At 42.9% G+C, this 70,130-nt stretch overlaps 2 protein-coding genes across 3 annotated transcripts; one reads left to right on the top strand and one right to left on the bottom strand.

The window, feature by feature from the left end:
- Window positions 1–525: 525 nt before the first annotated feature.
- Window positions 526–15,386, bottom strand: Btnl9 (butyrophilin like 9). The gene is made up of 10 exons (XM_051168321.1): window positions 15,244–15,386; window positions 13,046–13,393; window positions 11,219–11,503; window positions 8,960–9,088; window positions 8,137–8,169; window positions 7,806–7,826; window positions 6,123–6,143; window positions 5,881–5,907; window positions 2,177–2,203; window positions 526–1,184 (listed from the first exon to the last, which is right to left on the bottom strand). Exons 1-10 carry the CDS (start codon window positions 15,347–15,349, stop codon window positions 547–549), a joined length of 1,635 nt encoding a protein of 544 aa, XP_051024278.1. The 5' UTR covers window positions 15,350–15,386; the 3' UTR covers window positions 526–546.
- A 19,322-nt stretch (window positions 15,387–34,708) lies between these two features.
- Window positions 34,709–49,279, top strand: Zfp62 (ZFP62 zinc finger protein). Of its 2 annotated transcripts, none has more exons than XM_051168290.1 (2): window positions 34,709–34,923; window positions 45,538–49,279. In XM_051168290.1, the coding sequence occupies exon 2, from the start codon at window positions 45,558–45,560 to the stop codon at window positions 48,309–48,311; it is 2,754 nt and encodes a 917-aa protein (XP_051024247.1). In that variant the 5' UTR covers window positions 34,709–34,923; window positions 45,538–45,557; the 3' UTR covers window positions 48,312–49,279. The 2 variants fall into 2 exon arrangements, with proteins under 2 accessions (XP_051024247.1, XP_051024246.1); XM_051168289.1 differs by having other exon boundaries at window positions 34,778–34,919.
- The last annotated feature ends 20,851 nt before the right edge of the window (window positions 49,280–70,130 follow it).

A 70,130-nucleotide genomic window follows, 5' to 3' on the forward strand; every position in this document is an offset into this window, starting at 1 on the left:
ACTGACTTTTACTTTGTAGCACAAAATGGTCCAAACTTTGGGCTTTCGCTACCCCAGCCGTGGAACCAGCCATCTCTCCCATTTTGTTTCAGCAGGAAATGATATTTAAAACTCAGACCTGAAGAGTGGTAGCACACGCCTTTAATCCCAGCACTTGGGAGGCAGAGGCAAGCGGATCGATGTCAGTTCGAGGCCAGCCTGGTCCACAAAGTGAATCCAGGACAGCCAAGGCTACACAGGAAACTCTTTCTGGAGAAAACAAACAAACAAACAAACAACAAAAAATGAACCAAAAACACAAAACAAACAAACAAAACTCAGACCTGTGCCATGGGTGAACTCATTGCTTATGAAATGTCATTACTTCTAGACTTTTGCAGAATACACAAAACTACACCAAAAAATCCAGAACTACACACAAATTAGTGAAATCTTCTGTTTTCTTTCCTATCTCTCACAGTGCACCCTCTGGAATCCTACTGTGTGCACAAATGATCTGCTTTGGTTGCAGGAAAGCAATCTGCAACCTGGACCTGGGCCTTGAGGTCAAGACAATGCCTCATCTCCAGCCCAGGCTAGATCCAAGACTTCATAGGGCTGTAGCCAATTGTCACAGTCGTTCTCTTCAAGGAGGTGTGGCCCTCTAACCGGCAAAGAGGAGATGGTCAGGGGGTCCGGGTGTTCACTGCCATCCTGGGCTCGGGGCCTGAAGTAGGCGCAGAGCGCCCCAGAGAAAGTGTCGGTGAAGCTGAAAATGTGTGAGCCATCGGACGCGTTGAAGAAGGACAGTTTCCCCGCCTCGTAGTCCAGCAGGATACCCACCCTCCGGGGAGGCACGCGTAGCGTCAGTGCCACGCGCTGCGGGTCTAGCACGAAGTACTCGCAGCCGTTCCACAGCCCCATCACCCAGTAGCCGGCCTCCGGGCTCAGGCGCGCGGGCCCGGAGCGCTCCACCGACTCCAGACAGACACCCAGAAACCAGCGGCTGCGCCGGCCCACGTGCACCTCCCAGTAGTGGCGGCCACTGGAGAAGCGCTCATGGCTCAGCACGCAGGTCTGCTCAGAGAACCGCTGCGGGTCGCGGGCCGCCGTAGTGGGTGGCCCCGGGCGGGAGGACACGCTCTTGTGGTCCTTGGAGACCTCCAGGCTAGGGTGGGCTGTGGCAGGATCCAAGGTCACATCCACTGAGCAGAAGAAGCGTAGGATTAGTGCACGCAGAAGAAGGTTCAGAACGGTCCCCTTCTCTCCCCTCCATTCCTCCCCATTCCCCTTCCCCCCTCCTCCCTTCATTTCCCCTCTCCTCTCCTCCTTGGAAATCTTCTTGTTTCTCCAGTTGGAATAACTGCTAGAATCGCACCCCTCCCGCCGCCTCCACCCCTATTCCCCCCCCCCCCCCCCCCCCCCCCGCACTATGTAGACCATCCCCCTTTCGCATACAGATCACTCCTGAAGCCTATCCCTTTCATAACGGGGAAAGTTCCTGCATCCCAGGTTCATGGGTGAATTCACTAGGATGGAGTGAATTGAGCAATGAGAAGATAGGTATTTGAGGCTTTGTTTCCTCTGGTCTCATTACCCAGTCTGAGGAGCCTGAACATCAATGCTGTGTCTCTGCTTTCCATCAATTTCAGGACTCTTAAAATTACAGGGGACTTCTGAGATCACTCAAATCTAGTGAGCTACATTCCAACACCCATGCCCCAAACACATCCACTTGATGGCTGAGAAATTGGAGGATACTCACCTGCCTACCCACCCACCCATTTCTTGAGACCAGTAATCCCCAATTAGCCTAGGTTGGTCTTCCTGCCTCAGCCTCCCAAGTGCTGGGATGTCAGGTATGTATCATGCCTGCCTGAGGGGCCCTTCTGTGAAATGATCTAAGAGGTTCTTTACAGACCCTGCCTTTTTTCCTACAAACAGTTTTCGGGAGCAACCCTCCTGCCGTAGGAAGTGAGCCTAGTAAACCCTGTGTGTGAACAGCGATGTATGGAACATGTGTACACATGTGAGTGTATGCAGCATGGTGTGTGTATAATGTCTTCATTTTCACGGTATGGACTTGGCTCCTGGAGAAACCCTTCCTCTGACGTCATACTCCTCATCTCTTCTGTGCGAGACCCAACCCAACCTTGTAACCAGTCGTTGTCCGTAGTCTGCGGCTGTAGTGACTCACCTGTGTATTGCTGGGCTGCTCGCCACTCTGAAACCAAAGAGAGGGGAGGAAGGGACTAAGTAAGAGCTCAGCCAGCAACTCTGGGACCTTGAGGGTGCCTTCCCTTGCTCAAGAGCTGCCCCCACAGATTAAATGGCTTCATCCTCACCTCTGGGGATTGGATTGGACAGTGGTCTAAAGGCTGTGTGCTAGGTTCTACCAAAATGGGAGGATGGAACATAGGGGCAAGGAGCGGCGGGGGGGAGGGGGGGGCTAAAGTGTAGAAACAAAGCCTATGTCTGCCTGACCAAACTCGGTCCCGGAGGCCCTGCTGAGCTGGCCCCAGCCCTAAGATGTCTTCCATCCACAGCCTCGCCTTTTATGGCGGACCATTTTAAGTAGATGTATCTTTAGTTTTCTCTTGTTCCGTTTTGGAACCAAGGGTTGACCCAAAGCAATAAAAGACATATTTCAGAGCACTGGGGCCAAGGGTGGGAGCTTAACCCTGTTCTCAATCAAAACAGCCAGTGGAACTTTAAAGATACCCAGCTCTGACATGGAGTAGCTTAGTTCTAGCAAAATGTTGATTCCCTGTTAAGTTTGCCTATGAAGTTTAAAACTAACTTGAAATTTAAAATCAACTTGAGTAAATTTATGTTTTTAAAGGTTCATCAGCTCTAAAAAGGGAAATAGATACAGGGAAGGAAAAGTTGAATTTGCTGATGCTATAAAAGCCACAATAGTGAAACAACTGAGTGGAACAGTGAGAAGGCTACCTGGACTGAAAATACTGCCTTACTGGGGAAATTATGGATGGTGTGCTAAATGGCATTGAGAAGACCCGTTCAGTGCACACAGGCAAGTCAGCGGATTCTTACCTCACACCCAGTGTGTGGGGAGTTCTGTAGGATCAATGACCTATACGTGAAACATTATTGCAGTTTGGATCTGATCTCCTATGGCCCTGAGTTAAAAGCCTAGTCCTCAGCTCTGCACTTTGTGAAATCTTCAAGAGGGGCAGCCAAGCTGAAAGCCTTTTGGCTATCTGGGAGATACTGAGACTCTGGCCTCTCCTGTTCTGTCTTTGCTTCCTGCCTACCATGAGGCAAACAACTGTCTCTACTACACATCCCCCCTCCCTCACTGCTACAATGTGCTGCCTTGCCACAGGCCCTAGGGACCATGGATTAACTCTGGAACTGTGACCCCAAATAAACCTTTGCACATTGTAATTTTACTATATCAAGTGCTATATGACACTAATAGAAAGCTGAGAAATGCAGTATAAACTAATAAAAGAAATCATAAGACAATATCTTTGTGGTATCCTCAACAAAGGTCTTCAACAAAACTTCAGAGCATAAGCCATCTGGTAAAAGTTTGATTAATTAAACTTTATCAAAAGTAATGCTCTCTCTTCACTAAGGGGAACATGAACACGATTATCAGCAAGTAACAGAATAGCAAAAGGAATCCATATTGTTTAATGTCAATAATAATTTATGCATAATTAATAAGGATACGTGTGTCATATAGGAATGTTCAAATTCAGCATCCAGATAAGAGCCACTAATAAAAGAATGAGAAAACATTTCTTCCTATGGGCCAGCAAACTTAGAGAGCTAGTTCACACAGGATGCAGGTGTAGAGAGCCTTGCTATTGTTGATGACAGGATGATGGCTTCCTTTGTTTAACCAGCATCCTAATCTCCCTTCCTGATTGTACCTCCTAGAGAAACAGGGTGATAGGATAACACACTTAGGGCTTAGTCAGTGTGATTTGCTGTGGCACGCAGTGAGAATCAACAAGAAGAGACAGACCTAACACACACACACACACACACACACACACACACACACACACACACACACACACACGAGATGGGTATTTAAACAGTGACACTTTCAGAAAGCATGAGACTATGAGTGATGTTTACAACAAAAAAAAAAAACAAAAACAAAAACAAAACAAAAAAACAAAAAAAACTAAAAGACATGTGACAAAGTAGCAGTCCAGGTTTGCAAGAATAAAATAAAATATGCATGAGACTGTTGGCCTTATGAAGGGAATATAGGCTCTTACGGTATTGTTAGGCCACAAGAAATTTCTTTTCCCATTGTCTGGCATCTAGGCAAAACCCAGTATTTCCCCCGGGACTTAAGATAGTTGATTCTTGCTAAAAGAAGTCATTCTCCTTATTTCTGGCAAAAGTCACATTTACCTGTGCCTGTGGTGCCTACTAGCACACCACGGTCTATGCTAGCCTCTATGGTCCCTCAGTGCTGCCTGGCATACCCCACCTCCACCCAGAGCCTCTCCAGCCTCTGAGCTTTGCTTCCTTCACCCAGCTTCTCTTCCCTATATAACTCATCCAGTTTGGTTCTGCCCTTAGTGCTCTGGGTTCCCCTCTTAGTTCTGTTTTGGGACCTCTCTTCTTTCATTTGCCCCTCTCCTCTTCCCTCTTCCTTCTCTTTCCTCTCATGGGCCAGTTCAGCCTGCTGACCCGGTTCAGTATGGACTCTTGCAGATGCCTCTGGCTGTGTGCTGCCTCATATCTACAATAAAAAAACCTTTTCCTCAACCATACTTAGGAGTGCCCAAGTCCTCATTTTCATTCAGGTGTGAAGAGAGGTATTTACACACATAAATAGCAGTAGCATGTCTACTCCAGACCCACAGGCAGTTCGAGGGTGAGCATCAGAAATTCCTGTTACTGTGGTGTGTAACTACTGTTGCGTTTCAAACTAGGGGGAAATGTCTGAGGTGCCTGTTCAACATCTCAAAGTAGACCTGGCTGGCAGATTCTCCCAGCATCCTTCAGTCCCTACCTGTTATAGAGTGTGGCTGGCTCACCCACTCCCTACCCTAAACTGCAGCCTAGGGGCTGGGCTGCTCTTCCCCCAGCTGCTCTTCCCTATACAATCCAGCCATTTTAGTTACCAGCTCTCTTTCGGGCCTCCTGGTTGTTGCACTGGGTTCCTCTCTCTACCCCTCTCCCTTCCTTTCCCTCTTCTCATATGGCTCAGAGTCATGTTCACTCTAGACTCTCCCAGATGTCCGTGCCTCTAATTACCCTCTCTGCTTTATCTATAAAAACTTCTAACTACACAACTCCTAGGATAAGTCATGTCCTTTCCTTTTTAATTATTTTTCATTCAGTGACCAGGATTGGAAACAATGTTTTCCCACACATAGTCTTGGGGCAATAAATATAAATATAAATATAAATATAAATATAAATGTGAAGCATGAATCTGACCTCCACCAAGTAAAATATACACACCACACATGCAACATATGAGAGAAAGTGGACATCGCAGAGAGACGGTGATGCTGCAAGGACAGACAGTAGCTGGCCAATGGCAGCTGGACTTACAGTTTTGGTTTCTTATTTGTTTGTTTGACTTAACAGTGCCGTGGAAGCCATATACATTCATTAGAAACCATGTGTGGAATTTCGATCACTTCTCAGGCTGGTGATAGGTGGATGCTACTCTATGGAGATGCTGGGAAAGCCACAGTGAGTCCTAGCCTAAGCCCGTCCAACCCGCCCCCCTCCGCCCGCCCCCAGCACTGTGCTGCTCATCTGTGATGTTTGGAAGATATATCACATGCATTTCCAACTTAGGACATTTTCAATTTACAGTAGGTTTAGAAGGGTGCGACACCATCATGGAAGTCAGGGAGCCTAGAGAGAAACAGTGGGAGAGTGGGCTGTACTCACCGGCCTTGCCTTCGGACCTTCTCCAGTCTGAAGCGACAAAGGGAAAAGGAGTTAGAAAGTCAGGACATGATGCCACATTGTGTGCCATGGTTATATCTAAGGTCCCCTTCCCTCACCACCCATGCAGCCAGCCAGCTCAGTTCCAGCCTGGGTGTCGTATTTATTGGGAGATGAGAGTTTAAGTGAATAACCATGTACAAACAGGGGACAGAAGGAATAGTCCTGAGGTGGAGGACACTTACCAAGCTCTGTCTGAAGTTTCTCTGCAAGCAAAACAGAGGATCATCAACCTTTTGATGCAAACATGTTCCCTAATCTCAAGCCACTTGTGACTGCAACTCTATCCTTAGTGTTGCACTGTAGAAGGAGGCTCACTCCCAGCATTCCAGGGCCTTGGTCCTGTCTTCAATTCAGAGGAGGGAAGCAACAGGCACTGAGCCAGAGAGGGAAAACAGGCATGGGTTTCTTCCCAAGGCTGGGAAGGAGAAGTCTAGTTGGAGAAAGGTTCATTCTATGTGAAACCACAAGATTTTCCTGGTGTATGTGGTAGTGGTTGGGGCACAGAAGCCCAGGAATAAGCCCAGCCACCAAGCACAGCCTATGTGGCTCTCGAGGTCATTCCCTGAATACTTCATTTAAAGATAAGAAGGGCACCACAATTGTTGTTGTTGTTGTTGTTGTTATTATTATTATTATTACTTTGGCTAGATGTAAAGGACATGACTCTAACTGGGCTTGGTGACGCATGCCTGTAATCCCAGCATTCAAGGAGGCAGAGGCAGATGGATCGCTGTGAGTTCAAGGCCAACCTCGTCTACAGAGTGAGTTCAGGACAGTCAAGGTTGCACAGAGAAACTCTTGTCTCAAACAACAACAAAATGATCTGCCGCTGCCTCTAGAACACAGTCCTCTGGTCTTTCCACCTTCTGTACTCTTTAAAAGCAATCAATATACTAATTCAGACTGTGATGTTGACAACTCTTTACAGCGGTTTTGTTTGGCAGGACTGGGTAGGCAGTAAGACAGAGCTATCTACGCTTCTAATTTTGTCAGGCGTCTTGACAGGGCAGTCAAATCATGGTTCTCTGTATTCTACCTATGGACCCTTCTCTGTCTCTCCTTTATTTGGGATCATTCAACCTCCTTTGATTTTTTAAAAATAATTTATTAACTTTTATTTTATGTACATTGGTGTTTAGTCTGCATGTATATCTATGAGAGGGTTTCAGATTTTGGAATTACAGACAGTTGTGAGCTGCCATGTGGGTGCTGGGAATTGAACCCGGGTCCTCTGGAGAAGCAGTCAGTGCTTTCAACCGCTGAGCCATCTCTCCAGTCCATCCTTTGATTTTTCCTTTTCCTTCTCTTTCTTCCTTTCTTTTTCTTTCTTTCTTTTTTCCCTGAGACAGGGTATTTAGCATGTATGAGCTATGCAGCATGGCATGAACGTTACCAATCCTCTTGGGTCCGCCTCCCTAATGGAATGCTGGGATTGCCATCCTTCATCACCAAGGTGCTCAAGTTCCTCACCTTCCTTCGTACAGCCCTTCACTACACCACACACCCACCACTAGAAACATGGTTTTAGGTTGGTGTGTTCCAACGAGAGAAAAAGCCGTTTACCAGAGCATCCCCATTTTAGTGCCAGTTCAAGGCTGATTCTCCATAGTGGCATTCAGGTCAAAAGTGAAAGATTGATTCTAGGAAGAGGAACTGGAGCCAGCAAACACTCCACCTGCAGCTGGCCACCCACAGGCAGCCCATCTCAGTCTGACTGAGGGAGGAGAGGCACAGAAAGATGGAGCCCCAGGTGGGTGTCACCTTTCTTTTCCTCAGAGGAGCCTTGACTGTTCTTTTCTGCTCCAGAGGTGGCCTAGGCCTACTTGTCCTGCAGCCTGCCCTGTAGTGAGGAACCCAGAACTTACCCAACCGTGCAGTTAGTCTTCCTGGAGACAAAAGGAAAAAAGGGTGCTCTCAGACAGGACAGACTATGAACCTGGAGACCTCACTCCTCGCCTGACACCCCCCCCCCCCCCCCCGCCTCCCAAGGTGTGCAGACTCAGCCCTGTGCATCTGGGAGCTAGCCTGGCTGCATCAGCACAGTGAGCCTGAGCAAACCCAGTACTTCCCACTCTCTCTGCCCTGCTCGTCCTAGGCACCCCTGCCCCTCCAAGACTGAGGTCCTTGCCTTGAGAAGCCAGCAGGTTCGTGGCCCTGCTCAGGAAGCACGGATAGAAGGTGCCTCCCCTGGCTTACCTCGGTCCTTCTCTCCCTGCTCCATCAGCTTTTCTGAAAGGAAGAATGAATGGGAAAAGCTGAGTCAAAGTGCTGCCAGGTCTCATTCCAGTCTGGGTTGCCTTCTGACCCTCCCCACCCCCCCCCCCCACCCCCACCCCACCTCCGTTCCTATTGAGAGACCTGGCAGTTAGATTCTCCTCTCTGGTAGGCAGACAGGGAGAGAGACAGTGGCTAGGTAGTAAAGGTAATAAATGTTGGCAAATTTCCAAAATGGCTGGCTTCTTCCTCAACCTCTTGACTTGAAACAAAAGCCTGGCTGCTTAGGTTTCCCCACCGGGAGGCCCCTTGTTGATGGGCTGGCTCAACAAGTTCAAGGCCTGATTGGGACACTGTCACACAACAGTTTCAGACCAATCAACCATCTTGTGTGCCCTCAGACTAACCAGCGCCACAGGAGGGGAGGAGGACTAGTGAGAGTCTTTAATGTCGCCTCTCCCCCCCCCCCACACCCCCACACACACCCCGCCCACCCACTCCCCACCCTCTGGAAGACACCGGATATTTGGATTTTTTCAGCTTTTCGAGTCCCTCTTTAGCTTCTTCGCAGAGAGTTTTCTTCTCTGCGCGTCTGTTGCATATGTATGTTTCTTCACCCCCCCCCCAGTAACCGCCCCTTTCCACTGCTGACTGTGTGAGGTGGTTGAGGTTTCTCTGCTGCTGCCTCTTGGGCTTCAGATTTTCCCCTCCTTTTAGCTCTTTAACTGTCAGAGAAAACAACCCAGTCCAGACCCCTAGACTGTATCACTGTGGAGAAAAGCTGTCTCCAGGCCCTGACTCATACCGCGGGAGTGCTGCTGCTTGTAAAAGTACTGCAGTGCCAGCAAGGTGAGCACAGCCAGGGTGAGCAGAGTGACCAGCAGGGTTCCCAGGAACGCTTTCTTCCAGGGTGATGTTCTGGGTAGGAACACATCTGGAAAACATGTCACATGGTTGTCTTGACTTAGGATCTACTAACCACCGAAACCAAGGACTATCCTAGACCCTATATCATAGAAAATCTTGAGTGACCTTTGGGTGGCCAGCTACACGTTCACTGGGAGGTATGTCCCAGGTATGAACTGGACATGAAGGCAGCTGCATAGCCTCGGCGCCCAGTTGGATCACCGGCAAGACTCCCTAGTGTGGGAGAAGAAAAGGCTGTGAATTGAAGATAGAGGGTAAGTCCTGGCAAGGGGAGGGACGTGACAGGCAGCCCTAACCCGATGGCACTGTGTTTTCTGCCTGCACACAGATGAACTGCTCCATCCCAGTCAGTAGAGTGCTCAGACCTGAGTAATAATTTACTCAGGTCCCCGGTGATGACCAAAGAGATTTCAAATGGAGCCAGGCATCCCTTCTGCTCTGCAGTGCCTGGGAGATCTGAGTGGCCTGCAGGGCATTTAAGAGTAGGATGAGGCATCAACAGCTTCTATAAAACTCACTATCACTATGGAAGAGGGGTGAAATGGTCTTAATACTGTACAGCGGGAAAGTCAGAAACAACAGAGGGAAGTTAGACCTTTGCAGCTCCGATAGTTGTAACACACACCTTTCTGATGTGTGCCTTAAATCCCTTCCTTCCGTGTGCAGCATGCCCTGGCTCTAAGGCCGCTGTCCTTCTACTAGCACTAAGAATAAATTCATTTAATCTAAATTTAAATTGAGTCAAAGTCTCTGGTTTCCCCCAGTCGATTCGGAAGCCACGGCACTGGTGTGTCCTTCACCTCACCACCACTTATAGCTGGTCAGCCACAACTCTACCTTTCCATCTCTCAGCCTACATACACTTGAAGGAACCCAAAATCCCAAGTGTTTTGTTTGTGAAAAACAGTGAGCTGTTCTGTTCTACCTGGCTGGGGAAGCCACAGGTTGTCACTTGCTTCCTGACATTTGTCTCACTTCTCACACCCCTGGAAGAATATCCATCGAAGCCAATAGCTGCTTAGCCAGAACACCAACCCAAGCAAGCCCTGTGGTGGTTTGAATGAAAACAGCCACCAAAACACCAACCCAGCCTCAAAACCTTCCACATACAATTTGTCCTGCCTACAAGATGTGCTGTGGTAAAGGTGGTACATAAATTGGGGGATTGGTCAACCAATCACTGGCCCAGCTTTGAGAACATGCATGAAAGGAAGCCCACCCCTGACACTGCCTGCAGGGCCAGGAACCAGGGCCTGGATAGCCGAGACACGTAGGATAGAATCAAACATGACCAGCAAAGAAAAAAAAAAAAGATTTATAGGGACCAGAGGGGTCAAGGACACCACACGAACACCCACAGAATAAACTAACCTGGCTGCATAGAAGCTCACAGAGACTGAACTGCCAGTCATGGAGTCTTCCTGGGGCTGACCTAAGCTCTCTGCACATATGTTATGGATGTGTAGCTTGCTCTTCTTTAGGACTCCTAACAGTGGGAGCTGGGGCTGTCTCTGACTCTTTTCCCTGTTCTTGGGACCCTTTTCCTCCCACTGGGCTGCCTCACCCAGCCTTAATATGAGGGGTGGTGCCTAGTCTTATTGCAACTGGAGGTGTTCAGTGGACAGCCTGGGATAATGAAAACTTTCTGGAAGCAGACACTGATGATAGGTGCCCAACAGGAGCCTAGCGTAATCATCATCTGCAAGGCTCCACCCAGCAACTGACGGGAACAGATGCAGAGACCCACAGCCAAACATTAGGTAAAGCTCGGGAAATCCCCAGGGAGAGGAACAGGGAGTGGAAACTGCAGTTGGGTTGTAACCTATGGGAGAAGTATAAATTTAAAAGAAACAACAATTAAAAAAGGAAATAGCCCCCATAGGCTCATGCAGAGTGGCATTATTGCAGGTGTGGCCTTTTTTCTGAGGAAGTGTGTCGTTGGGAGTGGGCTTTGAGATTTCAGAAGCTCAAGGCAGTCCCAGTCACTCTCAGAGAGTGACTCTTACCCAAGTAGATTCAGGTTTCAAAGTCACCTCAACAGTTACTCAGCCAGGGCTCAGAGTCCTTGCATCCTCACAGAGCACCACTGGGCCAGTCACCACGGAGCTGGTGATGATTAGAGCCAGTGCCTACTGACCTGCAATATGCAGCACAAACTCTTTCTTCTGGGCCAGGAGGGGGTTCTGGATTGAGCAAGACACATTGTAATGAGCCCCTCGTTGGACAATCACAGATGTCTCCACACTGAACAGGCCGTGGGCATTCTGGATAATGGCTTCAGATTCTGGAGGAAGGCACTGGCCCCGGTGGTCGGTCCACTGAACCTTCGGCCTGGGGTACCAGCCACTGGACCTGCATTGCAGCTGAATGCCTCCTTCTTCGTTGAAGCCCTCAAGGGAGATGTGTGGGTCTGAGCCCAACCCTGGGAAAACAGAAGGAGTGGGGAAGATCAGGCTCACTCCTGGAAGCTATGAGCTTGCATATAGCCCTCCTCTGAACTGCCACGGACAGTTTAGATTAGGCAGGGACATTAGGAAATACTCAAAGGAGGGCCATATCACTTAGTCATCTGTTTAATAAACAATCCCGCTACAATGAAGAATCATCTCACCCAGAATTCCAACAGACTACTCTCTGTTAATTCTCAATAGATCTCAAATGCCGGTGGTATATGCAACCCTTTCCCGGACACACAGCACTAGTTCTGTTATCTATCTGGCTCTCTTTTGTCATTTAACTATCAACGTATGTGCTAGTGGCCAAACCCAGCTCTTGCTCATTTGGGTAAACGTCCTACCACTGAGCTATATCCCCAGCCATATGATTTTAACTTGCAAAATATTAATACACGTGTATATATGTATATACATGTGTGTACACAAATACACATAAAACCTGAGTCCATTTTTGTTAGTGGTACAAATAGAGTTTCAAAGCCCACCACTCTGCAAGTATGTAACAACAATACTCAAAGTCTATCAACTTGAGAGTCGGGGGCGTGGGAGGGGTTTGAAGAAGGCTATATGGAAAGGGTTGGAGGGGGGGAAAGTGATATAATTCTATTTCAATAAAAAAAATTAAGATATTAATGTTGCTTAAAACCTAGTGATGTACAAAGTGAATATTAGGAAAGCCCCAAACCTTTCTCTATCATTTTTATTACTTATATTCTGACTGCTAGGGCCGTCAATTTCTATTAGCTTCTAGTTTGTATTTCTTACAGATCTTTCTACAGCGTCCCCCTTTATTTCTTATGCACAAAAACATACGCCATCAAATTTCTTTGGCATGTTCTTTTTAACCCCTCTCGCTAACAGATCCTAGGAATCACTATGCATCTGCTCCCTGAGCTCCTTGTTTTCCTAGCTTCAGCACGTGGACGGTGCTGACGGATTGCATCCAGCCTCTACATGGTGGTATTTAGGAAGCTTCAGTGCCTTTGAAATCCTAAACAACACTACAAATACTAATCTCACACAAATGCCTATTATACCTCTGTCTTCTGTGTGGCTCTGACTCACCTTATACCCTATGTCACTTTGATCCACCTTGTCGTTATGGACTAAAACTATATATGTTTCAGCTCTCTTGAAGTCGTTCAGTATTTTTATGAACTTTTTTTTTCCTTTTTATTTGTTGCATATGGATTTGTTAGGACTTTCTTTGTCTTTTTAACTTTTTAAAAGCTTCCCCCCACCCCCGCACCGCGCATGCCCCGTGGTTCTGGGGATTGAACCGTAGTCTGTGTGTACTAGGCAGGCACTAGGCCTCTGAAATGCCCCACTCAACGTGTTTGGTTCGGTTCGGTTCGGTTCGGTTTGGTTTCCCACTCAATGTTTTAACACATTGTGTTTGTTTGTTTTCTATCTGTGATTCTCTCTATAATTTTGACTCCTGGAGTATTCGGCAGCTCTAGCCAACCCTATCTTTCCACCTCCTGCTCCTGGCTGGCTCGAGAACGTACCTGCTACTTCCAGCTCCCATATGGCTTCGCCGGAGAAGTTGTGAGAAAGGAAGCGGCACCCATAATGGCCCTCATCGGAGGGAGCCACTCTAAGGATGTGCAGGATCACGCTGCCATCCACAATGCCATTAGTATCAAATAAGGTCCTGTTGCGGAACTCCGGCATCTGCGGGCTGGAGAGGCCCTGCGGCTCCTGATACTGGTACAGCACGTTGGAGACGTCGGTCCTGAACCAAAGGATTTCCATGTGCTCTGCGTCCTGGTATGGTGACAAGTGGCACTGGAACTCCACTGCTTCCCCGACGAGGGCCAAAATGGGCTCTTCAGGGCCCAGCACCTTGACCTCGTCTAGTACAGCAATCCAAAACAATGGCAAAGATCAACCCACTTCAAACGTAATTTTTTTAACCACTTTCCCTTTGTAGATCAGGAATCTACAGCAAAGTTTGCAAATAACAAAGAAGAGATGCTCATTAAAAAAAAAAAAAAAAAAAAAAAAAGCCGTGTGGTTTCCTGGAGAAGAAACTGTCATGAAAAATGTCAGAGTATAAATTAAAATAGCTACGGACACACATTGTAGCCAGGTGCAGGACTGGACTTGTTACTGGTTTGCATCAATCAAGAGTAAATTATATTCGGGGAGCTGTGTAAATATGATCAGAGAAACACACTAAATGCAATGTGTGAGTCCAAAAAAAAAAAAAAAAAAAACCATGCCTATGATATGAAATAGAGAGTTGCGTATTTGTGTAAGCACACCAAGAAAAAGATCCTGAACTAGGGAAGCCATTATGGCTGAGGGTGGTGACTTCTGTGCAATGAGTACAGCTAGTCTTATTCTGTCGGAGTCTTAGTAGAATTTCTATTGCTACGATAAACATCATGGCCAAAAGTAACCTGAGAAGGAAAGGCTTCCTCTTACAGGTAAGCCAGGGCAGGAACGCACGGCAGGAACCTGGAGGCAGGAACTGAAGCAAGGACCCTGGAGGAGGACTGCCTACGGGCTTGTCCTCTGTGGATTGCTCAGCCTGCTTTCTCATACACCCCAGGGTGACCTGCCCAGGGTGTATAAACTCACAATGGTCTGGGGCCTCCCGTATCGATTATTAGCTTTAAAATGCCACAGGCTTTATGCAGGCTGATCATATAGAGGCATTTTCTCAAGGGTGCCTCCCTCTACCTGGATATCTCTGACTTGTGTTAAACTGACAGTAAAGTAGGCAGGTCAGGCAGCTCTCACAGTGTTTATCAACAGAATATGGGCGTATAGCTTTTATAAAAAAAAAACAAAATATAAAAAAATACATAAGCTTACTCTCTTCTTTGTACTTTAGTATTTAAATGAATTCTTCTGTTGAGAGATCTGCCATGATTTTTCATCTGATCAATAGATTGTTTCATACATTGACAGTGTCTCTGGATGGTCCCTCTGCTATCCTTAAGTTAGTCTGTTTCCTCTTTCCCAGATTCAGCTAAAACTTCTTCCCCAAACCCAGACATCCTACATCTCCCCCCTCGTCCTTCGCTCTGCCCATGGATTGTGGAAGTTTCTCACTCTGTGTCATTTCAGACCAAACCTCCCGCCTCCTAGAAGAATCCCCATCAATCCAATCACCTTCCTACCAGCTTCTCTCTCCAGGGTCTCGTCACCTGTGTTTCTCACACACCTGAGACCGCTCACTCTCAGGCTCTCTCCACGCTGTCTCAATTTATCCCTTGCTATTGTCTTCCCAGGGAATGAAGCTTTCCAGGGAAAGCCTTTCTCTGACCTGAGCTTGTTCTTGCTCTCCCGGGAAGTGTATATGGGAAATGGCCGGTGAGCTGATGGAAGACCACCGAGAGGCAGTCTTTAACAACTGGTACAGAAGCAATGAATGGTGGTATGCAAGCGTGATCCCAGCATTGGGGGAGGCTGAGGCAGGAGGATTGCAAGCTCCAGGCCACCCCAGGCTGCATAGCAAGAACCTGTCTGGAAAGCAAACCAACAAAACAGTAACCAACCAACCAAACAAACAAACAAAAACAAGTGAAACTAAAACAACCAAGCAAACAAAAATCCAAAACCTTGTATGGGAATCCTTTCGCATTTTAGCAGTTAGCGTGGTCTGGTGCTGGGTGATAAGAGCCCATTCCTAAAGGGCACCTAGTGGAGACACCGCAGAGTTTGGGTGAATACGGCTGCAGATCAAAGACACTACCTGAGTTCACCTCTCCCAACCGAAGGAAGAGAAGGTGGGTGAAGAAGATGCTGCTGCATCGAGGTATTTGCTTCAGAAACCCCAGGAATACCGAGAAACCCGCCATCCGTCAGCAGTGAGAGTCACCTAGAAAATAATATACATGCAGGGTGTGAGCAGTGAGTCTTCGCCCGGCAGGCCAGATCTGCTGTCATCTCGGTTGTTTGTTTGTTTGTTTGTTTGTTTGTTTGTTTTCTGATCCTGGAGTTCCATATCAGGCCCATGGCTTTTAAACCATGACGTGATATGAGAACTGCTTCTAATTTTACCAGGCGATGTTCTCACCACTGGGCTTGTTGGAACTCACAGCTCTGTGAACGGACAGGGCCGAAGGGTCCCAGAGGAATCCAAGTATTGTTTTGGAGTCAGGAATGGAGCCATACACTGTGTGTGTGTGTGTGGGGGGGGGTTCAGTGTCACTCTCCTCTGGGTTAGCGACACTCCCCAGAGAATGAGAAATCTGGGAAGAATCTCAAATACAGCTTTATCTCCCTTCCTTCCCACGATCGGCCATTTGTGTGCACTTTTCTTTGCCATGGAACATCAGGTTCATAAAACAGAGGAACATACAGCTGTTTTTTTTTTCCAAAGCAGAATATATCTCTGGTTGCTGGCTTTTGGGACATTCTGGAACAATTTTATCTATTCTGATCCCATGGAGGGTATAGCTAGTCCCCTTTCTTGTATTTGTAGCACCTCTAAGCCCAAATGATGGAGATAGGCCATCTGGCAATCTCTTCTCCATCCTGTGGTCCAGAAGAGCGAGACTCAACCCACGCAGGGCTGTCTCCTCCAGCTCTAAGTCCCCCTGGGGGCTCTGTGAGCATGCACGCCTAGCAGCCAGTGAGTCTCATGCGGCCCACGCATCACAGAGTGCACAATCTCTTTACATAGCTTCTTTATTTAGTTGCAGGATTTAAGGCAGATTTTGTAGCTGGATGAACCTCAACTGTTGTGCTTGAGCAACAGTAGGAACCAGCGTTAAAGAAAAAGGTTAGGCTTCCTGTGGGTTGACCTGATGCTGTTTAAACTGCATGTGATAGTGCACGCCTGTGATCCTAGCATGCAGAAGGCTGCAAAGAAATCATGGATGTAAAGAGAGCCTGGGCTACCTAGCCAGACTCTGTCCCAAACGTAGATATAACTACTCTCTATATAAAAGTCACCACCTTCTCCTCCTCTCTTCACTTTCCAAACAGCATTTTGCCACTTTCTTCCAGAAAAGGTTCACCCCATCACAAAAGTTCTCTCTGGGGAGGGTGTGTTCAGTGGATCGTTTATCCTCCAGCCCAACTCAATTTTCTACTCTGCCTTTTGCCACCATATCTGCCATTGTTTGATGACCCTCACATAGCCTTTGCATCTGCTGAGCCCTAGCCATGCTGTCTGAAAAACCATTGACAAAGATGTAGGCTTGCACAGTGGGAATGCAGTCAGAGGAGATGTAAGAAGGAAGTCATGAGAGCTTCTCAGAGTGACACCTTGGCTGGGAGGATACAGACTGGTAGGAACACGATGGTGAGGTGGGAGGGGCAATGGCCAGAGATGTGAACATACCAATCCTGGGGCTTTGGAGCTCAGACTCAGGGGCTGTGGAAAGAAGGCAGAAGGGCAAGCTGGGGCCACTGCATTGGTGTTTCAGGTGTATTCTTCCAATGGAGAAGGGCACATACCCCTCTGGAGCTGAGCCAACCTTTCTGTTTTGATGGCCAGAACTTATTGGGATTACTAGTTATGCAATAACTAACAAGACCAGAGGTTCTGGGCAGGAAAAAGAGACTGAAATACGCATGTGCATGCACACACATGCATACACACACACACACACACACACACACACATGCGCGCGTGTGCGCGCACACACACACACACACATTCACACAGATCAAAGCTCTGGAGGGACAGTAAGACCTCCTGTCCTTTGTGGCTGATGACAGAAGTGTTTATGTGTGTAGCTGTGACAGCTCTGAGAAGTGGCACCAAGGCATCTAAAGCCACGCTGGCTTTGTGTTTTCCTTCCCTTTTTTGCCTTGGTTATGAGGACTGGATATAGCTTAGAGCCCCCAAGAAAGCAAAGCCACATGGGGCACATCATCACCCAGATGGCACCCTGCAAAGCAGTGGGACTGAGGCTATTTTACGGGCCGGGTCCATTGTTGGGCTACAATAAGTCAACTGTGTTAGGTGGTAGCATGGGTCTACCCAGGAGAGGATGTCTGAGCATTTCACAGGGATCTTAATGAACCCTTGCTCTAGTCAGCCTAGAAGACTCTGTTATTTCCCAAGAAGCAAACAATGTGTCCCAGAATTTCTAGAGAAGCCACAGTTCTCTCTCACCAAAGCTACAGGAAAAGAGGTTGAAATACACATGCTTGCACGCACGAGCATGCACACACACACACACACACACGTACATGTACATGCATACACAAAACTCATATGCCCACAGCAATAAACATTAACATAAGTCGAGCACTTGTTCATCCCTCACCTATACCATCAGTATTATTACTTCCTCTACCAATAAGCTCAAATTACAGGTTGGGAAACTGAGGCATGTGGGCCATTCACACACACCTGGAAGCGGTAGAGTGAAGTTTTTACATCAGCTGTTGTTTACAACACCTGTTTTCTGTTACCCAGCTTCGCAGCAGCCGTGTTGTGTCAGGTCTGGCTTCAGTAATCCAGAACCATAACGCTGTTAGGAAGCACCCAGCCTCAAGCAGGGCACTAAAGAAACCAGGTCACAAGCTATCCGGCTACAAAAACCAATCTACCAATGAATTTAAATTGTATTGTAAAAACAAAAACAAAACAACAAACAAACAAAAAACAACTTAAGCCAAAGTGTCCCCAAGACTTTGTCACTAGCCTCTTCTCAGGCAGGAGCCACAGGGTCTTAGTCAGGGTATCTACTGGATAGCCCCTAAATGGAAGCCAGTGGTCTGGAAGCTTCCTGAAGGGCATAGAAGAGACTTTCCCAAAGTGACTCTGTGTGCCGAGAAGCACATTTCTCTCCACCGCTGCCACCAGGTCCCCTTCCCACCTCTCTGGTTGAAGACTGTGACCCTTCCTGGAGTGCAGCTGCCCCATAAGAGGAAACATGTCCTAGTTTCCACCATTTGGAGAAGTTTGGCCAGAAAAAAAGGAAGAAACTAGATATGTTGAATTTAAGGGGGAGATGGAGACCTCGGTTAAGGGTCCTCAGACGTAGCTAAGCTGTGGTGGAGGGGAACGCATTTTCTCTGCTCTTTGGGGAATCCCCTGAGATGTTCCTTTCCAAAGACACAGAGGATGAAGGGCGCATGCACACCAAAGTATTGAAGCCTGTTCTCTCATCTCTTCCGCTTTGCATGTTGTTTTGCAAACAGCAATTGGTATGTTTCATCTTGCTGCTGTCCCCATAAACTCCAAAGGGCAAATGAGACTTATGCACTCCCCTCCCCATTTCCAGTGCTCGCTACGGCTCCCTAGCCTATGCAGCTGTGATTTTAGTTGGTCTATAAGAGGATTCCCACCATCTTAGACTCTAGGGGCTGAGTTGCTTAGCTCAGAGGTGAAGAGCACTGGTTCTTCTTCCTGAGGACCTGGGTTCAATTCCCCAACATACACATGGTGGCTCATAACCATCTGTAACTCCTATACCAGGGGATGGAAAGCTCTCTCCTAGCCTTTGTGGCACATGGGTGTAGGCAATACTTAAAATAAAAATAAATAAATCTTGACCTGGCTGTGGTAGCTCACTTCTTTAATCCCAGCACTTGAGAGACAAAGGCAGGTGGATCTCTGTGAGTTCGAAGCCAGCCTGCTCTATAGATCCAATTACAGGACAGCCAGGGCTACACAGGCTACACAGAAAAGCCCGGTCTCAAAACAAAACAAAAAAGAGGTCCCAAAGGAATAAACCCCTTTTATCCTCAGGGGGGAAAGGATACATCAGGACCTTGCCTCCTCACAAGGGCCCCCCTAAATGGGCACCTCCCCTAAGACACTCAAAACAGCCCACAAAAACACCAGAACTGGGTGATAAGAGCTTCCATCTATGACATGCTCCTCATGGGTCTCTCTCTGTCATTTTCTGCTTTCTGTTTCTAGAAGGTTCATACTGGTGATGTAAAGGAGCCACGTACCTTTCAGGCAATAGCAGAAGATCCAAGTGGCAGAGGGATGCTGGCACAGGTGTCTCCCTGTAAAGGGGATGATTGTGAGGTTCAGTCCCTGATGCTAAAACTCTAGAACATGGGCTGACAGCTGAGCTCAGGAACCAGGTGCAGCTCACTGGTGGCAGAATTGCTCCCCCACCTTCCACCTTAGGACATAAGCGATTGGCTCTGCCCTTTGTTATAAAGCCCTAGATAGACAGAACAAAACGAGGAAGTCTCCGTCATATCCTGTCCCCTGAGGAAAGTCACAAGTTAAATCCCCCATAGAAAATGTCCCTTCAGAAAGAGGCCAAAGGTGCCTGGGAACTTTATTAGAACTGGCTGCATCTGCAGAGGCTAAGAACAGAGAAAGAATGCCCAAGCTGGCCACCTGGGATTTCAAGGGAGATCAAAATGGATATCCAGAAAGGCAGGATGGTTGTCCCAGGCCAGCCTCTCTCTCTTCCCAGTCACACTGAAAGAGATGCAAGACTGCACTGCAATCCCCAGTAGAGGCTGGAAAGTGCTTGTGCCCAGCTCCTACTTAACCCATCATATCTCTCTCTGCAGGGAAACGTCGGCAAGGAAATAGCCTGGAAACAGTGCCACAAGCACTTAGAACAGCTAGAACAGCTGCTCGTGTACAGCTTGGAGACAGTGGGGCATAAGCATTTCTCTAGTGAAGCAGAACTCCACATGGGGCTGAAGAGGAATAGAAGGCAGGCTAGCGGGACGTGGAGAGCCTACTGTTCTCTTGAGTTTGTTATGCCAAGTGTGTCCTTCTTCAAGTCTCTCCAGGCATTTGTCTCACCTCCACAGAGCGGTGAGACAACCCTCCACCTTCATCCTTGCTTTTCTAGTCTTCTCTCTTTGCCATTCTCCTCTCCTAATCGCTCTACCAAGCAGGGAAGCAAACCCATCTGTTGCGTGTACTGCCCATGCACGTAGCATCCTGTTTGCCTCTTTTCTGTCAGTCGGCATTCTTTCCCAAGATCCTGCTCAAAATTCCTGCCTCTGATGGTTGAACTTGACCTCTTCCTTCTCAGCCTTCATACGGGTGGTCTCTGAGATCATCACGGCCAGTAGACTATCTGTCCACAGGAGGCAAGAAGGCAGTTCTAAGGTTCAACACAACTAAGTAGCCGGCGTTGGTTCAAACTTTGTGTGTCCGACCCCTAGTAGTTTATTGTAGGCATGTGTAAGCACAGCACAATTTGGTGAAAACTTTCCTGGTGATAGTCGACTCCGTTCCACGTGCACAATAAAGCACAAAGTAAGCTAAATAAAGAGCAGGAGTGACCGCAACGAAGTTCTTTGTGAAGTATACGGGATGCCGTCCACGAAGATAGGTTCTATAGACTGACTGAGAAGGACACGCTTATGATAAGGGTCTGGGGAGGATCCAGCGGGGTCTCAGCCAGACAGACAGTGCAAAGATCAGCGTCATGTCTGCTCTCGGCCTGGGCAGCAAACAGGTTAGGCATTTAACTCTTCTTTTGAAGGAACAATAGTGTGTTTAGTATTCCACGTTCCCCTAGTGCTTATCAATGAGCAAAAGGACCTCTTTGCCTCCCATATTCCCCACCCCCTGTTTATTTTTTAAAGAAAAATTATGGTTGTAATAGAGGCCAAGGTTGAATGCGTTTCCTATGTGGCGGGCAGAACTAATATAGGCAAGCATAAAAGATGCTAGTAGCTAACAGAGGACTAACCATGATGACTACTCAGAAATAGTCACTTGAGATACTCCATTTATCTCTTTATGCAAATTATTATTATGACCATAGATAGTATGAGAGAAATCTGACACACTAAAGCAACACGTGCTAGTAAGTTGTTGACAAACAAAATTATGCTTCAGCAACAGATAATCTATATAGTGACCTTATTTTATAAAATCATGACTCTCATTTGCCCATCTCTTGGTTAATTTCTCCTAACAGTTTTGCTGTCATATTAGTAGTTTTACTAAACATACAGGCCGTTTTTTTTGAAACCTCTCTCTGTATTCTAGTAATCGTTTCTTGGATTGGTATAAGAAAGCTGTTATGGATGCAGCCTTTACAGAATCCAGTCGCTGCAAAGAATCATCACAATTTGGCGGGAGAGCTCTCTGAAGTCTATTGATCGATCTCAAAGATTTACTAAACAAAATGGATGTAATGTGGCCTATCCTATATAATCCCATAGAACTCACAGGCAGGGTAGTGTATGTAATGTTTTCATACACACACACACACACACACACACACACACACACACACACACAAATCCATCCTGAAGACAGTTTTTTACCAGCAGGAAGGGTATAATTAGAGGCAGAATTACAATAAGGAGGGCTATAAGTACATTTAAAGCTTAAACAATGTGAATTAAAAAAAAAAAAAAAAAAGAAACACTATTAAGGGCTTGGAGAAGTAGCTTAGAGGTTAAGATCACTGACTGATCTTCCAAAGAACCTGGGTTCAACTCCCAGCACCCACACAGCAGCTTACACCTACCTGTCTGTAAATCCAGTTCCATGAGATCTGACAACCTCACACACATATAAGCAGGCAGAGCACCACTGTACATGAAATAAAAATGAATAATTTAAAAAAAAAAACTACAATTAACAAGAATATCAGGGGAAGTTCTATAAATAACAGGAAGGGTAGATTCAAATGCATATAAGTAACTCCTATGACATAAAAAAAATTTTTTTTAAGCCCAGAAATAGATGGGTCTCCTCAGATGCAAAAAGATTGTTCTTGTTGATGGTCATGTACTAAATGAAGCCAGAAGTTGTTTTCTAAGCCACTGGCAATAGATGGTGCTATTCTAAGTGCATTACCAGAGCTGATAAGCAGTACATCCAATAGTCCTTTTTTCATCTTCATGAGACTATAATTTCCACTATAAGAGTTTTCTAAAGAGTACCTAACTATCCTAAATCTGTATTATTGTGTTTGGACTGATCAACTAGATTTGTCCATCCAAAATATCCTCCATTCATGTGACTCAATATTTATATAGCATCCTTTGTCCAGAAAATTGGTCCCCCAAAACAAAAACAATCCTTAGCATAACAAAATGTCATATTATCTCCTATTTCAGGCTTTTTTTTTTTTTTTTTTTTTTTTTTTTTTTTTTTTTTGGCTTGTGACAAAGGCATTTGGATTCTGCATTGAAAAGCTGAGCATTGGCATATGATACAGTCAGTAAAGAGAAGAACATCACTTCCGTGTCAGTGGCATAGTGTCCTTGTTGTCTCCCCAAGGCCTTGACTTGGTGAGGTAGAGTTTGGACATCTCCCAAAGTCGTTGGTTTCTCTTCTCTTGGGTCATCTCCCTTGATGGGTTTATCATCTACCTCAGATGTTTCATTTGTCTAATGATCTCTGGGATGTTATCCTGGTTGGATACATCAGAACAGAAGCCATCTGGGACTTTATTCATTTTCTGGGAAGAAAAAAAAAAACTTCAACTGGATATTAGAAGAACACCTGGCTCTTTCCATTGATTAGTTTCTAGATATTTCCATCAAACATTTACGTTAGAATGTGTCTTCTTTAGGGAAAAATTCTTCTGGGCAGCAGAAGTATTGTCCTTTAAAGCAAAACCAATTAAATCTAGCATGGCTAAATGTAGCATAGCATGTGGGACTTCAGTGGGTATATATACCCCCTTTCTGTTTTTACAATTTGCCAGTTGAGTACTGGATGGTTTCTTTCCACAATAGCTTGTCCCTGTGTATTGTAGGGCATTCTAGTAGCATGATTAATATTTCATAAGTTGCAAAATTTCTTAAAGCACTTGCTAGTATAAACAGGACCCTTATCAGATTTTAGTTGTAATGAGAGTTCTAGAAAGAAAAACGTGTATGATAAATGATAATGCCATTTGAGGTTGTTTCAGCCCTGTAAGCAGAAGCAACAATCATATTAGAAAAAAGTATCAGTTGGGGGCATGGTGGTGCACTCCTTTAATCCCAGCACTTGTGAAACAGAGGCAGATGGATCTCTGTGGGTTCAAGGCCAGCCTGAGCTACAAAATGAGTCCAGGAAAGCCAGGGCTCTGGCTGTCTCCAAAGACCAAAAAACAAACAAGCAAACAAACAAAAAACAAAAACAAAAAAACCTTAAAAGTGGTTGAGAGTACTGACTGCTCTTTCAGAAGGCCAGGGTTCAATTCCCAGAAACCACACAGCAGCTCACAACTGTCTGTAACTCTAGGATCCAACACTCTCACATAGACATACAGATAAAACACCAATAAACATAAATTTAAAAAGACAAAGTATCAACTGTTAGGTGAACATATTACAAACGTCCAAATTCTGAGACACGAGTAACGTTTGTTTGCTTAATGGCATTAGGTTTTAACCCTTGAGGATTAGTTCTGCCAGCAGATGGCAGTAGTGTGAAAAAAGAACAAGATGGTTCATAAGTTTTTTTGTTTTGTTTTTTTTTGTTTTTGTTTTTGTTTTTTAGCAGCCTGAAAAATAACATATTAGAGGCGAGAAGGAGCCCAGTGCATCGGATTGAACATTAGCAGATTAGAATGAGCATAACTATGAGTTATGAAAAAATGTTGAGACTGTTGTCTCTGAAAAGAGGGAAACAATCGTGAAATAGCGTTAGTAATGAGGTTAAGTCTTCCAATTTCTAAAAGAGAAACACTTTAAGCACAATATGCAGAATTAGTTGAAATACTCAACGGCTGAGGAACATCTAACAACAGCTGACTGAGTATAGTGACTTCATACTGTTGAGCTGCACAACCAGGTGTGGGTCCGTCTTTTTTTGTGTGTGGAGTGTGTGAAATTTGTATACAAAACACAAGCTCCTTGTCCTTTTGAAGATCCATCTGCAGAAGCATTAAAAGCAATCTCGCTAGGAATTTTAGATGTAATTTTAGTTATCTAAATATAATGGGAGGGGTTGGGGATTTAGCTCAGTGGTAGAGCGCTTGCCTAGCAAGCACAAGGCCCCGGGTTCAGTCGTCAGCTCTGGGGGGCGTAGGGGGGGGGGAGACAAAAAAAAAACCCTAAATATAACGGGAGATCTTTTAAAATCTTTAAAGCAATGTTGGCCTGAATAGCACGCAAATGCAACCTGTTAATTTTTGTCAGTGTGGAGCAGCCAACCTGCATAGGCCAATGGCTCTCTCCCTTCCTAATGCTGGGGCCCTTTAATACAGTTCCTCATGTCGTGGTGACTCCCCCAACCTTACGATTATTTTTGTGGCTACTTCATAACTCTGATTTTGCTACTGTTATGAATCATAATGTAAAAATCTGGTATGCAGGATATCTGATATGTGACACCAAGGAGTCGTGACCCGCAGGTTGAGAACCACTGCTGTGGAATTTCTATAATACATTAGCTCGCTGATATAGAAACTCCAGTAGGTGATGAGAAGGAAGGAAAGACAAGTAACTGATAAGGAAGTGAGGGATTAGTCCCATGAACCACCACTTTACCACCACATTATTTAATAAACTGATAGCTCGCTCTGTCCCAGGTCTTATGCTTCTTCTAGCACTTCACTGAGGGTCTCTGGAAAGCAATTTAAAGAACACAGCCAGTCCTTAGTAGTGACAAAAAGATAAAAGCATACTCAAAGGACGCAGCTCAAAAAAAAATTTTTTTTGCAAGTACTGAGGGTATAATCTTTGGGAAATTTTAAGCTGAGAAGATGATGGATGGAGAATTACTTGCTGCGTAATAATATAAGCTAAATAATTATATAGCGGTTGTCTTAGTGTTTTATCCAGAACTATGCTCAAATTTTGCTCTTTTAGTTTATTCATCACGGCAGCAATGTACTCATTTAAGCATTTAAGTATTGGTTAGGCGAGCAGAATGTCTCCCCCAGGATCCTGCTCAAAATCCCTGCTTCCGATGGGCAAAACTCCTCCTCTCCCTACATGCCCCTCTCTTCTCTCGCAGTCCTTGGCCTGCCCCTTAGTTTGAACTTTCCTAAGTGTCTCACTGGGGATGCATTTGCAATTTTCTCTGTGTGATCATTGTCTTTTTGAGCCATCATTCCTCCTGGAGTCCAGGGATCCGTGCTTCTCCACCCTTGACATATTCCTATGGACGCCTGCACAGACTCTTGCTAAGTGCCAAGGAGCCGCTTTGATTGACTTACAGAAGACGCTCACGAAACAGATGCGGGTCTTGCTTTGAACTGCTTGGATCTGATGATTTCTTTTCTGTCTCTGCCAGTGTTGAACCCAACTATACTTTCCAAAGTAAATTCAGTTCATGTGTTATGTGTTATGATTGTATGTACTTTTTATTTGAATGTATGAATTTTTTATATTCTTCCACATTTTTTGCTTCTGAATAAGCTTGTCAAGGTGTTAATTTTTCACACTGTTCTTGATTATTTTGGCATTAACATTATATTAATTCAGCAGTGGATTTAACATTTCTATTCTGCTTTCCAAAAATTTGATGTAAGAGTGTGTTTATTTCTCTCTTTACCTGTTTGGTTGGCTTTGTTTGTAGCACAGCCAGTTTACTTATTTGTATGTCATATTTGCTCTGTATGTTCTATAGATATATTAATATCATGAGAGATTACTATTTTAAATGTCATTTTTTTCATGGTGAATGAACTCCTTTTCTGAAATAAATATATCGATAGTACTGCAGATATCTAGCCAATGGTCAGAACATTCTCCACAGTTGAGTGGACAGTGGGATATGACTTTCTCACATACTCTGGTGCCTCACATTTGACCATGTCCCCTGGAGGGGGAGACCTGGTGGCACTCAGAGGAAGGACAGCAGGTTACCAAGAAGAGAATTGATACCCTATGAGAATATACAGGGGGAGGAAATCCCCCTCAGGAACAGTCATAGGGGAGAGGAATAAGGATAAAATGGGAGGGAGGGAAGAATGGGAGGATACAAGGGTTGGGATAACCATTGAGATGTAACAAGAATAAATTAATAAAAAAATTATTTAAAAAAAATTTTTTTGCTGAGTAGGTAAATGAATGAAAGAGTAACAGTATAAACACTAAGAAAATGGATCAGTTTAACATGCATGTCTGCCTGCTTCTCTGCTTATGTAAGAGTGTAAACACTATAAATGGCAGAAGTGTACTGGCAGGTAGAAGGCAGAACACGGTAACACTGGGGATCAACTGAAGAAACACCAAGGCAACTGACACATCTTATGTCTGCCTTCAACCCAGCAAGAGCGGTGTCCCTAGCAGCCTCGCTACTCACCCCAGTGACCCACAGGGAAGAGGATGGATTCCCGCTGCCCTCCAGCTTCCGACTGAGAGGGCAAGGGGGGATGACTTTGAAAAGGGTGGGTGAGTGCTGGCCTGTGCTTCCAGTAGTGCAGTGCCTATGCAATTAGCCAGATGTTTCAATAACCAGAAAGCCAAATCTTAAATCTTGGCATCAGGGAATGGTGACAACTTGGCCTGTAACATGGTGGGGGAGGCAGGCAACAGTACCAGTTGTAGCTCACAAGTGAAATCCCCAGTCTTCCCTATACTCTTTGCTTCTTTGAGGTTTTGAATTTTTATAAACTTAATAACATTTACAGAGATGGTTTCTTGGCTTATTTTCTCAAATGCTAATTCTTCTTTTTATGTCTTAAATGTAGTACTTTAGTTCCTGGAGGGCAGCATTCTTTCTCCTGTGTCAGTGGTCCCTAGAACAGAGAGAGGACATCTTTCTGGGGACTGAATCTTGCTGGGGACCCCAGGTCTAGCTGAATCGGTGCTTGTCAAGATGGATTGTACGTGTCCTTAGACTTATCATGAGCCTTGATGGTTCTGCCAAGATCTCATAGCAAACCACTCATTCCCAAGGCCAAACCAGGTCATGCTACCTCACTAGACTTCAAAATTAAGAGAATAGTCTACCATTAACTATTCTGGAAACCTATAGACCCTGTGTAATTTCATAAGATTCCCACAGAGGCCAGCACACATACACACACACACACACACACACACACACACACACAGAGAGAGAGAGAGAGAGACAGACAGACAGACAGACAGACAGAGACAGACAGAGACAGACAGATACACACACACACACACAGAGAAAGAGAGAGAGAGAAGAGAGAGAGAGAGAGGGAGAGAAAGAGAGAGATATGAGAGAGAGAAAGAGAGAGAGAGACCTGGACTCCAAGAGATCAGTTGTCCCTGTCTAAAGCTGCACTTTGAAGTTCTTGGTACCTTCCTTTTTCTTTCCAAGGGATAGACTAAAATTATAACTCCTCTTCGGTGGCAGGGACAATACCCACAGAACTGACCTCAGAAACAACATGACAGTTCCTGTTTTAAGGTCCTCACACATACTAATTTGATTGTCACAACAATCCTATGAAGCAGCCACTAATAGTGCCCATTCTCCAAGTGACGAAACTGAGAAGCAAGGAAGTTATTGGGCCTAGACAGCTATGTAGCCATAGAAGAAACACGGAACCCAGCACAGATAGAAAAGAAACACCTTTGACCGGGGTGTCATCTTCCAAGAATTCTTCCTTAAAATTGAGGAAAAACAAAAACAACCACTCTAAAAAAAAAAAATCATTGTTTTATTTGTGTATTTGTTTTGCGTGTGTGTGTGTGTGTGTGTGTGTGTGTGTGTGTGTGTGTGTTAGCATGTGTGCCATGGCATATCACGTGTGAAGGTCAGAGAACAGCTGTCAGCAGTCTGTTCTCTTCTCCCACCATGTCAGTCTGGGGATCCGACTCAGGTCATGAGGTTTGGCAGCAAGCAAGGCTTGGCAGCGTGCCGACCCAGCCATCTCAATGGCCCAGGACAACTTCTTTGACTTCCTGCTTCCCCAAATGCTGTTAGTCTGTATGTACAAGCTCAATTGTCCTCCTTTTTAAAGACTCCTTCCTTCTTTATAAAGAGAGAGTAGATAGCAAAGATTGGCAAGGATATGGAAAAGGATGCGTGTGGCCCCTGGAAGGTAGCCTGGAAGGCTATTAGTTCCTTCTGGACCTTTGTTTAGGGACTTGCCCTTCAAAGGCTGCTAGAGTTTCCAAGTCCAGCCCACTTTCCCCTCTAACACAGTTCAACCGTGCTGCCTGCCACATACTCTCACATCCCAGGTGTCCAGGTCTGAAAGTAAAAGGGGATCAATCACAGGGCAAAGGAAGGTAATGCTCAGGGCAGATACCATGGGCAGCTCTCTGTGGGCAGCTCTCTGTGGGCAGCTCTCCGTGGGCAGCAGGTGCTTCTGCGCTAAGAACAAGTCCACACAAGACTTCAGGCAGATGCTGCCTCTAACATAAGGACACGCAGTCTCTAGAGAAGCCACAGGCAAAAGTGAGTTAAGCCACCAGATACTCTCAGCCACCAAATGTGGAGAGAAATCAATCTTCAAAACATAGGGCCAAGCAGGCGTTTGCTTCAGGTCCGTTTACTCACCAGTGCATAGGATTCCCTTGAGAGAAGTCTTAACAGTCTCCTTCAATCTAGGTTTGGCTTTAATTTTTCATTCACAAGTGCATTTTGTTGTTGTTGCTGTGGGGTTTATTTTGTTGTCATTTTTGTTTTTTTGTTTTGTTTTGTTTTGAGACAGGGTTTTTCTGATTAGACTTGCTTTATAGTCTAAGCTGGTCTTGAACTCACAGAGATCTGCCTGCTTCTGCCTCCCTGAGTACTGAGATTAAAGGTGCGAGCCACTAGTCCCAGCTGCATTTATTTATTAGAATTGTTTATTTAATAGGTAGCATATGCCAGTTGACTTTGCCCTGGTCACTGCGTATACAAAGATGGGTAAGGGTTGTTACATTTCTGTGCCTGCTTACTCTAGTTACAGCGTGTATTGGGGTTGGGGTATGGAGTAAGCAGGTATAAGCAGAGGAGGTGAAATCTTCCGTCCTTCCAACTATACCTTATTATGTTTAAATTTTAATAAACAAATGAAATAATCTCCTGGTTCAAAGTACAAGGATAGGCACTGAAAAATCTCCATTCCAGTTCTGCCTTCCAGCAACCGAGGCACCTCCTAACGGTCAGCCTGTGTTAGTAGTTTCAGATGCAAACACTTTGGTATATTTTTATCAGCATACCCAAATGTGTCAGTGTTTATTTGCCTTCCTTGTACAAATTATAGAGTATTAATGTCTGGGATACTGGGTTTTTTAAAAATATTGGTTTCTTAAAATGCACCATTTTTTGTTACTGTTGTTATTTAGTTTCTTGTTTGTTTTGAGGAAGCTTCTCTCACTATGTTGCCCAAACTTTTGGACTCGAATGATCCTCCTGCATCAGCTCCTGGGGTAGCTGGGACTATAGACCTACCCCACAGCACCTGGCTGAACCACCTTATAAAGAGTTCCCCTCTTTCTTCTCCATCACTGAGTATGGCGGTATGGTTTAAATGTGTTCTCCCCAAAGTTCAAACCTTGACATTCCAGCCCCCAACACCCCAGAATACAACCAAATGTAGGCATAAACAGCTAAACTGAAGCCATAGTGAGAAGGGTAACACAGTAGGACTGGCTTCTTTGTAAAAGGCAGAAGTGAGAGCATAAGACACAAATGCAGGTGGAACACTGAAGATGAAGGAAGAGATTGTGTTGACGTGTCATCACACAAAGTGACACCAAAGATTTTCAACAAGTTGCCAGGAGCTAAGCACCAGTTCTGCAATAGACTTTATCTCTCTCTCTCTCTCTCTCTCTCTCTCTCTCTCTCTCTCTCTCTCACACACACACACACACACACACACACACGAAGCGCATAGGCTGTTTATCTTTTTTGAAATCTTTCCCAGGTGCTCTGTGCCACCTTCTTCGCACTGATTTGAATACAACCATCAGATGTTAAATGCCCGCCCCGCGCTGCTCTGCAGTTAGGGTGTATATGCGTGCTTTGGAATTATGCCCATCTATTTACTGATACGTTTCAGTAGTCCTAATCGCGTCTTTGGTTCTTTTTCTAAGGCATTTTCTGGCTAGCAACAGGTAAAGGTCTACTCATCTTCTTTGCGAACGTCAGACTCAATGGTGGCTTGCCAAGGTTGTTACCGCAGCTATGAGAGTCATTGCAGATGAGGAAAAAGGTGCCGTCCTGATTCTGACTCAGTCTCCTCATTTGAATTCAAGAAACTTGGCCTAAGTTCAGTTTCACTTCTCTGTTCCCGGGAACACTGCAAAGTCTCTTCATATAGTTTGTGCACATGTATTGTTAGTTCCTATTTCATTTTTTTTTTGCTGGTTTCTACTATAAATGTACTTTTGATTCATTTACTAGAATTATAGTTTATACATAGGAAACTACTGCTTTCTTTGTGTTAATTTTGAAAACACATACTTTACAGTACTGTCTTATTGTTTACTCTGGCTTTCCAAGTTAATTCTCTTGGGCTCTATAAAAATAAAATCGTGTTATCTGAAACAAGGATAATTATACCTTTGCTTTGCAGTGTTTATATTCTGTGGTTGTTTCTCTCTCTCTCTCTCTCTCTCTCTCTCTCTCTCTCTCTCTCTCTCTTCTTTTTCCTTATCCAGCTGCAATGGGAAATAATGATAGTAACGGGTAACATCTTTTCCTGGCTATTTGATTGTTTTCAGTGTTTCCCCTGTTACACTTACTAGTGCTTCAATCCCTATTGTTCTTATTTTAGAACTCTTAAAAAAGTCCTCTTTTTGTCAACTGTTCCAAGAAGCATTACAGAAAAAAAAAAAAAAAAAACCTTTGCATGTTATCATTATTATAGAACTTAGTTTGTAAAAGACTTAATGAGAAAGCACCTTATAAATGAATGAGAGGAAAATGGCTAATGAGATTCTAACTCAACAGAAAACAGTGTTGTGGGAAAGCATAACATAGAACACTATGTTTAAAATCACGGTCAAAGTGCTCCGGCAGTATGAGAGCAGCACTCTGAAAAACATCCGTTCCGCTGGTGATAGAAAAGGAAGGAAGGCTGGGTGTGCTGGCACACACACTTAATACCAGCTGTGTGGGCACAGGCAGGCAGATCTCTGTGAGTCTGAGGCCAGCTTGGGTTACATAGTGAGTTGAGGCCACTCAGAACTATAAAGTGAAACTCTGTCCTAAAAATAAAAATAAATAAATAAATAAATAAATAAATAATAATAATAGAGGAAGAAGATGTTTACAATGATGTTAATGGTGATTGTCATTAGGTAACTGTCCCGTTTTGTTTTGTTTTGTTTTGTTTGGGTTTTTTGTTTTTGTTTGTTGTTGTATTTTTTTTCCACCTTGACACAAGTTAGAGTCATCTGAGAGGAGAAAAACCTCAATTAAGAAATGATGGACTACAGGCTATAAGATGGATGATGAACTCTAAGCCGCTTTTGGTCCTGGTGTTTTATCACAGTGATAGAAAGCTAAGGCAGCAAGCAACACAGTGGTAAATAATTTTTCTCTTTGTTTCAAATGTTACACGATGAATTGATATTTCACTATTCCAGGAAAGGAGAATTTTAAAATAGAATTGTAATTTAACAGCTATACCTGAGCCACTCCAAATCAGAATAAACTTGGGACACTGCCATTTTAACACTTCTGGCCTTCGAAAGATGCACATCCACCTCTGATGGACATGCAACATGGGTCATTAGGAAATCTCTGATTTTTCTAGTTGGCACATTTAAAGCTAAAGGGGACATGTGGAATTCATTTTAATAATACATTTTATTTAAACCAGCGTGAGACACCTTTTCCTGAGGCAGTAATACCTTTTGAACACTATAAAGTGACTATTTATATTGTTGTAATCGCTTATTATTAACAGATTCTTTACACGTGTACTGAAAGCATCCCTTCTGACCCCTTCCTGTAACTAGGCATATATATAGGGTGGGGTGGGGGGTTACTCCTCAGTTAGCAGCTTTCTGACTCTCCCTTGCTGTTCTTTCTGCCCTGTCTACCTTGAGCAAAAGCATTCGGAGTCTAACAGTCAAGTTGACTGGCGGTTGTAGAAAATGTAAAAACATCTAATAAGGTTTATTATAAAATTAGCCTATAATTATTATGGTGGTATTACCTATCATAAAAAAAAATAAAGACACAGACACCTGCTGTATTTTAGAGCAGCTTCATTTTACCTGGGACCGGGCAGGTATTAACCCTCTAAACTATCCTTATTGCTTCCCAGTCCTCATCCCAGGCCATCTCCTTTAATCCTTCCTATCTAGGCTACTTCCCACCCATCAGCACAAAATGCTTGGTTATGTTGTTCATCTGGGCTGCTTTTCTCCATCCACGACAATCCAGCCATGTGCTTGTCTCCACGCTGCTAGCCCATGGAGGTGGCCCTGCTTCCTCCTAGGTCCCATACCTCTCCCGATCCCAAGCCCAGGCACCTCAAACTCCACCTCTCTCTCTTTTGCCCAGTTATGGTCTTCAGCATCTTTATTTAGTCCATTAGGGATAATTGGGTGACATTCCTTATCATCATATGGTTACAGAAGATAGCTCGACATTTATAACAATGCCCATGGTGGGGTGGTAACCAGATCTCAAGGCACTGTAACCAGCACTTGAAAACACACACAACACACAACACACAACACACACACACACACACCCCTTTTTCCAACAACTGGCCTTATGTCAGTAACTGTAGAAAATACTGATGGACACCCTGAGAAAAGTATGGCTGGCTGGCTGAGGAGGCCCACGCCAGGACCATTTGATCTGTATCAGTGTTTTTGCTCTCTCAAGCATCAGTAAACTCGAGCTGCTGCAGCAACCATTTCCACCTCGGTCAGAGGGGACAGCTGCCCTGGTGATCTGGAAGAGTATGTTTTGAAGCAGGCAGAACTGTGATTGTCCCCCAAATAATAGCCATAATTGGTCCAAACACCCGCTTCTCAGGCCATACAAACAAGCTGTTCAGGATCAGTTAGTGAACACTCTCTTGTTCTATCACCTCTGATGGGGCAGCAGCAGGCTCACCAAACGCCCTCTGGCCATCAGAAGAATGCCAAGTCCTACAGGTTCTCCCCAGCATCCCTCAGTCCCTACTTGGTACAAGATATGGCTGGCATACCCAGCCCCCTACCCTGAACGCCCCAGCTCAGGAGCTGGGCTGCCCTTCCCCCCAAAAGCCTTTTCTCCATATAATCTAGACAGTTTCGTTACAGGCCGGTTTTGTACCTTTGCCCTCCTGGCTGTTGCACCTGGTTCCCCCCCCCCCCCCCCCCCCCCCTCACATGGTTCAGGGTCACCGCCACTCTGAACTCTCCCGGTGTGTCCGCCTCTAGCTATGTTCTCCCACATTCTATAATAAACTTTCCCCTCCACTATACGTAGGACCGAGCAGTCACGTCCTTTCTTTTCTGTTTCCATTGTTTCATTCACTAAGAATGCAGGCCAGCCTCGTGTGATAACCTTTAATTTAGACTGAATCCTTCTGGAGGCCTGAGACAACTGCCCAAGGCTCCTCTCAGAGTTGTTTGGTCCAGTCAGTGGGATCCTAGCACTATGTGGTTATTTCAATGAAATGTAATTAGACATTTTGTCTTCAGCGGCACTGGTCAAATTTCAAGCATTCCGTAGCTATGTCTCAGTTACTGTTTGGGTTGTAGACTCCTCCCTCAACCCCCAACCTGTCCGTGCTCTTCTCCAAGACGTGCATGTTGGCCTGACATGGCCCTAGGGCTCTGCTCTATGTCACAGCATTCTTCCCACTGGCCCTGGTCTCCTTCGAGGTGCACAGAATTGTGTAGCTTGGTGCCCAAGTGCAAAGTCATCACTACACCTAAATTGCCATTTCCGTGACAATGGGCTAGAGCTTGCCTAGAAAGAAAGATAAGCAGGTATAGACTGCTGCAGACTGCAGGCTTTAAACTCGAGTTTTGTATCTAAGGAAAGTAGGTTTTTCTAGCGGCAGAATGAGGAAGTTAGCGGTTTTCCCTAGATGGGCTGTTTTTGAAGCTGCAGGGTATCTGGGGAGATGGTCAGTTGCGTTTCTTCTCCAGTGTCCAAATAGCTGGCTTCTTGGAAAATTGAGCTAGGTTGAGGGCCTTGGCTTGGAGGAGGAAGTCTTTTAGAAAGAAGTGGTTTGAGAGGAGGGGAGTGAGGGAGGGGGGGGACGGGGTGGGGGGGAGGACGGGGTCGGGGGGGGGGGTAAGAATTCCACTTCCTCCCAAGAGCCCAGACCTCCCTCCTAAGAAATCTCTCCTAACCATGAGTGAGCTCAGCTTCACAGGCAGGAAGTGAAGTATCTCTTCTACCACACCACTTGATTATTTCATTACCCGCCCCCAATCCACCCCGGAATGTAAAAGTCCAAGACAACAGGAAGACGCCCCCTACACATCTTGGGCATCCGGGCAGAAGAACCTCTCCACCCGTGGGTTAGGAGGCCACCAGCAAACCAGCAAACAGCGGGTCACGTGTGGGCGCGACCATCGAGTCAGTCCTCCAACATCCCAGAGAGGCCTCGGAAGTGCCCCCTGCGGCGCGGGTCTTTCCGGCCCGACAGTTCGCGCTTTTGTCCCGCCGGCGGCCGGGCTCCCGCAGCGCCGCCACAGCCAGTACGTGAGTCCCCGGCTGCCCGCGCTCCCGCCACTCCCCGGCCCGCCACGCCCTTCCCTCCTGTGCCCTCGGGTCTCGGGCGGGTCCTGGGGGAGAGCGAGACTCTCCACGCGTCTTGGGAAGCGTCCCCCGGGAGTGAAGGGGAAGGAAAAGTCCAGGCCCTGGCCCCGCGGGCAGCTCCTGCCTTCTGAGCTGGACCGGGCCACGCAAGGGCCAGAATCCGCCCCGGGTTCCTAGATTGTTCTCAGCCATCTCGGGCTTAGGGGGAAAGAGAACCCCGGTTATTAGCGCTTAAGGATTTACCGTGATTGCGGTTAAGTTTGTTTCTGAGACTTAGAGGTGACCTGATTAGGTCATTCCTTCCCTTTATTTTGGTGGGAGAGAGGTGTTGCGAGACATCTGCGGCTGTGGAGGCCGACCCTTCCGCTCCCGGGCCCTCTGCTAGGAATGGGTGTGACCAGAGAAGGCCACTGTCCGATCCCCATCACAGGAGGCTGAGAAAGTGTTGACTTAGGGAAAAGCAAGTGAAAGGCACCTGGAACCAGGGAGTAGCTTTGGGAAATCCTGGGGCTGGAGATTCAAAAGAAAGATAAATAAGGGCCAGCCCGGTGGAGGCGTGCCTAGGCTAGCTTGTTAGCTTAAGATGGTTAGGTTGACCAGGACTATGTACTTACTGCCTGAAGCTGTGTGTGTGTGTGTGTGTGTGTGTGTGTGTGTAATTTTGAATATGTAATATTCATGTGACCATGACACTAAAATGTGTATGTGTAATTTTGAATATGTAATGTTTATGTGACCATGACCCTAAAATACAAAGATCTTTTAAAACAAAAACCTAATTCAAAATATAAAAACATAAGATTTTCTTCCACTGTTCTCAAATGTTGTCCCAGACCCTACCTTAAAAGGTAAACACTTTTGTTAAGATTTTGAATAGACTTCAAGGATTTCTTTATTCAAATATTAGCAAATACAGAGTTTGTTCTTTTATTCAGACAGGTGGTAGCATAACAAATCCTTTTGCTTCCTTTTTCTTCTGTTGAGTCTTGTTTTGCGGATCTCTATCGGGAAACAAGTTTGTTGTTTGCTTTACAGGCTGTAGTAGATTGGCAACTTTAAAAAATACATGTTTTAGATAACTCTGTAGGCTCTAGTAGATAATCTTTGAGTTCTGACTAGTATTTTTAAAATCTAAAATGGCAGTGTGCAGAATGATTCTGTACTAGAATAAGAATTATGAAATTAAGAGGCACTGAGGCTAATAAAGTATTTTTTTTTTTGTTTTAAATTAGCTCATTTAAAAAATATGCTATATTGCCTGCCTCAATCTACCTGAGTGAGCCCTTAGCTTCAGAAAACTCCAGTAAGTTTCATACTTTTATTTTGCTTCCTTTATTCCTGGAGTAGCTCTAAGTATCTCCTCCACTACTATAAGAATATTCCATTGCCAGGCATGGTGGTGCTCACCTTTAATCCCAGGCAGAGGCAGGTGGGTCTCTTGAGTTCGAGGCCAGCCTGGTCTACAAAGTGAGTCCAGGCTACACAGAGAAACCCTGTCTCAAAAAACAAAAACAACAACAACAAAAAAAAAAAAGAAAAGAAAGAAAAGAATATTCCATTATAGAAACCTCTTTAATCCTTATTTCTAATTTTAAAATAACAGGAACAAATCTTGTTAGCCATTTACATTTGCTTTTCATAAATTAAATGGAAAAATAACTAGAGCATAAGTCATACTTTGGTCTCATATAGTTCCATCTGCCATTTGCATATCCTCCTACTTAGGTGCTCTGAGTCGGCAAACATCCTCTCTTACTTTTGTTCTCTAGTCATCCAGTGTGGTATCTAAGAGCTTCTGCTACAGAAGCCGTAGACCACACTTGAGATGTAGGACATTGCTTTGTGGAATACAGTTGAAATCTGGAACTTGACTGTAGCTGCAGGCGTCCTGGCACCTGCTTCTTCTCACAGTCACTTATCATAGGAGTCATTTTCCATTGAACCAAGGTTGTGCTCTTGTGAGTTGTTTTAGTTTTTGAGAAGTAACTTCTCTCTGCCTGGAGCACACGATAATATAAATGCAGCAGCAGCTGCTGCTGCTGCTGCTGCTGCTGCTTCTTCTTCCTCCTCCTCCTCCTCCTCCTCCTTCCTCCTCCTCCTCCTCTTCCTCCTCCTCCCCCCTCCCCCTCCTCCTCCTGTTTTTCAAGACAGGTTCTCTCTGTGTAGTCTTGGTGTCCTGGACTTGCTTTGTAGAGCAGGCTGCCCTCAAACTCAGAGTTCTGCCTGCCTTTGTTTCCCAGAGTGCCAGGGTTCCCAGCTAAGTGTGAGTTCTTGATATCTGCACATGCTCTTTTGTAGGACCTAGCAGTAGAATGTGGCTAAGCACAGAAATAACCAGAGGTTTTGAGTGTGAGGGACAGAGACTTTTTTTTGGTTGACTTTTCCACTGATGTTACTACACTGTTAAGGTCATGCTGACCACCAAAAGGTGGTTTGAGAGATTTCCCATCTAGTTTTAAGAAGTTAAAACTTTTGGTCCTTTTTGGACCTTTTTGGTCCTGTGTTAAGGGCACACATGATGGCCACCACATCTACCCTATTGATTATATTATAGTGACTTCATCTTAGAGTTCTAGTTCTTGGTTCTCTTTCCCCCTCCCTCAATCCATTCTTTCACTGCTTATTAGTAGTGGCAGCAGTGTGCCCTTAGTCCCAGGAAGCAGAGGCTGGTGAAGCTCTGAGTCAAGTCTTTAAAAAAAAAAAAAAAACGCAAAGTAAAAATAATACAGTGAATTCTGTGCCCATAGCTGCTACATTTTTCTCACCTTTATGTTTTTGTTTTTAGAGACATAGTTTCTCTGTGTAGGCTTGGCTGTCCTGAAATTACTTTGTAGACCAGGCCAGCCTCCAACTCACAGCGATCTGTCTGCCTCTGCCTCCCCGAATGCTGGGATTATAGGCGTGTGCCAAGTGCCTAGCTAGTTGGTTGAAGCATTTTAAAGCAAATTCCTAATACCGTTTTTTGTTGGCATTAACACATATTTTAGCTGTTATTAAATATATTTTACTTGTCATTAAAAGGGTATATATACTCCTAACAGCTATAGTACCATTACATAACAGCCCATTTTAGCTGTTTTAAATCTAGCAGCAGTAGGTAGACTACTGGGTCATTTGTCCACAAGAAGCTGAGAAGGGCTTATACCTTTATAATGGAAGGTTTATAAGCCACAGTATGGTCCAAAAGACCCAAAATATTTATACTTATCTGGCTTTTTTACAGAAAAGTATTGCCCATCCAAGATTTAATAATGCCTATGCTGCTTCTTTACTTAAAATTCGTGAGAAGTAAGTGGACTCTTTAGTTTGAGTCAGACCCTGGGAAGCCTCTGTTGCCTTACTGTATGGTTTCACGTGCTGCTCTATGTTCCAGATGTCTATAGAGTTCTTAGTCTTTCAGGGCAGAGATTTGCCTTCCCACCTTTCTCTCTATCTGTGCTGCTTGCTGCCTTGTGGAGTAGAGCCCTTCATTCTCTGGACTAGCCCAGAGCCTGTGGGTCAGGGAAGAACTGCTTATTATCGGTCATGATGTAAGTTCCTTTCGCACCATTCACTCAAGTAACTGTGATACTAGAGTGAACCCTCAGTATGTTCATAAGGATAACAGTGTAGCGTACTAACTTCCCCTGCCTTATATGCTAACAGCATTTTTGCTACTGCTGTCTTGATGTACTTTGGCCTGTGTTTTTGATTGAACTACTAGATGGGCCAAATAACTTCTACCCAAGCAGAGGGAGTTAAGAAAACTTTTCCCTCTGACTAGATTGGAGAGGCAAAAAAAGTGTTTGTGATTTCATACTGTTGAGGCTAGTTGGTAGCAAATCATACCGTCCCTGAACTGACTAAGGAGGGGTTGGAGAGATGACTTACTTTTTTTTGTTTGTTTGTTTGAGATAGGGTTTCTCTGTGTGGCCTTGGCTGTCCTGGAACTCTCTTGGTAGACCAGGGTGGCCTTGAACTCACAGAGATCTGCCTGCCTCTGCCTCCTAAGTGCTGGAATTAAAGGCACACCCAGCCTGGAAAGATGGCTTTTTGTCACAACCAGGAAGACCTGAGTTCAGATTCCCATGTGAAAAGTCTGGAGTTGTACCATACACCTGAGTCCTAGGAGTGGAGAGGAGAGAAAGGCTGATCACGGCAGCTTAGTCAGACAGAGAGCCTAGCTGAATTGATGAGAAACCACATCTCAGAAAATAAATAGAGAGTGATTGATGAAGACACCTGACACCAACACCTCTGATTGACACACACACACACACACACACACACACACACACACACACTCTCTCTCTCTCTCTCACTCTCTCTCTCTCTCTCTCTCTCTCTCTCTCTCTCCAGGGAGAGGCTAGACTTGAGAGCTAGAGCGTGCAGTGGCAGTGAATCAATGCCCATTTTGTGTCTAAGAACACATTTCGGTAGCTTGACATAGAGGACGTGGCCTGATGTGGGGTGTGTTTTAGGAGTTTGGTTTGTTTTTGTGCTACTCTAGCAAATCCTGAAGACTGAGTAGTTTGCAACAAACAAAAATGCACAGCTTATAATTCTGGAACCCAAGAAGTCCCAAATTAAGGTGTTGGCATCTCTTTAGGCCTTCTTGCTACGTCTTCACATGGTGGAAGGCACCGCATGGCAGAAGAGCAGAGAGAGCCATGGTAAGAGTGCTTTATGAGGAACCCTGTCCCACAATAACGGCATTAATACACTGTAACATAAAGACAGTGTCTCTGTGGCCTTATCATCTACTTCTGCCAGGAACAGTGTCACACTTTTGTAATTCCAGATAACTGACAGGCTGAAGCTGGCATCTCTGAGCCTGGGACTTCTAGTTCAAGGCCAACCCCAATAATATTGTGAGACTTGTTTCAAAAACAGAACAAAAGTACTTTAAGAAAAAGAGCTGCTTAATATTATATTGACAATTTACTTATGCATGAATTTTGTTTTAGTGTGGTGTTAAACTATAGCAGAAAATGATCAGGTATGCATTTTATAAAACTCTTAACAGCTCTTAGAGGAAGAATTGGATGGGGGTAAGAACGAAGGCAGAAAGACTGAGAGGGGTAGAAGAGAACTAAGGAGACTGAAAGCAAGGCCTGGAAGCCGATGTTCAACAATAGAATGAGCTACTCTCCCAGGCTGTTTCGGATATAGATGAGAGAAAGGGGAGCCTGCTTCTAATTTAGGCAAGGAGGACAGTGGGGTGGATAGTAGGGTCTGTGTTTGCATAAGGCTTTGGGCCGAGGATAAATTTCTGACAGACAGCTTTTAGGAGTAATAGAGGTCATATGTAGGTGGAGCTATCTGTCCACAGAGTCAACAGGAAAGATTAAGTGAGAGGCTCGGGAGCATCTGAGCAGCAGCAACTCTGTGAAGGAACCATTTATTGTGCCTAAATTGGATGTTCAACCTAGCTCTAGTAGTCTCACATAGTGCCTCACCTTTTCTGTTCCTTCCTTCCTTGTTGGTAAGCAGCACACCATACCACAGCTCACCTCGTACTTCCTGTTCCTAGCCACTTCTCTAAAGATTGTGATTTTTTAAAAATAGGGAATACTAAAAGAACCCCAAACTTGATGTGCTTATGCCAGTGTGGTCTTATTTTTCTTTTTGGCTTGCTGGCAACCAGAGCTAAGGTATGTATGTGTGTGTGTGTGTGTGTGTGTGTGTGTGTGTGTGTGTGTAGAAGTAAAAATGTATACATGTCTACACTTACGTACACACATTGTTTATAAGTGATGAGTTTATACAATACTTTTAATTCATCCACATAAGGTTCTTTCTTGCTTCTTCCTAACCCATATTTGTATGTCTTTTTCCTCCATGAAAATCCTGACTGGTTCTTAACAAAAGTCACATTTGAGTTCCATAGTACATCTAAAATTATTTCAGAATTGCTTTGCCCATGCTACTGACAATAGTTCCCCCATTCAATTTGTTTGAAATTCTCCCCTGCACCTCCCTACCAACCTTCAGAAGATTAAATGTAGACACGTATGCAACCAAACACTATATTCCTAAGTTACATAGCTTAGGCTTTTGTTTATTTTCTCTCTGTGTTTTTAGTATCCCTGCGAAACAGATGAGTTCACTGTTTCTGTTTACTTCCTATTTTAGCAATTTCCCCTCCCTCATCTTTATTGATTTCATTTTATTCTTTTATTATGCAGAACATTGTAATACTTCCATAAGGAAAAACTACAGTGCTGTAATCAGTGTCTCCACACCACCCCATTCCCCGGTGTCTGATTCTCCCACTCCACCCTTTGCAGAGATCAGTGGTTTCTTGGTATTACCATAAAGAAAGACAAGAATATAAAATACTTGCTTCTTTCTGCCTTTTTTAGCATCTGTACTTTTTCATTTTTTGATACTATAATACTGTATACATCCTGGAAATTACTACCAGTTATGTGTATTTTATAGTGTAACTAGTCTGTACATACAGATTTAGGTAATTTCCCATATTTTCAATTAAAATTGCCCCATAATTGTATTATCTATGCACATGTTCTTTTGAGTGCACACATACATGCACATACATGCTTTTGTAGTGTTAGAGGTATGTCTTCAGAATTGTTATTTCTAGATTGAAGGGGACATGTATGTATTAGCATAGGTTTTCCACCACAAGCAGTATGTAAGTTTGCATTCCAAGTAATCTATGAGAATGTTTTCTTTATTGTCTTATCAACGGGATATACAGTCAAGTGTTACATGTAAGAAAAACTATTGAAGTTTTGATGTATATTTCTCTTACTAGTGAAAATAAGTATATTTTTAGATGTTCAATAATTGTTTTTTGCCTTTTATTTTTAAAGGAAAAACCACTATATTGGCATGGTTAATTATTATGTGAAACATACTTTATATTCACTGAACAAAATAATTATCTTACACTATTATAAACAAGCCCACAGCAAGAGAAACGTCTAAAGGCAATCACAAAGTTGAGGAAGCTGACTAGCAACTGACTAGTTTTAAGACATTTTAACATATTTTGATCATAGAAATATTTTACTTTTCAAATTACAGTATATGTCATAGAAATCTGCACCAAGAAGCTGTTTCTAGTGGGGGTAAATTTAAGTTTTACTTTGTAAAGAAAAAAACAAGTTTATTGGCAACAACCGCTACAAACTGTCATTTCAAGCTTTTTCTTACCTTAGTTTAAAATTTCAAAGGAAAGGAGCTAAGTTCTCAGAATATGCTATGGTTGTCAAGTCACAGTCGCTGAACTCAGGGGTGTATGGTGCCCTGCAGACAAGCTGCTTGACTCTGGCACAGCACCCTTCACATCTGTAGGGGACTGTCTGTGATCGCCAGTCTACCAACTAACGTTAGGCCGCCTGTAGGAAAAGAGATCACAAATGCTGGGCGGCTATACCAGTCTAGGAGGTTATCTTCTTTTAGGGAGTGAATTAAGAAATATTTCTAGGCTTTCTTTCAAAATAGTCACCTTCTCTAGAACTGAACCTAACTGAGGTTTCTTTTCTTCTTTTTCTGGTAATCCCCAGATGAATAGTATTAAAAGGGACACTGGGAAGTGGCCATAGGGCTTTTAAGCTTTCCTTTGACAGCTTTATTCCCAATAGTAGGCATTTCTTTGGGGCTTCTTTCTTTGCATGAGGACCTAGTAAGCCACCCTGAAAAGGAACTGATGAAGGACCAGCAATTCTGACAGGAGCCATTGCAGTTGGTACCTTAGCTTGTGCATCTTGGTTATGGTTAGGAAGTTTTCTTTATACCCAGGTCAGGTTATAGAGTCATTAACTCATGTTTTCTTCTGGTATTTGGTATTCTAGTATCTGTTGTATTATTTCTAGCTTCTTTATATTTAAAGCTCTGTTTCATTTGGAGTTTGTCCCTTTGTGTAGTATAAAAGATCTAATTTTATCTTTTCTTATTCTCCAGATGGCTTTATATTTGTTACAGTACTATTTTTAAATCTGTCTTTTCCCCAGTAATACCATCCTCATCATTAATTTCTATGTATAGTTAGAATAATTCTTGGATATGTCTATTTTTATGCCAGTAACACATTTAAATTAGAGAAACACATTTTTAATTATAGCATATGTTAATAACCAGTATGGCTAGTAGTCACTCACAGCTCTTTTTCTTCCCTAGCAACTTTTTATTTTAGGAAATTGTTTTCTATGGCTGTAAGAACTTTAACATTTTTCTCTCCTGAGGAAGTTGAGATGGAGGGCCTAAAATTGAAAAGGAAATGGGTGGACAATCTCTGTTGTATGTGGAAATATCTGAGTATAGGTAAGGTATGCGCCGCTGAAGCTTCTGGAACTACACTATCCCACTTACTAGCTCCACATTTTGTGCTGTGGGCTGTTCTACCAAAACTAATTCAGGGATCAGGGAACTAGTCTGGGAGACCATTCTTCAGCGACCTTATACTTGGGACTCAATTTTATATAATATTTTCTCAGCTGAATCAACTTTTGCTTTCATATCTACTGGACGATTCTTCACCTTCTAAATGATCTCCTAAATTTCTAGCTTTTTCTATTCCTATAGGAAGTCATTATTCCTATGAAAATTATGCTGGGTAATAAGATTCTTTACATCTGTTTACTCCAAAGCATGTGTCTTACTTTTATTGCCCATTTTTCCCTCTCACATAATAAGATTCATAGAATTTCACAATAATGTCCTGAAATGTTACTCAAGGCAGGAGAGAAAGATCACATTTTTTTTTTTATCATAAATGCTTCATTTTCTTGAAATAAGTTAGAACAGCTTCTTTTAAGAAGTCATTATGCAGAGAGTGAGTCTATCTGATGGAGCACACCAGTCATGCAAAGTACCTTCAGGGGAACAAGAGCCCTGCCTGGGTGTAAAAGTGCTTTGGGACGTTTATCTTTTTTGAACCGTGTGCTTTTCCCCCCTACATTTTAACTCTGATCCAATAGCTTAATTTTAATACAATAATAAATAAAATAAATACTATTAACATTTGCCCTGGCCAAGAGACAAGTACTGTTCTTACTGCTTTTGCGTGGCTCTCATCCAGTATTCACAATGACACTATTACTTTCATTTTACAGGTGGAGAAACTACTGTACAAAGAAGTTAAATAGCTTTCTCAAAGGTCATATAACTAGGTATTTGAACTTAGTCTGTATTCTAGTTATTTTCTGGTCTATGTGAGAGACTGGTTTCAAGGTCTCATAATACCACAGTCTACCAAAGATGCTCAAGTACCTTATTTAAATTGACTGTTTACATAGGACCTTTGTATATCATCCTGTGTACTTGAACCATTTTCAAATTATTACTAGTGCCTAAAAGCAGTGTGAGTCTTTGTTATATTGTAGTATTTAGAGAACGATGATAAAAATTAAAAAGCCTGTATATGTTCAGCACAAATGTAACTTTGTTTTTCTGAATCTTTTTGCTCCATAGTTGGCAGAATCTGCAGATGCAGAACCTACAGACATGGAGCGCCAACCACCTTACTCAGTGGCTTGAGGTGTTGTCATTGTTGCTTCACCATCTTTGAGCAGAGGTCTTAGACTGTAGTTCATGCTGGCCTGGAACATACAGTCACTCTCCTGCCTCAGCCTACAAAGTGCCCCAATAACAAGATTGAGCCAGTGCACGTTGCTGTTTTGGATGTGCTATATAACCAATGTATTCATAAATAAGAGTGAAAGCTTTATTCCTTGGTAGACTGGAACATATTCTAACATATTCTAGCCAAGGACAATGGACACTTTCCAAGGACAATGTTTTCCTACACAGACAAGTCCAGAAGGCTAGATAAATTTGCAGTAGCTGCACATTTCTTTCTCATTTCCTGGTCATAGTCCTTGTAATCTTATAACTACAGCTACTTGCCTGATCTCTTTCCGAGGGTACTGATTTATCCTCTTTAGTTTTGCCTGCTCTCCCATGATTTATGTGTATTTTTTAAAAGAAAAATTAGCCTTGCCTTTGTTATCCCAATTTTTTTCTGTCACTTGTTTTTCAGAGACTTCGTTGTTTTTTTTATGAGGTGACATTGAAACGGATTGGTATTGGCTGTGGTTCTTCTGTGTACTAGTCCAACCCATTTTTATCATTCCTTCATCCTAGGTTGTAAATACAGGAATGAAAAAGCTCATTGGTTCATTATCAATCTGGGCTGTAGTTTTAACAGTAGTTCTGAAGGTGCTGAAATCTTATTCATGTCCTCCATTATAGCCCCAGTACTTAAAATGGTGTTTATGGGGGCAGGAAGGATGACTTAGCAGTCAAGAGACCTTGATGCTCTTGGAGAGGACCTGGGTTCAATTTCTAGTACCCTACGGTGGCTCCCAACTGTGAGTAACTCCAGGTAGAGGAGATCTGTCTTCAGAACTCATTGGGCACCAAGCATGTAGTGGTGCACATTCCTACATGCAAGCAAAACATTTAGATATTTAAAGATTATTTTTAAAATGGTACCTGCCACAGAACAAGCAAATACTTGTCAACTAGATAAGTTAATAACTATTGTTATTCTCTCAGATTTTTGTTTTGTTTTTATCTAAACATAACATTTTTGTTTTCTTGGTCTAGTGTCAAATTTAAAGACAAGCATGGAGGATGAAGAATCAGCTAAGAAGAATGAAAATCATTCAAATTCAGACTCTCAGTGCCCAGATGTGGAAATTTTTCAAAAGGATCATATGAAGAAATCTAAGATTGGTGACACTTGTGATTGGGTAGAGAAGCAATTGAAAAGGCCTGAATGGAAAATCATTAAGGAAGACAAAACTTGCATCAGAGAAAAGATTGACAAATCTAAGAACACAGCAAATATAAAAATAGAGCCGGATGAGGAGGCATTTGAGAAAAGTTTCTACCCAAGTGCAAATTCCATGTACCAGACTAACCCTACAGAAGCAAAAAGTACTGAACAAGGTGAACACATGGAGAACAGTAATGGAAACTTGCACCCTGTCCCACAGCAGAATGCTCCTGCTGTTAAGAAATCACATAAGTGTGATGAGTGTGGAAAATCCTTCAAATACAATTCTCGCCTTGTTCAACATAAAATTATGCACACTGGAGAAAAGCGCTATGAGTGTGACGACTGTAGGGGAACGTTCCGTAGCAGCTCCAGCCTTCGCGTCCATAAGCGCATCCATACTGGTGAGAAGCCCTACAAGTGTGACGAGTGTGGGAAGGCCTACATGTCCTACTCTAGCCTGATCAACCACAAAAGCACACATTCTGGGGAGAAGAACTGCAAATGTGATGAGTGTGGAAAATCCTTCAACTACAGTTCTGTTCTAGACCAGCATAAAAGGATCCACACCGGAGAGAAGCCCTATGAATGTGGTGAGTGTGGAAAGGCCTTCAGGAACAGTTCTGGTCTGAGAGTCCACAAAAGGATCCACACAGGGGAGAAGCCCTACGAATGCGACATCTGTGGGAAAACCTTCAGTAATAGCTCTGGCCTGAGGGTCCACAAGCGGATCCATACAGGTGAGAAACCCTATGAGTGTGATGAATGTGGTAAGGCCTTCATTACTTGCAGGACGCTTCTAAATCATAAAAGCATCCACTTTGGCGATAAACCTTATAAATGTGACGAGTGTGAGAAATCTTTTAATTATAGCTCTCTCCTCATTCAACATAAAGTCATCCACACTGGTGAGAAGCCTTATGAATGTGATGAATGTGGGAAGGCCTTTAGGAATAGCTCGGGTCTCATAGTGCATAAAAGGATCCATACAGGAGAGAAACCTTACAAGTGTGATATCTGTGGCAAAGCGTTCAGCTATAGTTCAGGCCTTGCAGTCCATAAAAGCATTCATCCTGGAAAGAAAGCCCATGAATGTAAGGAGTGTGGCAAGTCCTTTAGTTATAACTCACTACTTCTTCAGCATAAGACCATTCACACTGGAGAGAGACCTTATGTATGTGATGTTTGTAGCAAAACGTTCAGAAACAATTCAGGCCTCAAAGTCCACCAGAGGCTCCATACTGGCGAAAAACCGTATGAGTGTGATGTGTGCGGGAAGGCCTATATCTCACGCTCAAGCCTTAAAAATCACAAGGGAATCCACATGGGGGAGAAGCCCTATAAATGCAGCTATTGTGAGAAATCCTTCAACTACAGCTCTGCCCTTGAGCAGCATAAAAGGATTCATACAAGGGAAAAACCCTTTGGGTGTGATGAGTGTGGAAAAGCCTTCAGAAACAATTCAGGCCTTAAAGTACATAAACGAATTCACACAGGGGAGAGACCTTACAAATGTGAAGAATGTGGAAAAGCCTACATCTCACTCTCAAGCCTTATAAATCATAAAAGTGTACACCCTGGGGAAAAGCCCTTTAAATGTGATGAGTGTGAGAAAGCCTTCATCACATACCGAACCCTTCTAAACCACAAAAAAATTCATCTTGGAGAAAAGCCCTTCAAATGCGATGTGTGTGAGAAATCTTTTAACTACACCTCACTTCTTTCTCAACACAAAAGAGTTCATACTAGAGAGAAACCCTTTGAATGTGACAGGTGTGAAAAGGTCTTCAGAAACAACTCAAGCCTTAAAGTTCATAAAAGAATACACACTGGGGAGAAACCCTATGAGTGTGACGTGTGTGGAAAAGCCTACATCTCACACTCAAGCCTTATTAACCATAAAAGTACACATCCTGGCAAGACACCCTATACATGTGATGAATGTGGAAAAGCATTTTTCTCAAGCAGAACTCTTATAAGCCATAAAAGAGTCCATCTTGGGGAAAAACCCTTCAAGTGTGTTGAGTGTGGGAAATCATTTAGCTACAGCTCACTTCTTTCCCAACACAAGAGGATCCACACAGGGGAGAAACCGTATGTATGTGATTGGTGTGGGAAGGCGTTCAGGAACAGCTCAGGCCTCACGGTGCACAAAAGGATCCATACGGGCGAAAAACCCTATGGATGTGATGAGTGTGGAAAGGCGTACATTTCACACTCAAGTCTTATCAATCATAAAAGTGTCCATCGTGGGAAGCAGCCCTATAATTGTGAGTGTGGGAAGTCTTTCAATTACAGATCTGTCCTTGACCAACACAAAAGGATCCACACTGGAAAGAAGCCATATCGATGTAATGATTGTGGAAAGATGTTCAATATCAGATCAAATCTTACCAAGCATAAAAGAATCCATACTGGAGAGGAATCTTTAACTATGGCAAATATGGAAAGCCATAGTGGCACCTTCCAGAAGATAATCTACTATGAGGGAGGAAATGCTCTGGATGGAACCAGGATGCAGATGCCTATGTGGGAGGCAGATCCTACCAAGTCTCAAAGATATCAAATAGAAGAAAAACTTTATGAATATAAGAATTTTTGAAGTCCTTCATCATGGCTTATAATTTTCATAGTGTAAATGGAAGAATCCTAAGTGATAATGAACAGTTCTTTCTACATGATTCAGTCATAGCAAGAACAGTTCTAGTGTCATATTAGTTGAGCCCTTTAGGAATATAAAATACCACTAAATATAAAACTTTCTGATGGAACATTTAAAAAATGTAGACACATTTCTGGATATAAAACATGAAGGTAAAGGACTTCTTTTAGAGATCGTATTCACTATAAAGATCTTATTTGGATAAATAAGTGAACAAGCATGTAGAAAGTCTGGTATAATTTTGAACTCTACTTTGGTCAGTGGAAAAAAAAAGATCCAAGAAGGGCCTCCAACAGGCAGATTCAGGGAGAGAATTGCTTCAGGGAATATCAGTTTATTAGTGGATGTGGATTATAGACTTAAAAATAATGGTTTGTAGTAGGGAGATGACAATTTCTGAAACAATTCAGATGTTCTAGGAAAAGAAAAGGCATAGTCAAGTCTGTGACATACTTTAAAATGAAGATTAGTTAGAATATACTATTACACTAATTGAAGATAAGACTTTTAGAGTTTCAGATAAACTCCCTTAATAATTGATGTATATGATAAGTGAAAACCTGGAAGGTGGCATTCATACAAACTAAATTAATGGAAAGGATCTCAGTAATGAAACACCTGTAATTTGCACCTTACAGAAAAATTCAGGGAATCCTGTGAATAAAAGTTTCTTCAAAGGAAGGCATTTTATTGTGAGCTAAGTAAGTACCAGGAATTAAGAGGAAACTCATGTTCTAAAACAATGTTTAAGTGTCTGTTTCAGAAAGTGTTGTAAAGATTTCATGTACTACATGTGTATATTGTCTGTTGTAAAATAGGACTGTGTTCAGAACTCACTTTGCTATAAAAGCCAGATAGTTATGGTAAGGTAAGGCAAAACTCCAATAAAGAAATGCCTCAAGTGTAAATAGGCTGTGACTTACTTAAGATGGACTAATGTAGAGAGCCGTTTGTGTGCCCTGTCTTTCGTTTTAAGTTGTACTGGACCTAAGCCAGAAAAGCGTCTGCCTTATCTGTGAAGACTCATCCACCAAGCTAATCTCTGAGGCTTTACCAAAAGTTAGATGATGCTTAGCTCAGGGGAAAACAGCTGAATTGGATTATACGTCCTCAGAGCGGGTAGTGTTGGCGTTCCTGCTCGGATGGAAAGGTATCCTGGGAGTTGGGAGCCCCGGAACCACACAGTGCAGAGGTGGACCAGTGTCCCCATAGAAGAGTGCCCACAGTCAAGGGAGCTCAGGAACCACACAGTGCTTAGAGAAAACCTCAGCTGAGCATCGCAGCCCAGAGGCTATCCTTGCAGTGTAACAGCTCTGCTTTGCCTTTCCTCTTCAGTGTTGGAACTCCAAAGGACAGTATCCCTAGGTGAGCAGAGGAGCCTCAGGCCCTTTGCACTTTGCTTCTTGGCTTCTTCCAATTGAGAGAATTACACCAGGCAGCAAATCTCATAATATTATGAGGGAGAAATCCAGGGATGGCTGCCTCTGCTCCCAGGAGAAGACAGCAGGGAACTGAACAGTAAGCAGGCTTTATATAGGATTTTTTTTTAATTACTATTTTTTTTTAGGAGGTAAAGCTTTCCAGGGTGAGGATTGGTGGTTTTTCCTGTTCAGGGATTGGTGGAATTTTTCCTCTAGGGTGAATCTGGGCACTCTGTGGGGCTGGGAATGACCTTCAGGGAAGTCTGGGGCGGAGCGGGGGCCGGCCTCTGGGCCTGGCCAGTTTTCCTGCCTTGAGGGTTTACAAAGGGAGTCCACAGCCACGCTTGAGTAGGTGTGAATAGCCAACAGGTAGGCTGTGTAAACTGATGGGTCAGCATGCAATTCATCAGGAACAATTTAATACAAAATATTAGTAACTAGCTATAAAGACTAGGTATCTCAACAGTAAAAGATTGTTCTAAGTTGAGCTCCACCTGTATTTGAACAGGTTACCAGTACCCTGTGAAGTCTTGGTTCTGACTTTAGGATGTACAGTGATGACATGAGGCAATTTCCAGTCAAACCCATATCCCGTCTCAATAATTGCCATGTCTCCGTCTAGGACTACTAGAGTACTTTGTCTTTTGTCACCAAATCCCCACTAGTAGGTTTTGGCAGATGAGGTGAAGAAAGGGAAAACATATTTCTGTAACTCAATTCTGCAACATAATGCCCATCCTTGTACTGTGTTACTGCATGAAACACTGGTGTATTTGACCTCATCCATGGATTTAGTTTACTCAGCAAATACTTGTTGAGAATCTGCTAGGTACAATCCACTGTTGCAGGCACTAAGGAAAGGTAGGAGCAGGAATTAGTAAAGAATATGAGCAAAACCACCTTAATACACACACACACACACACACACACACACACACACACACACACACACACACACACAGTGTTGAGAGACAACTGACCATAGCCAACCAGAAAGACAAGTATGAATATTGGGTTTTTCTGAGGCGTGGGAAATAGAACACCCTGAATAAAAATAGCAGAACAAATATCCAAGAATCCTTCAGAATGGGTGTTTTGTGGTGGGCAGAAAGACCAGATTAGCCATTGAGGAAAAGGGTGGCATTTGTTAGAGAAAAACCACATGGCGTATTAGACAATCCTGTTAGCTGGGGTTTCCATGTTCTTTAATGGCCAAAGCAGCTGGTATACTTGTGGCTTGAGTCCCATTGCTCTCACACTCCTGACTTCCCATGTGACGCCAGCTGGATCTAGTTTCAGGGATGACACAGGCTAAGTGAAATGTTGAGGCTGGCCACCTTTCAGAAAAGACTGAGCTTTGTGGTGCTGTATAGCATGCATGCTATGCAAGTTCTACCAGGGAGGTAACATCTCTGCCTCTGGCCACTTTGAAAAAGTTTTAATACTTCTTTTTAATTATATGTATGTATGCGGCTATGTGCTTGTGAGTGCTCATGTCTGAGGAAACTGGGAGCATCAGGTCCCACATTAGCTCATGCGGATGCTGGGGACTGAATTTGGGTCCTCTTGGAAAGCACTTAACTACTGAGCCATCTCTCTAGCCGCCTTTTAGATCAACACCCTGATTTTCCCAGTGTACTGCGATGGCAGCCCCTGTGTATTCAAAGAAAGGATATAAATAGGTTAGTGGCCTCTTGGCTTGGCCTTGAGTATCTAGGGCCAAATAAATGAGACTGAGCTGAATTCAGAGGTGAGTTTATTGTGGCTAAGCCTGCTTGGACTAGTCTATGGATATGATATTAGTGATCATCCTTGCTTTTTCTAGTTAGTGATACACAAGAAGTGAAATTGTTAACTTAAAAGCAAATCAAATACATTTTTTAAAGTTTGCAAGGTTAAGAGAACTGGCAATGTGAAAAGTAAGTTGGAGAACGGAAGATCTGAGGCTTAAAGTCCTTTTATCTAGGAACAGGGTCAAGAGGTTTAACTCTGTGTTAATCAAATGTGCATGGAAGATGTCATAGATAAATATTAACAAGATAAAGTTTAAAGCTCAGGGATGAAAAACCTCAATGGAAAAAACTAACAGACGTTCTGGTACAGGCAGGCTAACATTTGGGTCAATTTCCCACTGAAAATGAAAAATAATTATTTTTAAGGCACACAATACCTTGTCTTTAGTACTTTTGGCTGCTATAACAAATTGTAAACTGAATAGTTTAAAAAATAACTTTCTCACAATACTGGAGGCTGACAAGTGTGATAATGGGGCACCCTCAGGTTGCATGTCTGGTTAGAATCCGTTTCCTGGGTCATAAAAGGGACCTTACTGCACTGTGTGTAGGTCAAGGGGCCTTGAGCCTCTTCTATAGGAGCGCCAATGCCATACATGAGTGCTCCGCTCTCCTGATTTAATCCCAGCACCCACTTGGGAGGCTCACAGCCTTTCATAACTTCAACTCCAGGAGTTTTCAGTGCCGCATGCCATCATGGGTACATGTGCACACGTGCATACACACGCACATACACATTAAGAAATAATACAGATCTTTAAGAAATTGGGTCCTAGAAGTAAGATAAAAATGGAATCTATGCTGTGGACTGCTGATGCTCTCCAGGTAAGAGAAATTCAGAGCCAGTCACACCATTGTGATGAGTGGGAGACCTTTGAAAGGTTGGGTTTTCAAACTGCTTATGGTGAAATAATAGAGTGGTAGAAGAAAAAAAAGAAAATATTCCTGATTTTACTGAGGTCTAGGTAACAGCAGCCTGAGACATGGTAGGCACAAACATAAGAGAACTAGTTCAATTTAATCTCAGGTAACATTTAAACCCCATACCCCCTTTTTCCTTTCTTTTTTCCTTTTGTTGCAAAGCTACTTTAGCCCAGGTTAACCTCAAAATCACAATCCTGCCTCTGCCTTCCAAAGTACAGAGGTTACAGGTGTGTGCCTCTGTATCTAGCTCTCATAAAGCAAAGATAATCAAATATATTGGAAAGACAATATAAGTGAAACCCAACAAAAAGAAACATGCCCAATAGGCTTGCCATACTGAATGTAATGTGTCTATAAATATACTTAAAGATAATATTTAAACACCTGGCAACAGAACAGGACACATGAGAAAACATTCAACTGAAAGATGCGTGAAGAAGTTGCCTCGAATGTAGCTTCACAATGAGGAAATGTGTGGGGAAGGTCCACTGAGATGTGTTTTGGGGGAAGGTAGGCTACATTTAATCATAGTTCAGAAGGAGGTGGTGTGGTAAAGAGTAAAAGAGGGAAGGGAACTGAGGTTGGAATTTTCTAGAACTGATGAGGTCTATGGATACAAAGTCCCAAGGAATGTAAATTAGGGTAATTTTATTTTTTAAAATCGCATCTAGCCACACGGGAGATGGAAGTACATGGATCTGAGTTCTGCCTCAGAAGCAAATAAAAAGAATCCTCAGGCAGGCAGACACAGCTGAATCTCACAGTTGCTTGCCTGCGACTGCACTGGGGTAGGAATTCTGGAACATGAACCCACCTTCCTGAAGGTGGTTGGTTCCCCTAGCCAGGTGCCTGCCACTGCCGCCATTGGATTAACCGTGAAGATAAGAGCATGTCTCTGCCTACTGAGGAACTTCCCATTTAGAGCCAACATTTCTTTTCAAGCCATGAGTAGTGTTGGTTGTGCTTAGATAGCAGCAAAACCCATGCAAAGAAGCAACAAAATGTGATGGCTGAAAGTAGGGTTTCTCCACCAGGAAGCCTTTAAAAGAAGTCTTGGCTGGGTAGTGGTGGCGCACACCTTTAATCCCAGCACTGGGAGGCAGACGCAAGCATCTCTGGGTGTTTGAGTCTAGCCTGGCCTACAAACTAAGTGCCAGGACATCCAGGGCTACACAAAGAAACTATGGTTCAAAAAAAAATCCAAATAAGTAAGTGAATAAAAATTAAAAGAGACTTTCATTCTCAGATGGTCCAGACCAGTAACTACCCTATTTAGACTGATGTCTACTACTTAGATCTGTCTTTTATCAGGATAATAGTGACTGAACTCAAAGGTTGTAAGGAGATTGGAAAAGTCAGTATAATTGCAGACCCAAGGAGAGTGCCCGAAGTGAGAATAGTGCAAATAAGGATGTATCAAGTCCAAGCTGTGTGGAACTCAGGAAGCTGAGACAATGAAAGACAAAACTGAAACTTAAGAAAATCCTCCAAGGCCCATGCCATGTGCAGAGAAAATCGAAAAAGAGGTAAGAAGACCAAGATTTTGAATGTTTCCCCAGTGGTAATCTGGCTCTTAAATAAGCCATCTATTGTTCTGAGTGAGCAGGTTTTGTCTCTGCCAGAGAGGGGTTCAGCAAGAGCACCCAGCTTGAGGCAGACTTAGCCTCATGCATGTTTCGCTACCCCTGGCCCTCTTCCCCTGCTCCCCTCTAGCTTTTGTTGCAGTTAACTGTGGTGATTTTTTTTTTTAACTTGGTTATTCTCAGGTATGCTAGAGATTATACAAAAAAGAGTCTGTGAGCACCAAGCCGCTGCCATCTTAATTATGGCTGTTTTTAGTAAGTGTCCATTGAGGTCTAAAAAGGTAGGGGGAGACCCTGGGGTTGTTATGTACTCTGAAGAGCACAGGCAAAGTTCCTCTGGTATCAAATACAAATTTGATATTCTAGTCGATTGCAATGATTATGGATTTGTTTCCTGTCCTGCCTGCAGTGTTCTCATCTGTAAAGTGGGGATGGGGAACCCACTAACACAGTTTAGGAATAATGAAAAGGGGGCAGCAAAATTGCTCAGTGAATACAGGCACTTGTTGCCAAGCCGACAACTTGTGTTTGATCCATGGGTACCTACTTGGTCAAAAGAAGACTGCTGCCAATTCTTTTGACTTCCACATGTGCACACCCCCTCACCCTCATATGCATATGTGGATGCCCTGGAAACAAGACTCAGGTCATCAAGCTTGGCAGGAAGCACTTTCACACACACACATCTCAGTCCCTTGTTTTGTTTTTGTGGTTTTGAAACAGCTCCCACTATGTATGCTTGGCTAGTTTGGAACTGCTCTATAGATGACACTAGCCACTAAATAGCAATCCTGCCTCTGCTTCCTGAGTGCTGAGGGATTTTAGGTATGTACCACCATTCCCAATGAAGCCTACATTTTCTGTTAAAAATACCATACAGACAGCTGCATCCAGAGCTTCTGTTATACAGCACGGCCTGCCTACTCCCCTGAGCGCTAAATCAAAAAGTGTAACCCCCACCTGCCTCACTCCCCACTGGTCAAAAGCCTAAGTATGCTGCCCTGATACTGCCATCTGTCTTATTCTTTTGGTAAAGGGCTTCCACTTTTGCTATGCAGCTAGCTGCGTTATAACATCCGTTACTAAACTTGCCTGCTTTTTTGGATCCTAACCCGAAAGGCATGGCTAGCTCTCTTCCTCTCCTCTTATCTCCCATCCTTTGTCAGCTGCCAAGACTTTCAGCTTGCCTTTCCTGTTGTTTTTGCTTTCAAAATCTTATAATACTACCTTGGAACTTCAAAACAAATACTATATAGGCATCATTGTTCAATTGAAAAATGTTCTGTCTTATTTCCCAAAGTTGAAAGCCATGAAGAGGAGAGTAAGCATTAATGAAAAGGAAAACAACAGAATAGAGATCAACAAAGCTGGCACTTCAGTGTAGGAAAATTGATAAACTTTTGATGTCACCGAACAAGAAAAGCCAGAAAAATAAGAATAACCTGTGAGAAACAAAAAGGAGGAAATTATAGCAGATATCCCATAAGGGGTTGGGAGTTATATTTTTAGACTTCCTAACATATGGGTGTCCTAGTTATTGTTATTTCATTGTGTTCAGAAAACAAACTCTGTATGCTGCTCTTTGAAGGGTACTGAGACTTGCTTTAGGCCCAGCATGCAGTGGCTTTGATGAAGTTTACATCATTGGAAAAGGGCATGTGTTCTGCAGATGCTGGGTGTGGCCACCCACATGAAGTCATTAGGGGTTAACTTTGTAATGTGCCACACATACTTACTGTTAGTAATGAGTGGTCGTTTGTTGAGTTACCACTTTACTGTTGATTTGGCTTTACTAAGGCCACGTGGATATAGAACTGGCTAATTGAAACTTTATGCAGGAAAACTTGATTCTAGTGATTCCGTTTGCCTATGTAGTCTCTTTTCTCTGACATTAATAGACCAACTTCTGATTATTGCTGTGTGGCTTATCTCTTTCCATCCTTTTACTTTGACCATTTCTGTGTTTTTACATGTTGGATGTGCCATTTGCAAATAGCATGTAGTATTGTTTAATCCAGTCTAATAATTCATTTTAACAGGAGCCCTTTCAATGTATAATTGCTTATTGCTTTAGATTTAAAATATATTGACTTTTTAATTTCATCTGATTTTACTTATTTCCTGTCATCTCTTCAGATTATGTCAATATTATTCTATTAAAATTTTACTATAATTCTATTTTCCCTCTAATATGAAAATTATATCCTTTTAGACTGAATTAAAATCTATAGTTTGAGCTTGGCCCTTGCTACATAGATTAGATTAGCCTCTCTCTAACTTGCTGTTTTCCTGCCTCAGCCTTCTAGCTGCTGGGATTACAAGTATTTGACACCACATCCAACTTCAAATATTTTTGTTAGGAACATGTTTCTTGAATGGGTCCCATATTCTTTTGTCACAACAAACCTGTTCATGTATTTGCCTTATATATTTTTTAAAGGTTTCTTTTAAGGTTTGCTTCTCTCTCTTTGGTTTATCTGAGTTTTATTACAACATATCTTCATGTGGACAATTGTTCTAATAATCCTTTTGTGGTTTCTTTGTGCTCCTGCAGTTGTGGCTGTAAGTCTCAGTAAACTAGTGCTGAGATATTGGATCTACACCTTTCTCTTCTTCCTTCCAGAGTTTAAATAAAGGTATATTTGACCATAGCGCTGCATTCTTTGTGACTCTTGGCCTTTTATTCTTATCTGTCAGTCCCTCACCTTGCCCCAGGTTTCATTCTGGATCTAACTTGTTTTCCAGACCATTGGTCTCTTTTCAGCTATGTAACCTGGAGGAGGGGGGGGGGGCATTCAGTTATGGATTTTTTTATGCTTCTGTTGCAGACTTTTTGTTTTTCAAAGCAGGGTTTCTCTGTGTAGCCCTGCTGTCCTGGACTCACTTTGTAGACCAGGCTGACCTCGAACTCACAGAGATCTACCTGCCTCTGCCTCCCAAGTGCTGGGATTCCAGGCATGTGCCCCCACACCAGGAAATCAGTTGCAGATATTTGCTTTCTTTTTATGGTAAACAAGTCTCAAACTTAGCTTAATTGTCCTTGAAATTAGTATGTCTTTTCCCACTATGTATTTTGTTTGTGTTGTTATTTTAGGAAGATGGCCATCTCGGGTCTCATTCTTAGATGTTGTCCAACTTCTGTTGAGACAAGGTCTCTCATGGGCTTGAAATACACCAAATAAGTTAGGCTAGTTGGTCAGCAAGTGCTAGGGATCTGTCTGACTTTGCCGGCTTAAAACTGGACTACAAGTACACGCCACCATTCCTGGCTGTTTTGGTTTTGTTTGTTTGCTTATTGGTTTTTTAATGTGGGTTCTGGGTATCAAACTCAGGTTCCCATGCCTGCAAGGTAAGCAGTTTGCCGTCTTCCCAGCCCCTAACACTTGTTATTTTCCTTTCTCTGATGCTTATTTCCGGGTAGTCACTGATGCAGGTCATTAGATTTTCTCTGTCCAAGTACTTAAGAATGGCTCCCCCTCCCCCTTGTTGGAATCTGGCTACACTCTGGAAGCTTGTGACCTTTAGCCTTCCTACAGAGTTCTTTCACAGCTCACAGCCATTCTTGATACTTTATTGCTTTTCAGGAATAAGGAACTTGGCTCAAGACCTTTGTTTTGTTCTAAAGCCAAGATTCTAAAATGAATTCAGCTGGATAAAAATTTCCCTTCTCAAAGTCCGGTGTCGCGGCCATTCTCCCCATTTTGTTTGTTTGTCTCTTAAATGGCAATTCTAACTTTTACATCTTACAAGATGGTACGTGAGAATGAAGAGGTTTATTATCTACTAATAGTTGTGGCATCCTAAGGTCATTTAAATTCAGTGTCTACTAACACGAACTTTAAAAACTACTTTTACGGGACAAGTTGCATAGTTACGGAGCTCCACTCTCACCTCCTCCCGCATCTAGAATCCTGAACGCTATCTAGTTTGGCTTTTTTTTTTTCCTGGGAACTATCTATATGGCTTGGATATAACTTGAGAGCCGCCGCCGCCGCCGCTACCACCACCACCGCCACCACCACCACCACCACTACCACCAAGTTTTCATCTTCATTCCCATACTGATTGTATGGTTAGACCCAGCTCTTTGTTGATTAGCCAGGGATTGAAATGGTTGCTCTGGCAGAGAAGAAACAAGATTCAGCACACCACAGAGAAACTCTGCTCTGTTGTCTGAGATCCCTACTAGGGTAGGAGCCAATCAGGGCTGGAGCAGTCCTTTCTTTCTTGTTAAAATACAACCACTTTAAACTCAAGTATTATGTAACTTTTGTGCTAAATTAATAATCTGCCCATTTACACTTCTAGGAATTTGTTTAAAAAAAAAACAAAACCACAGCCTCTCTTAGATCCTGAAACAGCCAGAGCATCACTTGGGCAACATGTGGGGGAAGTCAAAGCAGCAGCTTGGCGCTGCTCTTAACTGCTACTCAGCACAATGCCTCAAACGGACACTTTCCTCTCCAAACACATGGTTCTAATTTTCTGACAAAAGGAATCTTAGCATACATGCCATTACCACATTTGCACTTATATAGTGACTTACTTTCCTGTGGAAAATAAGCCTATATTTTTGCATTCTGCGGACTTCCTAGTAACTAACTCATTGTTAGTTACAGTCAGTGTGGCTGATGTAAGCAGCCTTCTCATTGGGGCCTTCAGTATGCCATAGACTGCTGAGGAAAAGCCAACACTGGTGCTCAGAGAACATCATGAGATACTTCAACTGTTGCTCTGGACCACCCACCTGTTGTTCACCTGTGAACTGTTACCTGAAGAAGAACAAGATGAAGGCCTGTCTTGTTAAGCCAATGGACTGGCCCACAAAACCATGTTCCCTTTTAGTTTTCCTTTTCAGTTTCTAATAACCCAGGAGGTTATAATCAAGATGCGTTGAATAGAAGAGAGAAGGGGGACACAAATACCATAGTATCTCTTACAAGAGCAAGAAATAAACATTTGGGTACATTTAGGTCACTGAGATTTGAGAATTGTTACTCACACTTGTGTGTCCTGCCTTGGCTTATAAAACATCACTGACCTCCACATTAGTCAGAGTTGGGTTGTTACCCTTCCAAACTATCATCAATGACATTTTTTAGTTTTATAACTTAACTTTAGGCCATAAGTATGAAACTAAGGACTTGAGTTTTTGTATTTCAGTTGAGCTTATAGAAATTCACATGCAGGTAGATATGAGACTATATCTCACATGAGATAAGAGATCCTGTGGGCATTTCACCTATTTCTCTTCAGCAACATCCTGTAAAATCAAAGTATACTGTCACATTCAGGAAGCTAAAATTGTTACGGACCAAAGATCTTATATATTGTTTGTCTAGTTTTTCTTGCATTACTATAGATTTAGTACTCTACAAGTATATAACTTACTCATGTCAAGATTTGTGTGTCATTCAAGATACAAAACATCCAAGTATGGTTTTGCTCATTATTACTTTCCAAGGCCAACCATGATCCATGGCATAAGGAAGACCCCCCAGTTGCCGGGCATGGTGGTACATGCCTTTAATCCCAGCACTTGGGAGGCAGAGGCAGGCAGATTGCTGTGAGTTCAAGGCCAGCCTGGTCTACAAGGCAAGTCTAGGACAGCCAAGGCTATACAGAAAAACCCTGTCTTGAAAAACCAAAAGAAGAAGAAGAAGAGGAGGAGGAGGAAGAAAGAAGAAGAAGGAAGAAGAAGAAGGAAGAAGAAGAAGAGAGAGAGAGAAAGAAGAAGAAGGAAGAAGAAGGAAGAAGAAGAAGAAGAAGAAGAAGAAGAAGAAGAATAAGAAGAAGAAGAAGAAGAAGAAGAAGGACCCCCAATGAATAGTTGCTGAATGTGAACCATAGATGAATGATGGTTCTAAGGAACTGTAACTGAAATGCAAAACTCTGGGGGTATGAATAAGATACTTGTAACAGGACAGAGATAGGGTTGGCAGGATAGCCACACAATCAGTATCTGTCATTCTACCATGTCTCCAGCTGGGATGTAGGGGAAATGCAGATTCTAGACCAGCATCTCATATTCTTTTAGTCAGAACTTAGTTACAAGGATATGCCAAGCTCAAGGGAAACTAAGGTAGATTTGCCTGCAGTTCTTTCTGTCCTTTCCCTTCACAAGATTCACAAAGATGGAGAATAATTTCCTCACCTCACTGATGCAGGACTCTGGCCAACAGAACGTGAGCAGAAGTGACAGTGTGTCAATTTTGAGCTGAGACCAAGAATTTTGTTTCTGCTTGCATTGGCACTGCTGCCACCTTTCATGAGTTAGGTAGCCATTGGGGAAGAGAATGAGAGGTAAATGACACGTCTCTAAATTGGTCTACAACCTGAAGTAAGTGCTGCCTCTGCTGACATGTGGGAAAACTGTCTATTTTCTTTATAAGCCACTAAGCTTTGGGGGCTGCTTGACATGTCTCAGCCTTTGATTGCAAGATTACTTTTAGCATATATGAGAACGAACATTTGTGAACTCTAAACACTTTACAGACATGAGAGAAGTTGTTCCCAGAACAAAACAAAAACAACTCTACATGGAGATGATCCCTTAGGCGGTCAGAGCACAGGTAGCCAGACTGGTTGCATAAATGTAATATAATATAAATGTTTTCCATGGGTGACTGGGAAAGGATACAGACTGCTCAGTCAAATGTCCAGTGACAAAGCAGGAACACATTTGCCTGGAGGAATCTTGGGGATCAAAGCCAGGTAAGTGAGGGAAATCTGGGTCAAAACAAAGCATTAATAAACCAGGTTGGGAAAATTTCCACATTGAGTAAAAAATATTACCTAATCCATGTCTGTCACTAAGAGGCCTGCCTGTACCATCAATTGAAATCTACCTCTAAAAACTATTTCTTCTGAAGATCTTCGGTGCCTTCAATTTCAGCAAACTGCAGCTTTTTATGGGAAGCAACTCTCTGAATAACTTGCTGAGTATTCTGACAACAAGAATTTGGATATGTAGAAATGACACTGATTTTTCTCCCTACCTGGTTAGCTGCTAGGGACAGGAAAATTAAAAGGCTCTTGAGAGCATAGCAATTTGGGTGTGAGTTTCCATTTTGAGATGCATGAATTAGCCTCTGATCACATATTGCCTGCTAACATGAAACCGGCTGAAGAAAAAGAGATGATTAACACATTTCTTCAAACAGGGATATATTCTAACTTTGACCCAGTTTCCCCTTGGAATTTGTCTTCTTTTGGTTATGAAAAGTTTTAAGCACTTAAGCGTCAACATACTGGAACTATAAATGCCTTCAACCTACACGAAACAAGGACAAACTTTTACAGAATTTTGAATTAGTTTTTCTTCCACAAACACATGGATGTAAAAATTTGAAAATATATAGTAGACACAGCATGATGAGTGCTAAACCCTTCAGTATGAACCACCTAGTACAGATGTAATCTTTTCTAGAATCATGCACTACTGCCACATCGAAACAACTTAGCAATTATTCTACTAGTCATCACAGATAACATACAAGTCATTAAAAACTACATTTATTGCATATGTGCATGGCACTTGTGCCATGGTGCTCCTGCTAAAGGACAACCTAAGGAAGTCAGCTCTTTCTTCCCTCTATGTTGGTTTCAAGAATCCAACTTAGGCATGGTGGCAAGCTCCCCTACCTTCTGAGCCACCTCACCGGTTTCCCCAAGTCATTTAAAAAAATTCTAGTTGTCTTCTAGAGATATTAATGGAACTTTCATCTATTATGCAGCCAAGGTCTGAGGATTGAATTTGGAGGTAAATCTGGAAAATCTCTCCCACATTTCCTTCTATATGGCTTTGACTTATGGCACAGACTTGAAGAAGCTGTTTGGCTTCCTTAAACAATGTTATATATTCTTGGCTTATCTATGGCTTTCCAGTGTTATGTTTAAGTAGTATCACCCTTCAAATGAGATCTAAAGGCTTGATTAGGTTTGGGTTTAACAGTTCTTAGGCACCATGCAGGGAAGCCAGTAAAATTGGAATCTTCCACAATGATGATTTGGTTGGTAAAGTGTTTCCAAGGAAAAGTGCCTTTGCCTAGAAACAGAGACTGGAACAGATAAGTTTATATGCTAATAACATTGTGAGTGGTACAGTCTTATGAAAGCAAGTGGGGAGAAGAAAGGTAGCAGGTTAAAAAAAGGGAGGGAGGAGATTACAATTAATCCCCACCAAGCTTTCCATGGCATCATAGCCAGCACGGCTTAAGAACAGAACTCTTCAGAGGTCTTATAGAGCAATCTCATCATTGATAAGTCCATGTAACACATATTAACGCACTGGGACTTCTGAGCTGTTCTCTTGTTTCTGGAAAACCACTGGGAAAGCCAGGACAACTATGCCTCCCGTGATATTGGTCTGCCACTGCAGAGTCCACCCTGGCAGGGGCAATGACAACCTTTCCACAAGGCCTTTCATCCCAAGAGCTGAGATGGAAGCTGGTAATGACCATCACGTTTATCCAGGAATCAAGAACATTCCCTTCTCCCAACCCTCCCTACTGGCCCTTTTCCCTGCACTTTGTAACTTAGTCCCCCTCCTGCCACTGTAAATGTTCTAGTTTGCTTTTTATTGCTGTGATAAACATCATGATCAAAAGAAACTTGGAGAGGGTTTATTTCGGCTTACAATGGTAGTCTATCATGAAAAGGAACTCTAGTCAGGAACTGAAACAAGCTTTGTAGACACACTGCTTACTAACTTGTTCAGCCTGCATTCTAATACAACGCAGAACAATCTGCTCAGAGGTGGTACCACACTAGTAGGTTGGGTCCTCCCATATCAATCACTAATCAATAATATGCCCACAGGCTTGTTTACAGGTTAACTTGATGGGGAGCATTCTCTCAATTGAGGTTTCTTCTTCCCAGATGCTCCTAGGTTGTATCACATTGACAAAAAAACTAACCAACAGAGTTGGAATAATGCAAGTAACAATCAGTTTTGTTTGGGGGGTTGTTTTGTTTTTGTTTTTGTTTTTCTTTTTTTGTTTTTTTTGCTTTTGTCCAGGGTAGACTGTAGTAAGAGTTTTGGGTTTTAATATCTGTAAGGCTGAATTATCAAACCAATGATCATCCTTTAAGTCTACAGGCAATATAACATATCCAGGGTGTCACAGGAGCATTATAATAGAATAAGACTGATTAAGAGATGAATCTATGTAGTTTGTCAGAATACATTTAGAGCAATTTACATGATAAGATCAACCTATTTTAGTAACAATTAAATCAGTAGGTTGTCCTGCAAGGACTCCATAAGGATATCCTACATAGGCTCTCAAGGGTACAGGAGCGTTTTTAATCACTTTAGGTTTTTTTTTAAAGAGTAACATATTAGAAGCAGCAAATAATCTAAATAGCCCAGGATAAACAGCAGAGGTGTTTCTAGTAGAATAACCGACATTAATGGGCTCACCCAACCTGATGAGGACCACCTCTTTATAGGTCCTGTATCTTTAGGCTCATATCCACCATAAAATTCTTTCCTTTGTAACAAATATAATTTACAATCATAATCAGGAGTAACAATGGAGTAATCAAAAATCACATCTTCAGATGCTCGTGGCTGATAGGCTCGTGGACAGAAACTTGAGAACCATATCCATAAGAAAGCCATAATGGACTCATGTCAGGTTTAATAAATACCAAGAATACCAAGTTTTATTTCTAGAATACTTTTATAAGCAATTTTTATACTATTTTTTATTGAAAAATAAAATCATTCATATTACATCTCAATTACTATCCCATCCCATGCATCCTCCCATTCCTCCCTCCCTCCCACTTTCACCCCATGCCCTATGACTGTGACTGAGGGGGACCTCCTCCCCTTGAATATTATGCTAGGGTATCAAGTCTCTTCTAGGTAGTCTGCTACCCTTCCTCCGAGTGCCAATGGGCCTCCCCACCAAGGGGACATGGCCAAATATGGGGCACCAGAGTTGTGTAAAAGTCAGTCTACAGTCTCCACTTAACTGTGGAGAATGTCCTGTCCCTTGGCTAGAGCTGGATAGGGGTTTGATGATAACTGCACGTATTGTCCTTGGTTGGTGCTAAGGATCGAGCAGAACCCCTGGGCCCAGATCTGCCCATCATAGTATTCTTGTAGGTTTCTAGGACCCTCTGGATCCATCTATTTCCCTATCTCCTATATTTCTCTCACCTTAGGATGTCCTCACCTCTATCCCACTAGGGTAAGGAGTTTCCTGAGAGGCTTCATTGTAATTCTCAGGTGTTTGGGGATTGCCCACAGAGGAAATTACTTGTCCCCACATGAGTGGTTTAGATTTCTCTGTAATTGGCAGAGATGTAGGTGAAATCTTTTGTGAGGGGGAAAGACTAAGTTTTTTTTATCTTGTTGAGGGCTGTCTGTATTTTCTCTTTTTTTTTTTTTCCACCTTTGAGAGGGGTCTTTTGATGGAAGGGCCAGATGAGTTTGTCTGGGACCCAGATGGGGGATTTTGTATTCCGTGAAAAGACACAAGCATATCCCAGTCCCGAGGTGATTAGGACATCTGGCCCTTTTCAGGTGCCTGTTAAAAGATCTTTCCACATCACTAAAGGCACAGCAGTTGGCTGTAAGGGTGCCCAATGTTTTTGTATTGGAGTTAACCCTTTCTCATCAGTATGGAGGTGATTGATGGTGAATAAAACATGATTTAATAATTGATGAGGAGAATAGTAATGTTCACTGGACTTAAGTCTTTGTAGTTGTATTTTAAGATTTTGTTGAGTTCTTTCAATAATTGTCTGTCCCTGGGGATTGTATGGAATCTCTGTAGTATGTTCTATGTCCCACTGACTACAAACTTTGAGACAGCTTGAGAGGTATAGGCAGGAGCATTATCAGTTTTAATTTTTTTTGGAATGCCCAATGAGGAAAAGCACATCATAAATGTTGTATCACATCTTTTACAGTTTTTCTTGTTTGTGTTGTCACAAGTACAGCATGAGAGAAGATATCTACAGCAACATGCACATAGGCTAATTTTCTAAATTCTGGGATGTGAGTCACATCCATCTGTCATAGAATCTGAGCTCTGAGACCTCTTGGATTTACTCCCATTTTTAGTGGATGGTAAACATTTGGACCGTGTTTACAGTCTTTTACAATCTGCCTGGCTTTTTCTTTAGTAAGGTTAAACATTTTTTTTTTAAGGCCAGTGTATTCTGGTGATGTAGTGTATGACTTTTAAAAGCCTGTTCAAGAATATTGGCAATGATTTGTTCTTTTGTTAGTAAATCGTTATGGCATTCTCTAATGCTAGGGGTCCTGGTAAATTGGTGTGTCCGTAATATGTGCCACATAAAACTTTTTCTTAAAGGATGAATTCAACTTTATAACTTAAGTAACAATGATATGATTTTGGAATTTTTAGACACTAGAGTTATCTCTATGTCTGGAAACAAGTGACCCACATATTTTGAGTCTGTATAGAGGTTAAATTCTTCGGGCAGATTTTTAAGAGCAGTGATAAATGCAATGATTTTTGTCTGTTGTGTAGAAATTTGTTTTGATCTTTTAATAACAAGAGATCTGTCTTTTATATACATGGCTGATGTTTCATTAAAAGAACCATCTGTAAAAACTAACAATGCATTTGCAATGGGCTCTGAGGTGATCTTTGAAGGAAAAATAACTTTGTTTCTTTCACAAATTTTAATATAGGATGTTGAGGTACATGATATTTAATTTGTCCCATAAAATAGGCTAATGTAACTTTCTAATCATCTGTAGTTTGTAACAAGTGATCCAGTTGTTTTTTATTGTAAGGAATAATAATTTTTTGTACTTTTTACAAATAATTTTTAGATCTTAATCTTTCCTTTATAATCAATTAACTACACATAAAAGGATAAGGTGACACCATTTTTCCTTGAGTGGGAGGTAGATACCATCATTTTAATACTCCTTCTTGCCATAAACAGGCAGTGGGAGTGTAAGATGGTTCTAAAGTAATAAGAGACCAGGGTTTTGAATAATTTGTCTAACTTTAGCATCTTGCATTTTTTGTTCTATAAGTTCCAATTGTTCTAAAGCCTCTTTTGTGAGTTGTCATTTAGATCTAGGGTCAAGGTCTCCTTTTAATGTTTTAAACAAATGATGTAATTGTCCTGTGGTAATTTTTAAATAAGGCCTAATCATAATTTTTACTTCCCCCTGGATATTAAGAGTCAATTACTCTCAGGAGGACTTTAAGGTTTTTCTTATAGTTTGAACTCCTTCCTATTATAAGGCCGAAAGTACCTATTAAATCTTGACTATGAATGAGAAAAATAATTGAGCAAATAAGAAGGAATGTCAGGAAGCAGGTTGCTATCAACACTCCAAGGGAAAGAACACCATGGCCCTTTCCAGGAGACTCTCCCTTTTGGGGGAGTCGCCTCAGGTCCGCAGAACAGCATTGTCCTGAGGACTCTACTGGAGGTGGTGTGGCACTGAGCTGCCAGTGAAGCAGCCTCAGGTTATGCATTTACACCATTAGCTTTCCCAGTGGCCACCAAAAGCCTTGGATATCAAAGTGCTCACTGCTTCAATGACAGTAAATTCGGTCATTTTGAAAAGCTGCTAAAAAGCCTCAGAGCTCAAAATTTTTTTTTGACACAGAGTTTTCTTGTGTAGCCCTGGCTGTCCTAGACTCACTTTGTAGACCAGGCTGGCCTAACAGAGATCCATCTGCCTTATCCTCCGGCGTGCTGGGATTACCACTGCACCCAGCTCCAGTGTGTTGACTCTGAGACATTAAGGTAGTTTCCACCAGAGAAATGAATTAGCCATTTCTGGCAGCAGTGAGTTCTCCAAAATAATTTTTAAGCTTCCCAGCGCTTGTAGATACTGTGGTAAAGGGTATAATTTGATTAATGAATGCAGGTCCAAATGGGACATCCAAGGTAACCTCTTGCTGTTAGGAAGCAGCTTTGGGGCCCTAGTTCAAGGCTTAGCAGCAAAAAGTACAAGATGTTCCAGACAAGAATAGCCAAGAGTTACCAGGTTAAAGGAAAAAAGCCTCACCAACTTTGGTTCATTGATTATCTTTTTAAAAAGCAACACGTCTCATTCATGTTAGAGGAGAAAAAGTCATTTCTTGGACTAAAAGGGGAAATGTAGTAGGAGTTTTGTGTCTTTAAAACTGTTGTTATGGAAACATATTTTTTGTTTTAATCCCAAGTATGGGGCTGCTTCAGATTGTCCACAGCAGCAGACTATTTGCCTCATGTGGGCTTAGAGAGGCGTGTGATCTTTGGTAGCTGCAGGTAGTTTAATTCTGAGGACTCTGGAGAGGGAATAAATTCCAGAGCCCAGAGAAGAACAGGGGGCTTTGAGGAAAAGGGCCGCTGCTCCCAGTTGCTATTGTTGTAGTTTAGTGAGAAGTTGGGAGATATCCTGAAACAGATTGGAATTGCCCCCACGGAACCTGATGACCCTAGCCAGCAGAAAGTAGCCAAGGAGAACTCCACCTCCCCTCCCCACTGATTTTCTTTCTCTCCTACCTGGTGTTGGAGTGTTGGAAGGGATTGGGGTGAGGGGAGGTAAAGGCATAAGAACCACAAAATCGATTTTAAAAAGCACACCAACAGAAGATGTCTAACCCCACAGGCTATGGCTAGTGGAGTCTTTCAGGGTACACCTACCAGTCTGTAGTTCTATACATAATTGTGAGAAGCAGCATATTGGGTAACAGTCACATACAGGATCTTGGAAGAATCTGACCAAGTCCTAGCTATGGAGCTCTGATGAAGCTGTAGAAATTATCTATCACTTGGTTTCCTCATCTGACAATCACAGTTGTTTTGTGCATGGATTTATTTTTATATTTAATCTCTTCTTTAACTGAGCTTCCATTTCTCCTAACTTCTCATTTGCTTTTAGAATTAACATTTTCTTTAACTGAGCTTCTATTTCTTCTAACTTCTTACCAAGACCTGACTTTTCTCTTTCACGTCTTTTGTTGTTGAGGTTTACGTTTGACATATTGAATTTTTCATTTTCATTTTTACTTCAGTTTGGGTTTTCTTTAGAGATTCTATCTCTCTCTTACATTATATTTTCCTGACTTGATTTTTTTTTTTCACCACTTGATTCAACTCTCTGTTCTCACAGCTGTCATTAAAACATTTAAGCATATCCTTTTTTACAGTCCTTAATATAGTCATACTATTTTGAAGTCCTGTGCTTCAGATAAACTGCTTTTCTCAGGGATTACTGCAATAAGGAGGCATATTGTCTTGGCTGCTCATGGCTGTTGTTATTATTTTTGTGATGGGACACAGGCATCTGGAGTTATGTTGTTTGTAGTGTTTCTTGGCATTGATATCTGGTCTCATCTTTGTTGGGTCAGTGCTCTGTTCTTGTTGCTGTTGCCCAGTCTGAATCCTTGCTAAGTGTGATGGCTGTGGGGTCTTCTAGTATATAGTGTTTCTGTATGTCAGCAAAAGTCACAAATGAATAGAGCTAGGCTAGAAGGAAAAGGCTGAAAGGGGCAACAGAAGGCACCAAGAGTCAGAGTTCCCAGAGAAAGAAGAGGATGGGGGCTCCTGCAGGCAGGCTGCAGCAGAACTAAGTCTAGAAAGACTGAAATGGAGGCCAGGAAGGATAATAAAGGCCACCTTCCTGACTCCCAGTTTATTGTGGCGACTGGTGTCCCTGGTAGAGTGTTTCTGCAGGTTGTCAAGTGTTACAAAGGAATGGTGATGGGTTAGAAGGGAAGTCGTAAGCGTTGTAGGGATCCAGTGCATTAGGAATTAATGTGTGTAAAGCCAATCAGGGTTTTCTGAAACAGTGAGAATTATGTATTACTTATATCAGACAAATTTGAGTTAGAAGGCCACTTCAAGATCTAGGAACGAGTCTAAGAAAAAAAGTAGTCCTCTAGGAAGAAATGGTAAAACTACAAAACATAAGGTAAGAGGATACTAGGGAGGCAGAAAAGCAATAGTCCCTTCAACTCTGGAGGAGGTTAGTGACAGGGCCATTCTTTCAGATATGGAACGTAGGGAGGTACACTAGAGACTTTTAAAAGTGTGGTGCACTGGCTAGAAGGCCTTCCAGTGAGTGTTTATTTCAATGACATCTTGGCTGGAGACACAGATGTGAAGTCTCAATATACATGTGTCATGTGATAGTTTAAGTCACAAACACAGAATCACTGCACAGATCAGTCATATCCATGGACATAAAGTAAATGGCAGCTGCTTGCTTGGGTCTACCAGCAAAGGGAAATGGGGAGTTATTGCTTAGTGGGAACAGAATTTTAGTGTTGGAGGATGAACTGAGTTCTGGAAATTGGTTACAAAGAAATATCCTACTTCATTTCACTTAAAAAGGTTAAGATTGTAAAACTTATGCATACTTACCAAAATAAAAGTGTGTTTGAAGCACTGGGGAACAACAAGAGCTATTGTTATAAAATCAAGCTAGTAGGAGGAATTTAGAAGACAGCCATCCTCAATGTCTAAGGCAGCAGACGGTGGAAGATGGAATGATATGATTGGTCTCTTACTAAAATTAGATCACACCTTGAGACTGGACTATTATATTTGTTAAATAAGTTTTACAGCACAAGAACCGAGCAATATTAATGTATTCTTAATCCACTATGTTAGTCTGGCTTTCTCTTTGCCAAAATCCCTGAGATACTTGCATTTTATGGCTTCCTCTGCTCAGCTGCTCTCTTCTGATGTGTCCTGTACCTCTGACCAAGACTGAATTCCCCTCCTTCCTCTCTCTACCTCCTCCTCCCCTGGCTGGCAGGAAGTCCAGGCCTATTCTCTCCCTGCTCGGCGAGTGGCTGTAAGCTGCTTTATTCGGGTATCAGGGAACAACTGGAGAACAGTGTTTATACAACACTGAAATAGATGAAGGAACTGCAAGGTTATGAGTTGCCATTGCTTTCTCCAAATTTCACATGTTTTAGGGAGGCAGAGAGAAGTGATTTGGTCAGGGCATAAGATTCACTGGTCACTGAAATTAGGATAAAAACCAGCTTAGAATTTAAGAGGCACAACTATTCCTATTTGAGTTTGGTTGTA

This window comes from Acomys russatus, chromosome 25 (genome assembly GCF_903995435.1).
Source record: "Acomys russatus chromosome 25, mAcoRus1.1, whole genome shotgun sequence".
Lineage (NCBI taxonomy): Eukaryota > Metazoa > Chordata > Mammalia > Rodentia > Muridae > Acomys > Acomys russatus.

Bases quoted from the DNA above. Each gene is read 5' to 3' on its own strand.
- Btnl9 (XM_051168321.1), bottom strand. From the start codon at position 15,349: ATGGCGGGTTTCTCGGTATTCCTGGGGTTTCTGAAGCAAATACCTCGA. The intron at 11,504-13,045 runs GTACGTTCTCGA...CTGTTTTCCCAG, and splicing joins ATGGGAGCTGGAAGTAGCAG to GGTTGGGCTCAGACCCACAC. The intron at 9,089-11,218 runs GTCAGTAGGCAC...CATGTTTTCCAG, and splicing joins GTTTGTGCTGCATATTGCAG to ATGTGTTCCTACCCAGAACA.